The following is a 65,976-nucleotide window of genomic DNA, read 5'->3' on the forward strand; positions in this document are numbered from 1 at the left end:
AAGATGAACTATTTTTATTACTAATAAAATTTTTGTTTTTGTTTTTTTTCTATAATACTCGAGGTCAAGATGATTGGTTTGAGGGTTTCCCGGCATAGGAACCGCTTTCTCTAGTGGCTTTTTTAGGTGCACCTTACTTGTATAGCATGAGGTTGACACTTTATATAAACTTTTTCCATTTTAAAAGGGATGTGATATATATAAAGTGTCGACCTTAACCAAGTAAGGCACTCCTCCAAACTGCCATAAACACTTATTATGGCTTGAAAATCTATGTCAACCCTTAATTAAGAAATTTAAAAATTAAGAAATTTAAAACTTCAAGATAGTACAGATTAAACATATCTATAAATACTTAAAAATCATGAAAACAGACGGTCTAGATAATGTGTTACATGATTCACCATTTTTTTACAAGTTAAATCGTTTTCTTTTATATCCACACATCTCTAGGTCTAGATGATTAATTAAAGTGTTTCTAACAGGGGTAACATTTTCTGATTATTTTTTTTATTCTTAATATTAAATTTCATTGGATCAGAGAGCTGAAGAAGTTTATAGTCACAAAGCAAAAAGAGGGGAAGAAATAGATGAAAAATGATCATGTGTATTTTAGATACACAGCATTAGTGTGTGCGTGAGTTTTAAATGGTCCATCCTTGTAAGTGAGAAATCCTAACACCCTTTGGACGTGTTTGTTTTTCTAAAAATTTTATTTCATATTTTTAAAAAATTATGTTTTTTTCACACTTCCATCTAAAGTTCGAAAACTAATCTTTCAACAAAAGTTTGCATTCCTTTGTTAAAAAGTGAAATAATAAATTCCTAGGGGAAGTAGAAACTTAATCTTTAATAACTTTTTTATCGATCGCTATTCACTATGTATGATATAAAAACATAATATTGGTATTATTAATATGATATAATATAATATAATATTATTATAACATAATATTATATAATATAATAGTATATAATATTATATTTTATAATATTTTAGATTATATATATAATAATATAATTATATTATATTTTGTATAATATAATAATATAAATATTATATATTATATTATATTATATATTATATTATATATTTATATTTATTTTATTAATATAATTTATATTATATAGTATATATTGATTATATATTATATGTATTATATATTATATTAAATATATATTATATATAATATATAGTACTAAATATATTAAATGAATTTAAATATATCAAATATATGTATTATATTAATATATATAATATTTATATTATTATATATTATATAAATATATTATATTATATTATATAGATAATATTTATTATTTATCAAATATATAATATACATTATATTATATATTATATTATTTTATATATGTTATATATTTACATTTATATGGTTAATATATATATATATATATATATTTCTCAAACACAGTACCCAGCACTTTCTTAATATCCAGAAAGTTATCAACACAGTACTTAGAACTTATTCAAATATTATGGAACAAAGCATTTAACTTTTCATAACATTAAAAACATTAAACTTTCTAAAAGATATCTTTCAGAAAAACAAACATGCCCTTTGAATAGAGGAAAACGTCAGCACATTTCTAAGTTAAAATTTCTTTTTCTTTCTTTTGACCTTTTTGCCCTATTTCTCTCTACCCTAGTCATACCCTCTCCTTTCTCTTTACACGGTTTCCAGCATTGAATATATCGTCAAATAATCCATCTGTAATGGAAATTACATTAGTGAGAATATAAGCCGAAACATAAAAGAGAACTTGATTTAACGGCTCTTTCGAAAAATTGAGAAGGCAAATAAAAAACATATAGGTAAACGGATTTCATAATAGAATAGATATTTGGCGATAACTTTCCCTCCACCCAAGCAATATACGAACAGGGAAACTAAAAGGCTAATATACCAAGGAAAGAGCCCAAAACCTTCAAAAAAAAAAAGAGGAGGGTTGAGATAGAGATATAAGATTAATCTCTCTTATAGTAATGGAGAGAAATAAACACATAGGGATATGTTTATGGACTTCTTTGTTAGCATGAAGATTAGGACTCACCCGAAGACTGGTTGAGGGAGATGTCACATAAGATAGAGAGAGTGTTTTATGTACAACCACCCGAACCTGTGGCCTGCCCTTACTCACTCACTCCGAGTGAGTTTTTGTGATTATTATACGTGTATTAATATAATGTCACTTCATCGCATCAAAAATAACTCTCGAATGTGATCCTACATTTGTTATACAATGAATACAAAAGAAAAAAACATATTCCTATGTAAACAAAATTAAACAAGTCACGTCTATTTAACATAAGTATGTGATTATAAATATTCAAAATGCAATAGGTTCATTATGCCTTATTCAAAAAAATAGGTTCATCAAGCTCCATCAAATTATAATATGCAATACATCGATTTATGTAGACCTAGTTTTGGCATGCTAACCTGTAACTACGAAGGATAAAGTTCCAAGAATTGAACAGACTAACCATTTTGGAAATAGACAGGTCCAGATAATTTGTTATAGAATACATTATTTTATGACTTTAAATCTTTTACCCATAGTTCTATATATTGAGGTCGAGATGATCACTTGGAAAAACTTCAAACCTTAAACACAACCTGTTTGGGTGGTTTCTTGAGCTATGACTTATATTTATAATTTATAGGGGTTTTGTGTCGATTGGACCCCGACCCAGTTCTGGAACCTACCTACCTGGGCTTACTTGGACCCAGACCAGGGTCTAAAAATTTAAAAACATTAAGTTATATACTATGTAATATATATGTTTTATTCTAGTAAAAATGATAATAAATAAAATCTAGTGAAAAAATGTATGTTTTATATATGATTTATAATATTTCATACCAGGTCGACTCAACCTGGTCCGACCGAACCCTATAGGGTCCATGCCGGATCTAGACCCAGATCAGGTCCAAGCATCCAGATCTGAGATGCTGAGTCCAAACCAATCTTGATTGGCGATCCGACGATTCAATACGAGATCAATGGGTGGCCATCTGCCCCACTAATACGATGTTTCATACACTGGCTTTCACCATTTATTTTTATGAGAGAGAGAGAGACAATAGGCATGAAGGTGGGCTCAAGAAGAGAGAGAGAGAGAGAGAGAGAGAGAGATTTCCAGTTATAGGCTTGGAGGTTTACCTACCTCACGGGTGAATGTAATTGTAACCACTCCCACTTTGCTATCCCTGTCAACTTTTTATTTCGACAAAGAGAGGGAGGAGAGTAGAGTTGGTACGCTCATCTTCCCATTCCAATCCCTCCCACCATTCTTTTTCTCCTTCAATTAGTCTTAGCATTTCTGCTTCTCGGAGACCTTGAGGGAGCCTTCTCAACTTGGGATACCCTCTCACAGATATTCTCTCCAATGAAGGCGCATTCTCACATATACTCTTCAATTTCACCAAACCATTTAATTGCAATTTTTTTAATTCGGGGAGGGTGATGTTTTGGCCTACCTGCCCCCCACTAATTATCTCTTCTAATCCTCTGCACCTCATTATCGCCATTTCTTCTAAGCATGGAAGACATTGTACCACATTTGCCAATAACACATTCTTCAATACATCACAATCTTCAATAAGCAAAAATCTGAGATTGAGAAGATGATGGTCTCCATCTCCCTTCCAAATTCTCCTCACAACTCGCAAATTCGAGAGGCACAAAAATTCCAAGCTCTTCAAGCTGGGAACAACATCAAGGCCAACAAAATCCAATTGAGAACATTTGATGCCAGTTCCATGAAGATCAAGCACCTTTAGGGCTTCTAGAAACCCTCCGGAATGTTATTCAAATTTCTATTTTTTCTGAGCATCAATGTCGTGAGAACCGGACACACTGGCCGATTTGGAAGTCTCTCTAGTCCATTACTCATCAACGATATACGTTGGGCCTCTCCCCATTCTTCAACCCTGAGTGCTTCTTTCAGTCCCAATCCTGCTTCAACAATAAAACCCCCACCCTCTCTTGTGGAGCCGATACGTATGGCAACATCTCGGATCACATCATGAAGCTTCACAAAATAATCCGTTCTACGAACTTGCTCTATCATGCATGAGTCAATCAGCTTTTCAATTAGACCGTGGCCTTTGTTTCTAGCATCCTCCACACTATCCACTCTGCCTAAGAGCCCCTCACACATCCAACGCTCAGCCAAATTATCCTTTTCAATTTCGCAGTCCTCTGGAAATAGGGAGCAATACAAAAAACATTGCCTAATGTTTTCATCTTGTAATTCGTCGTAACTATACTTCAATGGCACAAACACTTCACGTTCCATGCCCTCAATCTCCATTGTTGCTTCCCGTAAAGCTCTCAGTGCATTCTCCCACACATGCACATTATCCTTGTCTCTCATCGCACAACCGACTACGATGATGGCGAGTGGTAGGCCACCACATTCTTTGAGGACCTTACAAGCGATGGGCTCTATGGAAGGGAGACCTACCACATTTCTTGCTTTTTCACGAAACAAGATCCATGCTTCCTCCTCTAATAAAACATCCACTTTAATTTTGAGGTCAGTTTCCATCCGATTGCACACTATTAATGATCGAGTGGTTATTATAATCTTACATTTATTTTGTGGGTTTGGGCGAGGGACTCCTATAGCATTCAAATCCAGCTTTTCCCACAAGTCATCTAATATAAGCACGAATCTTTGCTCCTTCGAAGCAGAAAACAATCTCTCTGCAATCATATCTTCATCTTCAACATTCATTCCCAATTTTTTCATTACTTCTTTTTGAATTCTAGTTATATTTACATCTGTTGACACAGTGATCCATATCACTCTCTTAAATCCTTGATTTTGTGATGGACTATTGTTGATTTCCAGCATGACAGTTGTCTTTCCAACGCCTCCCATACCGTGAATGCCAATCACACCCAATTCATTGTTACTCAAACATTCAAGGATCTTAGTTACATTTTTATCAAATGTTGACTGGCCTGTGATTGAAGCTGTAGGCATCTCCCTCCCCACTGGCGGTGGTCGATCCATGCTCCAATTCACAGTATTTGCTAGATTGATGTGAGTAGTGATTTGGGATAGTTTCTTTGTTGCTTGTCTACCTGACTTGTAGTTGGAGGGGCAATTTGGGCAGAGTCCTCCAAAGCAACACTTGTTGTCGTGGTATCTTTCAACTACTTCATCTGCTTCATGTTCCAATTCTCGTGCCCTATTGAACCACTGTTGTGCTTCACCTGTGGCTGCCTTCCCACTTCTTTCTGTTGCTTCAATATTCGCCTCCAAATCAGGAATTTGGACCTTAAGTCAGTTCGTTCTCATTTCTCAGTTCCTCAACCTTCTCCCGGCATTTGAAGAGATATCCGAGCTGTCGAGTGATGGGTTCCAAAAATATATTCACAATTTGGAGCACGCCGGTAGCAATTTCCATGGTTGATGGTAGCAAAAGAGAGGCAAACACAATGAAATAGTTCAGGTAGCCACAAGCCTTGGGACACTAAACAAAAGCACCTTGTAAAAAGCCCAATTGGTCGAGAAAACCAAGTAGAAGGAAAGTGTCCTTTTGGTGAAGAAGATTAACCAAACCAAGGTGAACAAAGCAAAGCTCTGTGTTTTTGTGGAGAAGAAGATCAAGAAAACCAAGGTGAACAAAAGGAAAGCTCTCTGTTTCAGCCGAAAAGAATATCAAAAAAAGCAGGGTGAACAGTAGGAACACTCCTTGATTTAGTCAAGAAGATCAATAAAACCAAGGGGAGTAAGAGTTTTGGTTCAAGAACTTGCTCAAAAAAAGATATCACAATGATATTTAATGATGCAATAGATTAATCTCTGCATATAAAGAGCGATAAAGATGAAGAATCAGAGGTAGTGGTTTGGAACCAGCATAGAAAAGAAGGGAGGAGGTGCAGCAAAGAAAAGAGGAGGAGGAAGAAGTAGTGGTGTTAAATCAATTTTTTTTAAACCTCAATCCACACGCCATTGTAATTGTCATTTGAGGGATGGGTGGTAGGGTGCATCGGTGAAAATATTATTCAATTTCCATTATTAATCATCCTATGCTCATTCAAAACATGGGTCGAATTCGTAAAAGACCTCCATTCTCACTTTTCCACCCATAAACTATGTTGGAATAGTGAAAATATAGGCGCCAATAGCACCATCCTTGTGTGTTTACTTTATTTGTTACGTACCGTAAGCTAGTTGAGCTCTAAGCATGATTAGTCTTATACATTGGTGGGTGCTAATGAATATAATACAATAAAATATGGATAAATGAGCATGAAAGAGCTCAATTGAGAGGGCTTTTTTTAGGTCCAATTCATTGGTGTCATGATAATATGGACTTAGATGCCGATAATATGGACTTAGATGCCAAATAAAAAGTTTTACTGCGTCAAATGCTCAGATGAAGTAAAAAGCGAAAGGAAAATGTGCGGACCTCCACTGCTATAATGCAAAAGGTTTCGCATTTATGAAAGGAATTGTGTGGACCTCCAATTGCCTTTGGGTGTGGTTTGTATAGAGCCGAGGCTCTAAACAATCAAAGTAAAGCCCAGGTACACAAGGAGGCCAATTGCCTTTGGGTGTGGTTTGTATAGAGCCGAGGCTCAAAGTAAAGCCCATCTTCAAATAGTGTCCCGAAATATGGTTTCAATATTGGAAATCTTTGTGATAGCATTCAAATATATTCATCTTTGAATATAAAATTTAAAGCTAACAAAATAGTGTAGATTGAGCAGATCTATGAAAACTTGAAAATCTTAAAAATTGACGGTTAAAAATGCATTACAAAATGTATTGTTTCCAACACTTGCAATCCATTTTTTTTCTCATGTCCATGCATCTTGATGTCGAGATGATCACTTTGATTATATTTGGGCATGAAAACAACCTCTTTTAGTGAAAATTTTGAGGCAGGCTCTAATTTGATTGTTTAGAGCCTTGGCTCTATATAAAATTTTTCCATTGCCTTTAATTAAAAAAAATAAAATCTAGTCTGAAAGCATGGGCTCGGTTAGCCTGACCTTTGAACCCAGGGTTAAAATCAGTGTTTTTATGTGCAGCTTGACCTAGCTCCTTAGTGCTTTTTACAGGCTTTCATTTAAAATGTACAAACTTTACAACCCACCTCAAATAAAACATTGTACCATGGGGAACATGACATTGACTTGAGCCCATGACTTGAGAAAAGTAGAAACTTTAGATCCCACCTCAAATGATGCACTGCACCATGGGAGACCTCAAGCAGAATTGGGTGCGATTTATATAGAGCCTGGGCTCTAAACAATCAAAGTAAAGCTCACCTTTAAATAGTATCAATAAATGTAGTTTCAATACTGAAAATCTTTGTGATAATCTTAAATTTTATTTTCATGTGTAGTTTTAATACTGAAAGTCTATAACGTAGACTCGCTGTTGTTGTTAGATCAAGCCCTCACCAATTAGACTCAGGCTCTTTTCTTGAGAGGAGTAGACTTTGTATATACAATGTGTAAAAAAATAAAAAAAAAGAAAGTAAAAGAGGTTAGGAAGCGTAACATCAAAAGAAATAAGGGAGAAAGGTACAGCAAAGAAAAGATAATGAACAAGTGGTGTTAAATAGAAAGAAGGGGCACCTTCTCTCTTCTTTCTTATGATGTTGCAGCTTCCTACGCAATTTTTATGTTTTTGCTCTTTATCACTTAAAAATTCCCGTCCCACAATTGACAATGACAAGGGCATGTGAAATGAAGTTACAACTAAATTGATTTAATCACTACTTGTTTACTAAATATATATTTAACACCACTTGTTCATTGGAGATACAAGTTTGGCATTTCAAGTTTTGTTAAAGCTGTTCTAGAATTTCCTATTATATTTAGATTTTCTTTATTAAGGTCTCTAACACATGGCAAATGAGGATATTTTCTTTAGTTTATATGGTATATAACCCCCCGTCCCTCTTCTCTCTCTCTTTCTCTCTCTATATTTATGTTTATGACTTAAAGTTGGATTTTAATCACATGGTAAATTATCATTTTTAGTTTTCAAAATTTATTCATTTTTTCATATTCATGATGTTAAATATTATAAATTTGAATCAAATTATATTTAAAAACCATATTTATTACCAAGCCCGCATTTCTACATGTGCGGCCTTGCCGCATGCTAACTGCATCCTTATTTAAATGAGTTCTGTCCAAAACCTAGAGATGGATTTTGAATTTTAAAATTTTATTTTTATGTTTTGGGTATATCACCGGGGGAAGGGTGAACTGAAGATGTCATATTGACAATTGACATCTTTTACCGTAACCACCAATACTTGAGTCCATTCCTAGGAATTAACATTTTAGGAAATGAAAATATGATAAGTAGAAATTTGGATAAAGAAAAAACGGAACCCTAAAAATAAAAAATGAGATTTTTTTCTCTCTAATAATATTTTAACAATATCAATTTTATCATCCACTAACAAGTTGGATGTTTAACGCGTCAAGGGACACCATCCATCATAGAAGTGTGTCCCCTTAGGCGCGAATTCCTTATATGGGAAAAGTTCTTGTTAGCCCACTAGTTGATGAAATAGCATAAGCCCAACGATTGAGATTGAATATGGGCCGATCTAAACTGTATTTCATATTTGAATTTTTTTCTACAGATATAAATCATTTGAAATTTGTATCGTCCGCTCTTCTCATCAAGACAAATTAAATAAAAAAATTTAAAAAATTATTCACAAGAACTAAATTGATCAAAATATCCCTGTAATTTTCAGAGGTATTTTGGTCTATCTTTTATAAATTATTCTTTTAATATGTTTATTAGATTCGCCAATTTTTCTAAAGTACACACTAAAAATTTCAAGTGAATTTAATTTATAAAAGTATTAAAATTCAAATACAAAATACAATCATGATCATTGGATAGATCAACCCAGATTCAATATATGCAATTGGATGGTGACTATAGTGGTCACCTAGAACACTGACCTCAAACTTTCAATATACATGTATATAATTTTTGTTTACATTTAAAATAATAACAATTATAGATCTGTTGAAAATGAAATATAAAACCTAATGGCCATGTCCGTAGCTCTAGAACCCCTACAAATCAAAATTGCCGGTGAATCCATATGAACTATCGCAACCGAGTTGGATCGAGCCAAATACACAATCACCTCCCAAATCGATGAAAAATCTAGGAACTCGATAGATGGGCTAAGAGACTCGATAAAACTGACCATGCTTTCTTAGATGGGAAAGTTGGATCATTTTTAACGGTTCCCTAAACTAGCATTCAGTGTTTGTAATGGTGTTTGAAGATCGGCAAAGCGGATCAGTTTTCCGGTGACAGATCTGCCAGGCCATTCCAGGTTTTCCAACACTGTTTACAATATTAAAACGAATTGAAAATTTGAAGAAACGAATTGAGAGAACACTAGTTCCTCTCCAATTGAGTTGAGGAGAAGAGAGAAAGAATACCATATTTTTAATTAATATAGTACAATTACACAAGGAAAAGATTTATTTAGGGCTTAGGCTTCACCTTAAAAAGTAAAGTCGTACCTCAAAAAACTTATTACCCCAAAACTTATTAAAAAAATATAGTTACTAGGATTAGAAGAACCATCTAATCGATCGTTTCAACCCCAAAAACTCTTATGCATTTCTATTTCAAGCTCTAAAAATAATATAGCACATTATGGAGATCATTCATTTTCAAGTCATGTTCGCAAAATCGAACCGGAACGGTTAACAAGAAATAGGCTTGGAAGCGGTTTAACTGGTCTAACCATTAAACCGGCCCAATTCAACAGCACTAACCAGACAAGTCCCGAGCTGCCAAAAAAGCGTCGAAAGAAGTAAAAAAAAAAGATACAAAAAATACTATACTAAAATATGAAAAGCATATAAAGAATGATTAAAATACATTCAAATGAAGATGAAAATTAAAATCTACTAACGCATTCCAATGAAGTTGAAAATTACTAAAAAAAAATGGATTTTAACAAATTGATTTAGAATTTTATGAAAAAGATAGGAAAATATAAAAGTGAGTATTAGTGACCAAAACAATTTTTAATCTTTACCATAATGTAAAGAATATTAAAAAATATATTAAAAATCAATTTTTTTATTTTTAAAAATTTATATGCATTTTTTTAAATTTTTTTTATATACCGATTGATCAACAAAACTATGCAAAACCGGAACCTGCCTATGGCAGGTTCCCCGATCTAACCAGGCAATTAGATCGCCCTATTTTGTGAACATTGTTTTTAAGTATTACAACACTAACCCATCATTGGAACTAAATTATCGCCCATCATCGGAAATAAATTATCGAACCATGTAGGGGTGGGTTTCCAGAGCCAAAACTACATTTTTACATAATGCACCGGCCTCTCGCTAACTGCACCCTTTACGTAATCCACTGAGAGATTCTAAAGATTTGAATTATAAATACGTACGAAGTTACTAAATAGCTGATGTCTGTTCATGGCAGCATTCGTAAAGCAAAATTGAACCCGAACGGTTAACTGGATATGGGCCCGGAAGCGGTTTAACAGACCTAATCGGTAAACCGGCCAATTCAACTATTCTAACCGAGTAAATCCTGAACCTTCAAAAAAGTGTTGAAAAAAATAAAAAAGATACAAAAATATATATACTAAAATATGAAGAGTATATAAAAAATGATTAAAACAAAACGCATTAAAATGAAATTGAAAATTAATGAAAAAATAGATTTGAACAAATCGAATTGTGCCTAGCAGAATTTTTAAAATTTTCTGCAAAAGAAGGGAAAATATAAAAAGTGAGACCAAAACAATTTTTAATCTTTACCATAATGTAAAGAATATTAAAAAATACATTACAAAATAAATTCTTTATTTTTTAGAATTTATATATATTTTTTTGATTTTTTTTTTTAAATACCAATCGATCGCCAAAATTGCCCAAATGACCAAAACCGGAACCGGCCAAGCGATCTAACGAAACACTTGGATCGTCCGGTTTTGCCAACAGTGATAATATCATTATTCCCCCCTGAAACTAATTTAAGATGTATTGTGTTGATCCAAATCATGGAATGGACATATCATTCCCTATGGTACTATTACTTCATGCGATCGACTTGAACCAATCTCTTAGCGAAAGCACTGAAGGTCTTGTCCTCTTCAAAACAACCCTTCCTTGTCAAATGGCACACCTCCTCGAGGTCAGACGGTCTGAAGGCGAGAGAGGCTCTTCTTGGCCTCCAAAAAAATAAAGAGCGGGAGTATGTTAAAAAAAAAAGCAGCAGTCAAAATCCCAGTCTTGCCTAAACAACCACTAAGACCAACTGCAATGTACATGAAAAACAGAAACTAAAAAGGCTGGCAATGTTCCGGTCTTCAACATTGACGCCATGGCAGGCACCTGAAACCAAGTCGCTTAGCAATGTTCCGGTTTGGCCCGCCAGTTCCGAGTTGAACTGGCTGATTTTTAGGACACTGATTCAGAAAATCGAAAGCCTCTTTCGGGGACATTTTGTAACCCTAAAGACCCATGCTTTGCTTATGCTTTAGACCTACTTCAGATATACAAGGAAATATACGAAGTGGAGAGAGTCTTCCTTTGATTTCATTTTAACAAAAGATGGAGGCCTGCTTTTGGTTTTTGAGCGCTCTTTTATTTTCTAAGGCATTTCTTCTCTCTCTGATTTTTGAGATGTTTGGTTTATAAGGCATCTCCTCTTTTTCTCTTTTTCTCTCTAATTTAGTAAGTATTGGGTTGGCTTTACTCCAGTGCCCATCTTCATTACTTTTCGGAGTCTTTTTCCCCACTTTACATTTCAAGCTTTTTTTTTTTTTTTTTTGCTGATTTCTGACCTTTTATACTACTTTCTTCATATTTTCATCGACTACGTTTCTCTATATTTCACAGCTAGGTCCTTTTATACTTCTCTAAAATTGGTTAGTTAGGTCCTTTTTACTCCCCTTCTATCTGTCCCCCAACCTTTCGGGTCCAAAATTTGGACCCATATCCAGACCCGAGGTAGAGTCTACCCATCGAGTTTCTGGTTGGGATCCATTGCCGCCCGTAATTGCATTAATCTCTTGGGTCGGGGTATGGTTGGTACACAAACAACACCAAAACGGCTCCCAACTAAAAAAAACTGAATCATGGCAGTGTTGAAGATAGTGGTGGCAATGGACCCGAACTTGAACGAAGACCCACCGGGTATACATAACATGGGTCCGGGTAGGGGTCCAACATTGCGATCCGGTGGGTCGGGTTCGGGTGTACCCGATCCTTACCCCGTAAAATGTTAGAGATATAATACTTCAAGCCTTATTCGTTTGGGTGTATTAAAGACTGTATCCAATAAGGACTCGTAGTCATCTTTAGCTATTAAACGAAAAATCAGAGGGATCGAAATCGTTCCCAATAATATGGGTATAGGAAGGTAAAAAATGGAAGGAAAAAAAACAACAAAAAAACTCATAGTGACGGTGGCAATGGACCCGACCAAACCTTGGACCTAACAGGATAAACCCAGGACCCGATGGGTACAAATATGGGTCCAATTTTTGGACCCGACGAATCGGATCGCATTCCAAAACCTGGACCCGAATACTACTCGGGGTCCAGCCGGACCCGACTCATTGCCACCCCTAGTTGAGGAGGATGGGGCGGTCCATTGCCCCCAACTAAAAAACTTCTGCATTATAAGGTTAACACCTTATGTAAACTCTTTCGATATTTAAATGCTTGTAAAATAGGTTTACCAGCTTCAAAAAATTATTCCCTTTGTGTTCCATGTTGGAGAGAAATATCACCTTGATTGTCGAGCACCAAAGATTGATAAACATTACAAACAATATTTAAAGGATCCAATTTCTATAAGTCCTACACCTTACGAAAAAAAAAAAAGAAAAACACTTCGGTATGATGTTTCTAAAATGTATTTCTACAACTGATTAGAGCTCAAAAAACAGTACAGGTCTTTCATGAACACGAGAGAATGGATGGTCTATATAATGTGCTATAATATATAACTTTTTTTTTTGGGGGCTTGAATTTTGTTTTTTTATAACCATAAAGGTCAAGATTGAGATGATCGACTTGAAAGTTTTCTAACACCAAAATTGCCACTTTTGGTGAGTTTTGAGATGATTATGTAATTTTTCTGTAAGGCCTAGGTCTTATTTTAATCTTTTCTATATTTATGTAAGGGAGATGTTTGTATAAGGTGCCCGCCTTATACCAGACAAGTAAGGTGCATCTTTAAATTTTATCATAGGATGTATTTCTAGTGTCAAAAACCTTATGATGACCGGAAAATACATGTTCAACCATAATTATAGAATTTAAAAATTCAAAAACGATATAGATCAAACAATTTTAGAAACAATTAAAATTCTTGATAATAGCATACAACTTGTTATAAGATACCTTACTTTTACAACTTCAAATTTTTTTCTTTCTATATCTATACATCTTGAGGTTGAGATGATCAATTGGAAAGTCTTTCAACTTTGAAACACTCTTTTCTACTGTCTTAAATGTCAATATATGTGAGAGATTTCTAATAAGTTCTGCATTGGGGGTTGCTAATCTGGATCCAGAATCTGAACCCATTCTTAGTTGGAATTGGGAACATGTCCGATTTTGATAGATTCGCTTAGTTACATAGACAATCGAGCGAGTCTGTTAAGGAACTAGGCATTCCGGTTTGGCCGAATTTCCAATCAGGAAGGGATCTAAATTATTTTTAAAATCCCAAGTGGTCCAAAATAATTTATTCTAAATAATTTAAAATGTTAGTATGATAAAAGTACTTCATTCAAATTTCACCATTACAATAATTGTAAATAAATACCATATTGAAATAGTTCCAACAATGTTTTCGTGTTTTACAGGGAGAATTGTATTGGTTAATGGCAGGGACTTACCAGAGGCATTTATTTCTTGCAAGAGTGTTAGAAAATCCGTTATTTATTGTCCCATTAAGGAATATTTTTATTCGAGGCTGATCCTATTAGTGAGGCAGATTGAATATTCATCGATAAATAAATAAGACTGACAATTTTAAGGAAAAAAAAACTCTCAATTCCTACTCTTAAAAGTCAAGTGACTACTAAGAAAAACCATGAAAATTTTGTACTACTCTTGAGCTAATCAGCAATAATTCACAAAGTAATAAATGGCTAAACTAATTTAAAAAATGGATTGTATATAATGGAACTATTTACTTTTGGTATAAGGAGGTGGCAATTACTTCTAACCTTATGATGTGTCATCTAATAGCTTAGGTGTGTTATAAAGTTCAAAAAAAAGAAAAATTAACTTTGCGCTTGGTCAATGGAATAAATGTAACCACCCAATTTTACATCCAATGAGCAAGATTAATTGTGACCACCTCGTAATAAGGTAAATGGACTTTATTGGTTTCTGGCTCTATTTCTTTACCTAATAATGCATGACTTCCTCACTACCAATTGACCGGGCCTGCCAACTGTAGGCACGTCAAGCCCAGCTCAGGTTCATTTGGGGTTGGGCCAAGCCCAACTTAGCTTGGACTAAGCCAAAGGCGCCTGGATCGGGCCGAAGAGGCCCCAGCCCTAGTACTAGGTCCGGCCTAATAATCTAAAGAAAAACTAATTAAATTAGGGAGATCGGCCCAGTCGTGGCCCGACATTCAGGCCCCATTTTATAGCCTAGAACCTATGAGGGCCAAGCCACTCATTATGGCCACATTTTATAGCCTAGAACCTTATGGCCAACTTTCATCTTCACCTGCTTCATGTTTTCCTCATTGTGATTGGGGTAATCTTAGCCCTCCATTCAGAATGGACGGTTGGATAAGGGGATATATAAGTATTATGTTGTATGGAAGCATAGAAAGCTTTTCTTTTCTTTTAGGAAAGGTTTCTATACTTCCCCTACAGCATAGAAGAACTATCCTCCCCCTACCATCTAACCATCCAATTTTGATCAATAGAGCCACTCACCGTTTGATCTTAGATCTAACGTCTCAAAGAATTTTATTTTTAATTTTTTTTATGCAAATTATATGAATACAAAATTTGGTACGTGCCATCTTCTCATTGGGGCACACCTATAAAAAAATATTAAAATTTTTTGATAAAATATAATGACCAAAATACACCTTAAAACTTTCAAAGGTATTTTGGTCATTTTATTTTATTGGAAATGTTTTTTTTATATTTTTTGCTAGTGCGAGTTTAATAGAGGATTAGACGTCCAAAATTTGGTGGAAAAATAGTTATAGAAAAAAAATAAATATAAAATAGTGTATAGACGTGACATTGTGATGGGGGCCAATCTTAGGCCTCCATTCAGAATGGACGGTTGGATAAGGGGAAGTATATAAGTTTTATGCTGTAGGGGAAGCATAGAAAGCTTGCCCTTTCTTTTAGAAAAGGTTTCTATACTTCCTCTAGAGCATAGAAGAACTATCCTCCCCCTACCAACCGTCCAATTTGATCAATAGAGCCATTCACTGTTTGATCTTAGGTCCGACGTCTCAAAATATTAGTTTTTTTTATACAAATTATATGAATATAAAATTTGGTACGTGCCATCTTCTCATTGAAGCACACCTATAAAAAATATTAAAAATAAATTTTCAATAAAATATAATGACCAAAATACCCCTTAAATCTTTCAGGGGTATTTTATCATTTTTATTGAAAATATTTTTTTATATTTTTTTTTCTAGTGCAAGTTTAATAGAGGATTGGACGTTCAAAATTTAGCGTCAAAATAGTTTATAGAAAAAAAAATTAAAAATAAAATAGTGCATAGACACGATATTGTGATGGGGCCAATCTTAGCCCTCCATTCAGAATGGACAATTAGATAAGGGGAAGTATATAAGTTTTATGTTGTAGGGGAAGCATAGAAAGCTTGCCCTTTCTTTCACGAAAGGTTTCTATACTTTCCCTACACCATAGAAGAACCATCCTCCCCCTTCCATCCAACCGTCTAATTTTAATCAATAGAGCCACTCACCGTGTGATCTTAGACCCGACGTCTCAAAGTATTTTATTTTTAGTTTTTTTTTATATAAATTGTATGAATATGAAATTTGGTATGTGTCATTTTCTCATTGGGGCGCACCTATAAAAAATATTAAAAATATTTTTTTTGATAAAATATAATGACCAAAATACCCCTTGAAACTTTCAAGGGTATTTTGGTCATTTTATTTTATTGGAAATATTTTTTTATATTTTTGACTAGTGCAAGTTTAATAGAGGATCGGATGTCCAAAATTTGGTGTCAAAATAGTTTATAGAAAAGAAAAAAAAATAGTGCATAGATGTGACATTGTGATTGGGGCAAATCTTAGCCCTCTATTCAAAATGGCCGGTTGGATAAAGGGAAAGTATATAACTTATACTGTAAGGGAAGCATAGAAAGCTTGCCCTTTCTTTTAGGAAATGTTTCTATACTTCCCTTACATCATGGAAGAACTATCCTCCCCCTACCATACAACCATCCAAATTTGATCAATAGAGCCACTCACCGTTTGATCTTAGATCCGACGTTTCTAAGTATTTTATTTTTAGTTTTTTTAATAAAAATTGTATGAATATTAAATTTGGTACGTACCATCTTCTCATTGAGGCGCACCTATAAAAAATATTAAAAATAATTTTTCGATAAAATATAATGATCAAAATACTCCTTAAAACTTTCAAGAGTATTTTCATCATTTTTATTGAAAATATTTATATATATATATATATATTTTCCGTGCGAGTTTAATAGAGGATTGGATATTCAAAATTTGATGTCAAAACTGTATATAGAAAAAATAAAATAATTATAAAAAAATAAAAAATAAAATAGTGTATAAAAGTGACATTGTGATTAAGACAATCTTAACATAATTTAAGCTTGCCCTTTTCTTTTTACCACAAGCCTCTCTCTCTCTCTGGTGAATGTTCCTCCTTTCCCCAAAGTGTATGAATCCATAATTTAACGTAAAGCAAATGGAAGCCAGCTAGAAAGAAGAGAGATTCCATAATTAAGGTCAAGCAAGTGGAAGCCAACTAGAAAGAAGAGCAGTTACCGTCAATCTTTCATATGAATAATTGAGGAGAAATTACGCACCGAAAGGTTAAAAAAAAAAAAAAAAAAGCAAGAAACGGGCCCGGCCCTTTGCCTTTACTTGACTGTAAATCACAAAAACTCAAATCCATGTATGTTTTATGAGTTTTCTATAATGTTTAAATCTTAAAAAAGATGCTTCAAAGTTTTCATTGTGGTCTAAATTGTTGATTTTAAATACCATGGAACTTTACTCCTTCAATAATTCTCCAATCTAGAAAAATGAGTGGATGAAAAACAGGAGGAGTACGAGAGGAAAGACATGGCTGAGAGGGTTGTGTCCAAATTGTTGGCCGTTCTATAGACTCGGCAAGACAGGAGCCAAGCTCATGCCGGAGGTGCAGCACAAGTATGAAAAGAACTTTGAAAGATTGGCGATGACTCCCCCTCTGAGTTGGAGGGGGTAGTAGACTTAGAAGCCACACCAATTGATGACCAACCGATTGCGAGATCAATTACGCAAAAGGTTCTTGATTGCATAAATGATGAAAAGAATCAGGTTATTGGTGTGTATGGTATGGGGGGGATCTGGAAGACGGCTCTAATTGAAAATGTTCATAATCAGCTCTAATCTAATTCTAGTTTTGACATTGTGATATGGGTTAAAGTGTCTCTTAATCCAAATATGGGATGCATGCAGAGGTTTTGGGCCTCAATTTGTCCATGGTGAATATTGAGAAGGTGAAAGATGAGCTGTTGAAGATTCTAAGAACTAATAGGTATTTGCTGATTTTGGATGATGTGTGGAAGAGATTGGAACCGAAAGAAATAGGAATTCCCTGCCCAACTGTTAAGAATATGGAGGCCAACATAAGCATTGAAGTAAAGAAATTACCAGAGCCAGAAGCATGGAGTAAGCGGGTTCCCATATCACCTCTGCATCAAAAAAACCCCATGCCAAAATCATTCTAAAACAATGTGATGGTTTACCTCTTGCTATTATCGCAGTTATACAGGCTATGGCCAACAAAAATACAAGTGGAATAGTGGGAGGACGCCATATCCGAATCAAGCAGTCTGCTTCAAATTTATGCGGTATGGTTGAGATGTATTTATCCTTTTGAAGTTTAGTTATGACAAATTAGATAATATTCTTAAGTCTTTCTCTTTGCCTTGCTTAAAAGTAGGACTAGGGTGATCTAGTACGGTGGGCATTTTTTTTTTTTTTTTATGTTTTTCACCGACTAAAACACTTACAATAATTTTTTATAATTATTTTAATTCAAAAGAAATAAATAAAATAAATAAGACGGCCATCACTTGCTACCACTAAGAACAATCAATTTTATTAAATAAAGAGAAGAGGAAAACAAAACTGAAAAATTATAAACTTCATAAATAAAAATTGTCAAAAGATTACTTCAACCGGTCTTTGAAACATCCCACACCGAGTCTCCTCCTCCAATGGTGTGTAGGATTAAGTGGAGTGTACCCCCTAAAAATTGCTAAAAAATTACCTCAACCGGTCTTTGACAGGTCTCCTCCTCCAATAGTGTGTGGGATCAAAAGTAATGGTACGAGATCAAAAGCTTAACTAGGTGGGGTGTGCCACCCCTTACAACCTAATTTATGAGAGGGAAATCTCCTCCAATGGTGCATGGGATCAAAAAATTACTTAGGTGAGGCGTGCCAACCCTTACAACTTAATTTATGTGAGCGGGGTCTCCTCGTGCGTGGGATCAAAAGATTACCTAGGTGGGGGCGTGCCACCCCTTACAACTCAGGGAGAATATTTAGGAGAGAGAAAAAGAACTTATTTTATGAGAGAGAGAATATTTAGGAGAGAGAAGAATAGAGCCTAGATTGGGGTGTGCCCAATAGAGAGATAGTAGGAAGTTCCTAACTCTTTTATAGTATTCCCCCTAAGTATACAAACTTTTCAAGGTACATAGGAGGTCTTGAGACTAGGTCGCTTCTTCTAAGTTGGGGTTCAGGTTCGAGATCTAGTTCGCTTCTTCTACGTCAATGGCCTCCTCAAAGAGATCGCTTGTTTGTGACTAACTCTTGCTTTAAGGAACTCATCCTCAAATAAATGGGCATTGTAGCTCTCAATAACCGCTTCATTCTGGAGGTTGTAGAATCGATGGCCTTACCATGGTCAGGGCAGCCAATAAATAAAATCTTGATAATTTTGGGATCTAGTTTTATTCTATTTTAGTGAAGGATTAGAACATAGGCAGAGCATCCCCATACTCTTAGGTGATCGAGGGACGGAGCACAACCAGTGACCATCTCATGAGGAGTAAGAAGAGTTGCTTTGGTGGGAATTCGGCTCAGAATATACCTTGTTGTTAATACTGCTTCTCCCCATAAATCTAGAGAGGGCTTTTCATGCCCCATCATACTTCTCACCATTTCCATAAGGTCATATTCCGTCTCTCGACAACTCCATTTTACTCTGATGCGTAGGGCATGATGTATTGGTGAATGATGTCATGCTCTACACACAGGTCCCTAAAGAGATCAAAGGAGTATTCTCCACCTCTATCAGTTCTTAGAACTTTAATTTTCAAGTTGGTTTGGTTTTCTACCTCAGCTTTGTATTCCTTGAATTTTTTTAAGGCTTCGAATTTTGTATGTATTAGGTATATATGCCCATATCACAAGTGGTCATCAATGAAGGCAATGAAATACATTTTCTGACTTTTGATAGCTACATTCATGGATCCACATATATCACTATTAATAATTTCTTCTAGGTTAGAAGCTATTTTTGCCTCGATAGAAATTTTCCTTGTTAACTTTCCCTGCACACGCGATTCACACACTTTTGAAAGGTCACCTTTATAATTTTGAAGATTCATTTCCATAGAGTAAGGGCATTCACTAGTTGACCGGACATAATTACATCACCACGGTCTTTCACAATCACCATAGAAAGTAGTGATAAAACCGGCCTTAGCAATTCTGGAAACCGAAACCAAGTGCTTCTTCATTTCAGGAGCATAAAGTAATTGTTTTAGGATTATAATTTTTTCATTTTTCATTTGAGCGCATAGGTGCCAACTCCTAGAACCTCAGTTTTTTAATGTCCTCCCATGTATATGTGTTGCTCGCCTGGCTTTACGGGAGTGAAAGTGCGGAAGCTCTATTTGGTATTTGTGACATGAGTCATAGGTCCCGAGTCAAGACACCAAGACGTCCCATTGGGGTCGGCTAACAATGACTCAAATACCACAAAAACAACTTCTTTTTTATTCCAGTATTTTTGTTGAACCAATAAAATTTTGCTATGTGACATACCTTTTTGCATATATAACAAGTTCTAGTTTCTTTTCTTCCCTTAGGTTCTCTCCATTTATTCTTTTCATCTCATCGCTTCTTATTCTTGTTCATCTTCTTCCCTTTATTAAATTTGAAAACAGTTTAGATTTTACCACTTGAACTGGTGCTTTACGTGCAGCCCTTCTTTATTCCTCCCCTATGAGTAGAATGATGAGCTCCTCAAGCTTTAGAGCAGTTTGCGGGGTTGAAAGTGAAGTGACGAATGACTCCCATGAATTCGGCAATGAGTTCATCAAGTGAACCACCTGCATTGGTTCTATTGATCGCATGCCAGTTGCCTCCATCTCTCGAACTAGAGCACGGAAAACATGCACATGATCAGATATCTTTGCTCCCTTGTTCATCTTCCACTCGTTATATTTCTTCATGGCCATAGCCTGCCTCATCACAGTTGTATCCGCATATTCTTTCTCGAGCCTCTGTGCATTCCTTTCGCGGTCTTTATTAACTCATACTCAAATACGTATGAGTCAATCATTGAGAGCATATGATGATATTCCTAGCACACTCATCTTTGTGCTTCCAAGAAGCATATTTATCTTTAGTTTGTTGAGATGAATTAGACCTCAAGTGGTAGCGGCGATCTTCAGCTAGTACACCATCCAAACCTTCCTCATAGAGGACATATGTTATTTTGTGCTTCCGTGAGGCATAATTAGTTCCGTCAAACCTTTCGGTTTTAAGGATTTCAAAGATGAAAGTACGTGCAACCATTATTCTCTTTTTCCCAAAATAAATAGAAAAAAAAAAACCTATAAATAGCTAGAAAACTTGCTTTGATACCAATAAAAGTAATACTAGGGTGATCTAGTATAATACGCATTTTTTTTTTTTTTTTTTTTTGTATCGACTAGAAAACTTACAATGGTCCTTTACAATTATTTCAACTTAAAAAAAGACAGGTGCACATCATACTATATCACCTTAGTACTGCTTTCATTGCTCTTTAATGGAAACTCATCAATACATGAAGAATGCCTACTAAAACATTGCGCAAAAGGTTTAGTAGATAGGCTTGGTACTTTCCATGCCCCTCGTAATAAGGGTCACACTATAAAACTGTGAAAATGCATGATATGAGGCGAACATTGGCAATATGGATCACTTCCTCTTAATCAGTGCACTTTCCTAACTTCATAGTAAAATCGGGTATCGGACTCTGAAGCTACCTAATGACAAGAAGCAGACAGACTCTCATTGATGAGAAACAATCTTGAAGAACTCCCTCAGTTGCCAGAGTGCCCCAAACTTCGCAGCCTAATGCTCAGAGATGATGAATCCCTGAAAGCCATCCCTCAATTTCATTTCTTCGAATGCATGCATTCTTCTCTCCGCGAGCTCGATCTCTCTAGGACTAGGATTGAATCCCTTCCTCATTCCCTATCAAACTTAATGATCCTCCACGTTCTTCTTTTAAAAAGTTGCCTTGAACTTAAAGAGATACAAGTCCAACTTTTGGATCTTCGAGGGTGCATTCACATGAAGGAGCTAACTCTGACATTGGGAGAATTAATAAACCTTAGGCACTTGGATCTATCTTACATCGATTACCTTGATTTGTTCGACATTAAAGCTGCTTCCTTTTCACCTCGAGAGTGCAGACCGGTTGCAGAAAGTGCGAGGATATAAGGAATGGTGGGAATGGCAAAATATGTGGTCCCGCATCAAACCACACTTCACATATAATTGATGACGGATAAAACTCCCACGGACTGCATGTATGCATTCTTGTATCTCAATCTTTGTACTTCCCTAAAAAATGTGTGATTCCCCTTAGTGTGTGCATGTATGTGTGTTTGTGTATCTGATGGCCAATGATCTAGGTTGGGCTTCAGGCTTTTGGGTTGGGCTAAGTATGCAGCCCATTTTTGGGCCTCGGGCCAGGCCAAGTAAAGAAAGTAATTCAAATTCAGGCCTGGTCGGGCTTTTCACTTATAGCCTAGACCTAACCTAAGTGCCTCTCTCTCTCTCATTTGAATTAAAGATCTCATCTTTTAAATATTAGATTTAAAGAATAAAATGAAATTGCAATTTTATGTATGGGATTGAATACTATGAGATCTTTATCTTTGTTACAAGGAGTCAATGATTACTACTAACCATTAGATGCCAAATTGGATGGCTTGGAGAGTGCCACAAAGTTCAAGAAAAAAAAAAAAAACTTTGAGTCTAGTCAATGGCAGATTCACTACCACCTAATTTGAAATTTGACGAATAAGAGTGATCGTGACATCTTTTTACTTAGTAAAAAGTCCCTTTGTATACTTTTCTTTTATATATCGATCCTTTTGAAAAATATTTTATCACTTGTGGACATTTTAAGAAAGATAAAGACAAAAACCCTTTAACCAAACAAGATTTAAAGGGACAACAATGTTGGATTTGGTGTTATCCAAAATCACCTACATAAAGAAATCCTATATTTTGTGGGATTGTTTGAGATTAATCCATATTGTGTGGGATTGAGATTGATATTGATAAGTTTTCTTAAAGACATAGAAATCCAAAAAGATTAGGAATCTTGGATATATCTCTTGATCTTTTAAAATATATGCAAGATCTATAAGAAGTTTCATATTTACTATGGATTGCTAATCTTTATATATATGAGATGAAAGTGTAGAGAATTGGTGTGCCTTAAATGGGTCACCATATGGGAATGGTGGTTCCTCCAGAGAAGGAGAGGGTGATAGAGCGTCTTGTGCATAAGATGCAATTTCCTCCTGAAGACTTATACAAAGTGAGAGGTTGGTTTCTTGTAGAGAAGTGATTCCCATGGAGATTTTACGTTGTTTTCTTTTTAATGAGATAAAGTCGCGTTTGCTCTCAAAGTTGTTATCTTCTTAGACAGTGGTCTAGTTATGGAATAGAGACGAGAGAATCGGCATGCTGCTGTTTGGGAGAGCAGGTTTAAAAGGGTTTGCTCGACTGTGAGTTGGTTGAGATTTGTTCCAAAATCTTTGATGTAACTTTCGTAGATTTAAATTTGTCATGCCCGTGGATATAGCCCTTCTGACGTGAACCATATAAATATTTGTGTTCTTGTTGTATGTATTTCATAATTTACTTCTTATACTTTATTTGCCAAATATTAACCCATCGGCGTTAGAGCTTCTGCGCACAACAAGTATATCAGAGCACAACAAACTATTCATATAATGAGAAGAACGTTGAATGAAGTGAGTGATGATCCTAGTTTCAAAGAAGAACGAAAAAGGGACACATGTAGGCTTCCCCAGCAGGGGTTGTTACACTGTATGTACTGCAAAATCCGATAATGGTGCATAAACTGGCATCCGAATGAATCAACAAGTTCATTGTGGAATTTCCCTAATGAAAAAGTGACACATTGTCCGCTCGGACCCCTTGTGTCCAAACCAATGTGAACAGTGGTCTATTGTGAGTTGGACTGTGATTCCACCAACTCAAAATATGTAAGTTGTTGCTTGTACATATATGGTTATAATTCCCTCCCAAATTGCCTGAAGTGATCAAAAATCCACTTGAAAGGGATTATACCTCTCCATTATTGGAAAAATTCCAACATTAGGTGTAGTTGTAGGGTCGGAGCTTCATCAAATAAAAGCCTCCCCACTTTGAATGTGGAATTATGTTCTCATCTTTATAACAATTCTAAGCTTCTAGAAAACTCGACACCAAGCTCATTGTGTTTCATATGCAAATCTTTTCCAGTATAGTCGTCGACAGTTAATTTGGCGTTTTGGCCTCTCTGCTTAGCAGTAAAGGCGTCAATTCCGTCGCAACACTGCAATCTAAGGTTTGGATCCCAACAAAAGAAGCGATTAACAGGCGTACAAATAGAACCTAGGAGCATTCGACATTTTTAGAACAAACAATCTTTTGTGACAGCTAAAGGAAATAAATCTTACTTAAGAAAACATAGAACTATAGGGCACAGTTTTAGATCTTTCTAAGAATATTTTGGTTCACTAGATTTTCTTTTCAATTCTCAGCCAGATAAGCTCAGAATTTATTTCTTTAAAGATTCTACAGGAAGTGTTTTTGTGCATGACATGCAATTGTACATGAAATGCATCATTCCATACAGTGCCTAAGGTAGCTTGCCATTAGTTGGAGTGCATTTTATTTACAATATTCTCTTTTTATCAAGGAATTACATACTATGATCCACATGACTGTAGAAGACCTATGTTCACTATTGGCATCATTGTCCAATCAATGGCTGGATGGTGATGGAGGCTGTGGGGAGGCCTCCAGAACATGTCACATGCTCTAGTAGTCGGTCTCGCTTTAATTCCAACATCAATCCAAGGATTGAACGGTAGTAAACATTGTTACCTAAATTTCTATGATCGTATGGATCACAATATCCCTAGATTTTATGTGGAAAGGAATAAAAAAGGCCATGAGCAATACAATCCACTTCGTAGGCTTCAATGATGCATGATCCGTGGTTCCCGTACAAACAAATACAAATATAGCAAACACAAACTTTTTGTTAAATTTCATTAAGGTTAACTAATAGGGATTGTTTACAAAGAGACCATTTATCTTTTGTATATGGAGTTTTAAATTTCAAAATAAGTGGTTGTAAGAATATCATTGAATAGACATGAAGTTTCAAAAAAAAAAAATTTGTCAGACTTGATAACTCACCCCAAACCATCTAATTTGACATCTAATAAAGGAAAATAATTGTAACATCCATGTACAAAAGATATTCACTTTATAGACAATCTCTAACTAATAAGAATCTGTCCTCTTAGCGAAAAGGGCACAACTTGGAAAATCAGCTTTCCATTCATTGATATAAAAACTACATGTACTGTAGTTCAAACACTTCATATCCTTCTTAGCCTTGGGCCTTATTTTTTCCATTAAAAAATAAATTCATTTAGTACAGCCATTTAAGAGCAACAGGTGTTCCACCTTAGCAACTTTTTAAGGGGGGGCTTAGTTTACTCAGTGGAAACTCCAATTAGGCTACCGTAAAATTAACTATTTTCCTCTATTCGTTATTTGGATACCTGGAAGTACATTGTCTCGTAAAATCTATTTCGTATGAAATATATTTATTAAGAGAAACATTTATAGTAAAATAGATTTCTACTATTTGGATGGTACATGGATGCATGACATTTTCATGACTTTTTTCTTTTACTTTTTTTCGTTAAATGCTTTGATTTTTATTATTTATTATAATGTATTTTTTTGTTAAATTTAAGATAATTTCTCTCTATAAAATTTTTAAAGATAGTTTCTATATCTAAACTTTTTCAAGTAGCTTCTCTCTCTCAAATTTGATATAGTTTCTTTCTCTAAATCTTTAAGATACTCTCTCTCAACAACTTAAATTTTATACTCTCTAAAAAATTTAAAATAATTTCTCTCTCTAAAAATTTTAAGGTACTTTCTCGCACTAAAAATTTCGAGATAGTTTCTCTCTAAAATTTTGCACGTACTTTCTCTTTTAAAAATTTAAAATTTGTGATAGTTTGTCGCTGTAAAACCTGTGAGATAGTTTCTCTCTATAAAAATTGTGAAAAATTTTCTCTCTAAAACTTAAAATCTAATATAGTTATCTCTAGATTTGATATAGATCTTTTTAAAATTTTAAAATAACTTCTCTCTAAAACTTAAATTTTGAGATAGTTTCTTTTTAAAAAAGTTTTCAAGCACTTCCTCTCTTTAAAACTTCAAATTTAAAAAAATTTCTCTCTAAAATTTTTGAGATAGTTTATGTTAAACTTAAAATTTGAGATAGTTTCTCTATCTAAAATTTGATATAATTTTGTTTTTAAAAAAAATTTAAGATAATTTATCTCAAAAACATAAAATTTGAGATTGTTTCTCTCACTTAAAATTTGAGATAATTTATTTTTCGAAAATTTTTGAGATAATCTCTCCCTAAAACTTAAACTTTGAGATAGTTTCTCTCTAAATATATGATAATTTTTTTTTTTGAAAATATCGAGTTACTTTCTCTCTAAAACCTAAAATTTGAAATAGTTTCTTTCTCTAAAAATTTTGAGACTTTAAAATTTTTTAAGGTATTTTCTCTCTAAATTTTGATATAATCTTTCTTTAATATTTTAAAATACTCTTTATAAAACTTAAAATCGACATAATTTCTCTTTAAAATTTGAGATAATTTCTCACTAAAATTAAATACAGTTTCTCTAAAATTTCAAGATCTTGTAAACTTAAAATTTGCGATACTTCCTCTCCCTAGTTCGAGGTGGTGGTTTCGCAGAAGTAATCATATTTTATACAATAGACGGCACCATAACAACGAAATCTAGCCGGGAAACAATTTTTTAGAGTAAAGGTAGGGATACATATTCCTTTTCTTTTGACTTGGAAGGAGGATGCTTTGTCTCAAAATTTCGATCCAAATACCCAAAATATGCCATCTCCACATAAATAAATAAATAAAAACATTTCTAGAAAAAGATTTCCAGGGATCTGACCACAATTTTTTCGGATGCTTACAAAGTGAAGCTGGGGTATTTCTTTGCTATGACTATTATCATGTCCAATGGGGCCTCAAAAATGTCTCTTGGCAGTTGGACTCTATGAACCACTTTACCTTCGTCTATTTACAGGGAGAATCCCAAGCTGGGTGACTCGAACGTGTATTTCACAAATTCACATAAGGGGAAATATGCGACACAGCAATGCATAAAGGCAACTAATATGAACCACTTTGAAAAGAGATGGAAAAGGGCAAACGCCCTTAGCCATATAGATTTTAAATGTGTGTGTGAGATTGAGAGATCTCAACAGGCGCAAATTAACATTCAATATGATGAAGCAATATGGACCGTCAAACTACCATGAAGGTCCAGAGTTGAAGAAAGATGACAAATACAGATAAATTGACTTCAATGACAAAACCATCTCCTGTGAGCTCCAACCAATATATTGGTTTAAATAAGATAAAACACCCACACCAAAAACTATTCATGAATTCAATTCATCCTCATTCCGGTAGAGCTGGTGCTGATCAATGTAATCGATAACTCCATCTGCTGTCAAATACTTGAGAGAGAACCTTCTTTTTATGATCTCCCTGCAAACCCAAGAAAAACATAAAAGAAAACATCAGTCTTGTGAGCTCAGGCTAAGGGGAGAAAAGTCTTCAAAGTGCTAGTATTTGAATTGTATTTTTATGATAAAAAAAATTTAAAATAAATCTAGTTCCAGTCCATAAGTATTAAGTGTAGAGTTAAACGACAAATGCATCCAAGATCCAATCAACTTCCTGTAAATCAAAATCCGGAGCCTCTCACTCTCTCTATGCATGTGTATGTCTTTGTTCTTAGCAAGCCATTTACCTTACTCTTGTCGAGCTAATCTTATTTGGAATCAGTTCATCCACGACTATAACGTTATTCTGGTACAAGAAAAAGCCAAAACAAATTTTCACGAGGAACAGCAGCATCATTTTGAAAGAAGGCCCTGAAATCGGGATAAACTAAACAAAACAAACTAACTAAACATCACCTTATTTTCGAACAAAATGTCATCCCCATCAATGATCTTATCGATGTCTTGCCCTTCTCTACGAATAGACACAACTCCATAATCTCGGCATATCGTTCTGACCTGGAAAGGTAAAATATTGAGAGAAATTTCATCCATTACTTGTAACCTTTCAAGCCATGTCTATGAGTTCTATTATTTCATCATTTTCCACCAGTGTAAGAGTCATTCCAGGACTCGATGTGTGCCCAGAGCAAGTCAAATTGGCATACATACACACACACACACACACACATATATACAGATATGTATATACTTAAGAACCGCCATACATACACACATACATATATACATACACACATACATACATACATATACAGATACATATATACATACATATACACACACATACATACATACATATACAGATACATATATACATACATATACACACACATACACAGGTACATGTACACACACATACATACACCGATACATACATACACCCATTCACACACACATACAATAAACATTCACACATACATACACACATACACCCATTCATACATTCGCACAAATGTACATAAACACATACATTCAGACACATACACATATATACATACACATGCAAATAAACATATATACATACACACATAGATACATACATATATACATACATAAAGATAGAAGGTTTATTTTGTTTGACCAAGCACTTGAAAATAGTATTTCATTACTCAAAATCTTGAAAACTTGAGATTTTGAAAATATGCTCAGGGAAGAAATTTCAGGATTGCACTTTTGTAAGAAACCAACTCTGGCCAAACCCTAGGTTGAAAAAAAAAACTTACAATATTCAAGTTTTTTTATTTTATTTTTTTCACAGAGCTCTATGCACAGAGCAACCACAAAAACAACTCACAAAACCAACTCAATGCACAGAGCAACCGCAATTTCAACCTAAACAGTTCAAGAAAGATCCCTTTTCAAGTAAATTAAGGGTTCAAATGATTTTCTTCAAAAGATAGCTAGTTCTAGAGGATTGACCCAACAAATCTTGTTATAATGTTTAATTTTCAAGTTTCTCCTTTTTTGTTAAGTTCTTAATGTTTTTCTATTTTTCTATCATCATCATCATCCAAGCCTCATCTCAACTATTTGGGGTTGACTACATGACTCATGTTCCACCAATCCGCTCTATCAAGGGTTATTCCCTCAATCAGCCCATAAGGCGCCATATTTCTTCTCACTACTTCCGTCCATATCCTTTTGGACCTCGTTTTTTCCTTTTAGAGCCTTCCACAACCAAATCTTCCTCCTAACTGGTGTCTTCCATGTCGATACTGAACATGGCCAGCCTACCTAAGTCAACTTTCCCTCCTCTTATCGCCTGTTGGAGCTACCCCCTAATTCCCTCAATTGTATTCATTCTGAATTCTATCCTTTCTTGTCTCGCTACTCATCCATCTCAACATCCTCATCCTACACTAATTTTATGGATATATGTTGTTTCTTGACCGCCCAACATTCTATCCCACAAAGCATGGCTAATCTTACAGCCATCCTATAGAAATTCTCCCTCAGTTTCATTGACATCCAACAAATACATAAGACTCCAAAAGCACATCTCCACTTCGTCCAGCCAGCTCTTAATCTATGAGCAACATCTTCCTCAATCTCTCCTTTATCATGGATTATCGACACAAGTTGAATATATCTCTTTTAGGTACTTCTTGATCATCAATCTTAACTAATTCCTCGTTTCTGCTCATCATTATCATCATCATCATCATCATCATCATCAAAGCCTTTTCCCAACTAATTGGGGTCAGCTATTCGAATCCCGGTCCACCATTCTCCTTGTTTCAGCACCTATTGTTACTAAACTTACATTCCATATATTTTATCTTAGTCCGGCTAATTTTAAAATCTTTATATTCCAAAACATCCCTCCAAAATTCTAACTTTGTGTTTACTCCATCTCTAGTCTCATTGTTTTTTATTATTTTTATAAATCTTTAAGTATCCAGAGGACAAAGCACAAAGGTTTCATTTCCCCAACTAAACAAAAGAAGGCTCAAATACGAATTTGACAAGGTCAGCCCGACCTTTCCATATGCTGAAAAAGTACCACAATAGAGAACCCATAAGTAACAATCTTAAAATAACGACATGCTGTTCAGTTGAAAAACTAGAGAGATGGAACAATGATTAACATATTTAATAATTGACGTGTTGTAAAATGAAGAAACATACCTGATCATGAATCCATGAACTAGAGAGATGGAACAATGACAACGTATCCTATAATTGAAGGGCTGTAAAATGAAGAAACATACCTGATCACGAATCCATGCTCCAGGAATGCCAAAAGACTCAAGTAGATCAGAACCACACAAAAGCATTACTTTGAGGGTCTCTACATAAAAACCATATTTTTCAAATCATGTACAGTACTATGTTCCAGTTGGATAAAAAATTATTGATAAACAATGCAAAGCCAAAGCATATTGAAGTTAAATTGAGAGGCCAAAAGCCATATGCATGCAGGTAAGAATTTTATTTTGAGTGTACACACGCAACTGCATGTAAGGGAGCAAATACAATGACAGCATTCATCCAACATGCACCAGCCACACCATACCCAACCATCAGATTCAACAAGGGTGGCTGAGGTTGTCGTACCCCTGCTCTAAGTCTGTCAAAAAAAATTGGACTTTAAGCAGAGGAACACCACACCTCGGCTATTGTTGACATTTGATAGCAGGGTTGTGTGACAGGACTGCCCCAAAAGAAGAAGCTCTCATTGTAGACATTTCCTACATATGATATCCTTTACAGGTAGTAACTAGTGACCATTAGTACAACTCCTTTTTTAAATGTGAATGTGGTGTCATCTCCTACAAACATATCTAAAATTAGCTAGATAGTTTAGTATCAACTATTTATGAGTCCATTCCTTCAAAAAGCAGTGATGCATTAAGGATATTAGTTTATGGATATTAATAGAAGTAACCTTCTCTGTATTTGTGTCAGACAGGCAGGATGAGCATTTTCTAATGCCTTTAAAAAGATCTTTGCTTACAAGATATGGGTGTCTGAAATAGCCATATCTTTCTTTTTCTTTAGGCATGGTTGGGTTGGTTAAGATGTTTGAGTTGTTGACTATTGCAATACTATTCCCAATATTGAATCCTACCACTGAACTACCAAAAAAACAAAAGACATCTTTCTTTGTTCTTTTTTACTTTTAAACATGAGATATTCAATTCCAAAATCACTTCTTTTCTTTAAACTACTTTGATCTTGATGTTCATAAAAACAATATCTCATGACTTGTAATATGTTGTTCTAGATAATCAATATGTTGAATAGTGTAGTTGATAAAAAAAACAAAAGTTGAATAGTGTAAAAAAAAAGAAAAGGAAAAAAAAAGAGAGAAAAGAAAGAAGTTCTCTCACGCTCTGTACGCTGTCTTTCATGCTCTGTACGCTGTCTTTCACCCTCAAACCTTCTCTCTCTCTCACTCCCTTCTCTCTCTAAACTTTCATCTCTCTCCTTCCCTTCTCTGTTCACCAAACCCCCCAATCCCCCTGCCCCCCCAACATTTTTCTCTTCAGCCCTTCTTCTCCCGCATCACCACCTTTCAATCCTCTCTTAACCTTTCTTCTTTTCTTCCCCTCATCTCCCCTTTGCTTGTGGTCTTTCACGCTCTGAATTCTATGTATCGCTCTCAACCTTTTCTTTTTCCCGCTCCTTTCTCTCCCCTCTCCGTTAAACCCCCCCCCCCCTCCCTCCCTCCCTCCCTCCCTCCCTCTTTTCTTTCTCGTCAGCCCATCTTCCCCCATCTCCTCCATCGCTTTCTCTCTCTCTCTCTCTCCCACCCCTCATCCCTCTCTTAACCACTCTTCTTTTTCGTCCCCTCTCCCCTCTTCCCCTCGTGACCCCCTCTCCCTGTTGCGGCATTGACACCTTGGACAGGTGAACTTGAAGACCCACTACAATATTGGGAAGCCACTGAAGTCCTGTCCCGTTCTCGAGCTGGCACCATCCTAAGGGCCTTCTCAAGTACAAGTTGAATTTTCAGTTTTGGTTCGCTCTAGTTCTCGTCTCTCCTCGACCCTAGTATAAGTTTTCACCATTGTAGGTATTTTCTTCTCCCCCCTCTTCAAGTGTTTACTTCATAATCTGAGCACCCACCTTTGGGTTGCTGACTTTTGCTTTTGTATTCTTAACCCTCGTTTCTCTCTTTATTTGCAGTGTTTTTACTCTCGTTTTACCTCCTTTTCTGTACTATATTCTCCCCCCTTCAACTGTATATTTTTGTTGTCTGAGCGCCCAACATGTGAGATGCTGTCTTTAGCACCATTTTGATGTAATTTTTTTATACTTTAAATACAAAGTTAATCATTTCCTCAAAAAAAAAAAATGTCGAATAGTGTTTTAAAACAAAAATAAGTTTTTGATGGAGTGAATTCCAAAAGTGCCCTTCCACAAATTATGACATGTATAGCAAAAATGAGGGGTGAAATTGTTAAAGTCACAATTTGCCAAGGTTGATCTGATAAAAGCCCTAGAGATTGGCAATTTGTGATAAAAGGATTGAAAAGAAGTTTATTTGTATAATCCACTCAGAAGGGTTCTACATTGAAGTTTAAGAGATTGAGGATGTTGGGTTGGGTCAAAAGGAGTTGGAGAAGACAATGATGAGCATGCTAGGGGAAACTTAGGGAGGATAAATCCATTCGAATTATCAGGAGGTGTTGAGGTTGTGAACATTTTGAGTTCTTGTTTATTCTATCTTAAAGCAGAAATGGTCTGCAATATTGTTTGAATAGCTATCCTAAAATCATTTGCGAGAACATTTTTCTCAATCTCTATTGTGCCAAACAAGTACTCTTTTATTTTTATTTTTTTACTTGATCTCTGAAGTTGCTGTGAGCTAACAGTTTTTTTTTTTTAACAAAAGTTATTGGAAGAGGGTCCTCTTTGAAAACCTGATAGTTTCTCTTTCTTTTTACCTTCTCTTGATTTTCAGTGCAATAAGAAGCACACATATGTCTGTCCCCTGTTTGAGGCAACTGGTGCATGTCCACAGAGGCCTGAATGCAAGCTTCATCATCCGAAGAAAAAGAAGCAGTGCAGCAAAGGGACTCATCAGAAGGCCCAAAAAGAACCTAGGAATCGCTATTTTGTCTCTGGGTTAATTGGTGGAAGTGAATCTATTTCAGAAAACTGCTCCTCCAAAAACGGTAGAGGCAATGTCTTCTTCAGTGAAGGAAAGTGTGCGGACTATATCAGCATCCTTGACTCTGACAGTGAAGAAATTAACGAAGTGAATGATGCAATGGAAATACAGACACAAGCTCGAGACTCTGATCCAGATTCTCCAATTGATGATCTTATAAAACCAATTCGTCTTTTCCAAGAAAAATGATATGTGACAACCCCAACAAACTGACTTCTACCGGGAATAGAAATGCAACGACTCCTGAAAAGGCCCAGTGTACAGAGTGCATAGGATTTGCTGCATCGGGACATTTTTGTCTTTTCTTCCATGTCTCATTAGTTTACTGGCATATGTGGTGTAAAAAGAGAGGGAGTTATATGATCTTTGTTGTGTTAAATTTTGTTCTATGTTCAGTAGTAACAACCTGAGCAAGAGCTTGGTTTTAATTTTGTTGCAGTTGTACGGGTGATTGCTCCCACTCATATGGGCCTTTCGCGTGGTTGCTTCTTTACTGGATTGGGTTGCACCTGTGGCAAGCTTTTCCATGAGTCGAGCCTTGGCGCCAGTATGGGATCATGCGGGGAGTCTTCATGGGTCACAACTCTTATCACTCAACAGTTCAAGTGGTAGCATCACTAACTGGGAGAATGCATTGTATATGAGGTTAGAATAACTTCCATTGTGTACCATTTGCTTAGAGTGACTGAAAGTTTTATTGTATATTAGTTTATCATGAAAAGTATCCTTATCCTGTACCATTGTTTAGCACTGTCATAAAGATCGCTTTTTGTATTGAACCTTGGTTTACTAAGAATCTCTCTCACTCTCTCTCTGTCTCCCTGAGTGTGTGTGGATGTGTTAATATCCACTTTATCGTACACAAATACAGCTATGATCTGCAATGGAAAATGTACCTTCATTTTTCAGTGTTTACCTTTCTAAATAGTACTGGTGATGACTTACTCCTGTTCTCCGAGGGATCTTACTTCTTTTAAACAAATTATCCTAGGGTAAGAGGGTGCTTTGTCTCTGGTATCATCTTGTTTCATACCCAAATGACCTGTATTTGTCATGCTTCTTACTATAGATTCCTTGGGGTAGGCTCCTAAGTAAAAAGTTTATATGGACAGTTACTTTTGTTCGATATCTCCAGAAATCTTGAGTCAACAGTTTCAAAAAAAAGATATCTCCAGAAACCTAAACTTGAATGTCTACTAATTTATCACTAGGCTCTTCTTGAGTAGGGTTGCAGGTTTACCAAAACATTTGAAAATCCTAATATACATGGAATTAGTGGATATCCTTTACCCAGTTCATGTGTCTTCATCCTTCCATCGCCCACCATCCTCCCTCTTTTTATTTTCCAACGTGCTCTATATATATATATATATATATATATATATATATATCATCATCATCATCATCATCAAAGTCTTTTTTCAACTATTTGTGGTCGGCTACATGAATCTAATGTTGTTAAAAGTGTTGGTGTAGTTCATTTCTATAATCTAGTAATGTGTTGCTGTTTTTTGCTATCATTTGCCATGCTCAAATGATTGAGGTAAATGACCATATTAACTCAATACAATGAAGAGATATTATACAAAAGTAATGACTTAAGTTGTCATTACTTTTTATTTTGCATTGTTTTTAATCTTTTGAGTTTGTCTTGCAAATAATAGAAAACAAGCGAATTACTAAGAAATTAGCAAACTTTGCTGCTGAACACTTAAAAAAACTGAGTACAAATAAAAAACAAATTGGAGATGTAATAACTACGAATATACAATATGTAATTCTCTTATAAACAATTAAATAATTTTCTACAATATTTTAACTGATGTTAAATTCTATGAAAGTATTTTGTCTGACCAGCCAAATCGACCCACGAAGTCTTGGATCAACCATACCCACTGAACTTGGGTTTGGGTCCTCGTTCATGAATTGTGGCGATGATCCTCCTAATAGCATAGCACTATAAGATTCATATGATGCAGTACGATATTCTAACTTCCAAACCACATTAAGTTAGTTGGGATAAAGCTCAGCTAACGATGATGATGATATCCAAACCACATGGAGTACCAATCCAGGCATCTGTGTGGAGTATGTATGGGAGAACTTACAAGTCCTTAGGAGCATTACACTATATTGCACCTCTACCTCATAAACCTCCTTTAAATGAAGCAGGGACCTAAAAGCACTCATGATCACCTCTCCTAATCGTCTAGATAAGATAAGATTTAAGATTTGATCTTGAAGTTCCGACGAACCTTATATTCCCAAGTGGGCACGTTTGGTTCGCATGAAAATGTTTTTTAGAAAGCATTTTTATATGAAAAAATTTTCTCATGCGGTCAAATGTGAGAATATTTTTACATCAATTAATTGCCGATTAGCGTGAAAAAATGCACTAAGATCAATTGGTATGAAAATATTTCCACACATGACTACATGAGAGAATTTTCTCATGTGAAAATATTTTCTAGAAAAAAATTTCATTCGAACCAAATGTGATCTGAAGAATACATATTTGAGTTTCGGGGCGAGAATAGATTTGGAGCATTTAAGAGGATATATTTTCTCGCAAAGTAAAATTTGATGCAAAGATCGTAGAGTCCGTTGGGTTCACAGCCCATACAAATGGACAGCATACATTTAATTTGGTAGTGGCAATACATTGGTAGCATTTTAGGTGCTCCAAACCCTTTTTCTTGTCTTTTTTTTTCTTTGAGAAAAGAATTTTCTTGGCGGAGATTAATACCTCAAAATTTGGTCTTTTTTCAGTTGGAGAACATTACTCTGAGGCAATATATTTGATAGGAGACTGATATTCAGTTTCCTAAAAGTCGACTTTTGAGGTCTACTCCAGGAGCATTAAAAATAAATGCTTGTGAAAATTATGAGGAATTTTTTATATGCAAATTTTTTTCCGTGCCGAACCTTTTCCTTCTTTTTTTTTAAAAAAGTGTTGGTAGGTCATTCGAACGTGGGGTGTAGCGTAAGTCATGGTCGTCAACACGATCAGCAGCGGAGTCTTTTTATTGAACCAAATTGAACATATTATAGTTGGTAACTCCAAATCATGAATTCGAGAGAATTAGCAACTTCACATGGGAACTCTTACGAAAAGAAAAAGAAAGAGAAAGAAAAAGTGACCGGACCCGGGCCCGGACCCTGGACCCGACTCAAAAAATAAAAATACATATTCAAAATTATTTAAATGTCATGTTAAGTATATTCATGTATTATTTAAATATTATAGCAAAAAATATATAGTTATCTTTATTTAAATACTAATAATATATTATATATTAAATAGTATTTGAATAGTAGCATTATTTGGGAAGGGTCCGTAGTGGGTCCACATGCACCTGGGCTTGACTTGCCAGGTCCAATTCTTGGACCAATACATAAACCCCCGTCAGGTCCTGATCCATTGCCACCCCTACTGCCAAGTGGTTGAGATAAACTACCAAATGGACCATTTGTACTTGTAAAAATAACAAGAAAAGAACAGGGGATGAAGAGAGATTATGCAAATTGCTAGAGAGAGGGGAGGGGAAAACAATTTAAAACGTCCATGAGTTAATTTCTGCAATATTTCACTCATAACTCATTATTTATAAAGTCCATCAATTGTCTGATTTGAATTTTAGTAATTTTTTAAAAATTAGATTAACCTCAAAATTTGATGGTATGGGAGTGTCACTGGGTCATGCTTAAATAAAATTTTAAAAATAATAGAAATAATAAAAATGACCATATTTCCTCAATGAGTATTTCAAGGGTATTATGTTCTTTTTATTTTATATATATATATAATTTAGTTATGTTTGAGATGGTTAGATGTAAAAATACCCGAAAATTCAGATAAATCTGATTTGTTGAAAATATATTAATATTCATACATTATCATGCAGAGTTTGGATGATAATGAGTCATGATTGAAATTTATATAAAAATTCACTACAGGGTGCCCGAGGTTCTAGGCACCAGGAAGGCTGCCTAGCATTTTTGGAAACCTTTCCCCTTAGTTCCATAATTTCCATTTAATCCAACTAATACTTCCACATCTTAACTAGGAAAAATAAAAACAAAAACAATAAATCATACTTGAAAACAGGAGCCCCCTCATATAAAATTTAAATGACTTGGTTTATCTTCTTGCATGGAACAAGGGTAAAGTCGTGAGGAATAGCACGATTTGAAGTCCGATCAGTACAATTCCCAGCAAAAACTAATCTTTCACTTTTAATTTCAAACCAGAGGGACGTGTGATCACATTTCAAGAGAATGACTTCCCCATGTAGAATACCATCCACAAAAAGCTGCTCGCTACCAATTGCTAGTTCAAATGATTCAATACCAGGAGGTTTTACGGTATAAGGGAGCACAGTGGAGATGGCACACTGACGGCCTTCGATCATAAACACCATGATGACCCAAGACATGGGCTTGGTCTTCATAGACCCAATAGAACGATCCATCGACAAACACCGATGATGACCCAAGACATGGGCATGGTCTTCATAGACCCAATAGAACGAACGATCCATCGACAAACACCGATGATGACCCAAGACATTGGCTTGGTCTTCATAGACCCAATGGAACGAACGATCCATCGACAAACACTGATGATGACCGAGAAACCTGAGGTCCAAGTTGTTCATCATACCAATCACAATCCACGTCCTCAATCTCGAATTGAAGGTCTCAATCTTGATGGGGATGACACCAACATAACCACCTGTAATGCGGTAATCAAAGGGTACCGAAGCCTCTACAACCATTCCCATCGCTCTCGTTCGAATGTTGCTAGCAATTGGAAGCAAAGTCCTATCACCTGTGACCAGATTGTATATCAAGAAAACCCCTTGATTCTCATATTACTCTCACAACAAAGCAACCCCCTAGAAGAAGCTTTAATGAACTCTCCACTCGGCTTTAAGTAGGGGGTGACACTTACTGGTTCTAGGTAACGGATACAGTTAATGAACCTGCTTTCTATTATGAATCCAGAACAGGCAGCCGACCTGAGACAATGTGCCTGGATAAAAAGGGGATCCCACTTCAAAAGGTGACACCACCTTTTGTCCAAACACCTTTTTCATGGATGATTAGTAGTGCTTCATTATTTTTCTCTAACTTTTTTTTTTTGTTTGTTCGTATAATGATGTTGTTTTGCTCCTTAATTCTCATCGATTCAAGGTCTCATTGCTCCTCATTCCTATAACTGTGCATCATTTTTTGGCTCCTCAATCCTATAATCATTCATGTATAGCTGGTTTATGGGCTTGTTGTAGATTTTTTTCTTTTTGATAAAAAATTTGATAGTAGACCGTAGGTGTCTATTACTGATGTATGTGTACTCAACTTCTTGTTTGTTTGTAACATTTTTTTCTAAATTATTTTTTTATTTGTTATAAGTTATCTATTATTTTGCTTCAGCTCTTCATTCAGTTTTTAATGCTTTTACATCTCATCTAGATTGGGAGAGGTTTTAATTTTGTATTTACCTTATGCAATCCTTCATGATTTTCCTCATAAAATGTTTGTTGGTTATAATTGTTTTATGAGTTATAAATATGGAATTAATCGCGCATCCTGGTTTTCAGGACACATCTCTTATTCTCATGGAATCAATGCTTGCATCATATTTCTTTTTCCTTTTAGAAATTTAATTTGATAGATAGTCGAAATTCAATCAATAGTCTAAAATTTTAAATCCCCAATGGTGTTGAGGTTTGAAAAAACAAAAATTACCTCGAGTTGCATTATGCATAGAGGGATGGATCTATTTGTAAGGCTTTATTTAGTTTTTCGGTTCTCGAAAATGCAAATAGCACATTGCTTGGGTAAAATATTGAGGCAAAAATGTCACAAATAAATAGTTTTTTTAGTGAACTTTTATGGTCAGAAAAATTTGCAAGAAAGTAATAAGATGAGTAGGGAAGATGAGGCGTGGCAGTATGACATAAAAGTTAATGATGAGGGAAGAGTTCAATGTAATTTTTGTAACAAAGAAGTGACAGTATGGTATAAAAGTGAATGATAAGGGAAGAGTTCGATGTAATTTTTGTAACAAGGAAATGGGTGGTGTTGTTTATCGCCTAAAAGAGCACATTGTTTGGGTAAAAGCTAAGGTCACCGGTTGTAAAGAAGTGCCACCGGTAGTAAAACAATAAATGTTAAAATTAATTGCTGATGGAAAAGGAAAAAATGTGCAAAGAGAAAGGATGCAGAAGAGTTAGCAAGGGGGTACGAAAGTGCAATAGATGAGAATAAGGACCAAGAAGCAATGAAACGAGCTAGGATTGTCATCCTCAAGAGCTGAATTATCGACAAATGGAAATTCAAGAGATGTATGGGAGAAGGGATGGTGCATCCGCTTGCCGTCAGCCTCAACAACCTATAGTATCGGGTAGGGAAGGATGTAGGCCTTCATTGCTTAGGTTCACATGTAGTAAATTGAGACGTAGTTTCTCTAGTTACCAATCATCTTATAGTCAGCCACCTACTACGCACAGACATGAACCAATAGATGTGCCACCAATGACAGACGAACCCTCTAGACTTGATCCCCACAAGCCACAATATCATAAAAGAAAAATAAAATTAATGACCCGCGAACCATTTGGACTTGATCCCCACAAGCCACAATATCATAAAATAAAAATAAAATTTCCGTCAGCAGATATATTAATATAAATAGCAAAAAAGATGATTAACATGTTCGCGATGGACTTGATCCCTACAAGCCACAATATTATATAAAAAAAAAATTCTGTCAACAAGTATATTAATAGAAACGGTGAAAAAGATGATTAGCATGTTTTGGAATGCTAATGTGCTGCCATTTAATTTTATGAGCTCAGACTTCTACCCACATATGGTATTTTCTATAGAAGAGGAATGATCAGGTGTTAGAGGCTAAACTACAAAGGAGCTTGTAAGGGCATGTTTAAAAGCTACGGTTTAGGATGTCGATAAACATATTGCACAGTTCAATGTCTGTTGGCCAAGTATAGGAGTGACCATCACGACAAACGGCTGGAAGGACAAGTCCCACATGTCAATTTTTTTAATAAGTTGATCTATAGGCGTTGTTACCACTCGAGCATTGACTTATCAAGAAAGAAACATACTGAGAGACTAATATGCACACACTTGAACAAGATTGTACAAGAGGTTGAGCCTAAAAATTTGGTCCAAGTAGTGGTTGACAATGCTGCAAACTACAGAAAAACATGCTTGTTGCTAATAGAGAGAAGACCAAATATTTATTGGACTCCCTGTGCGGCCCATTGTATTAATTTGATACTTAGAGAAATGGGGAGCTAAAGAGGGTTAAAACTTGTATTTTGAAGTGCAAGCTGATTAGAAGATTCATATACAATCACACGTACCTCCATGCTCTGATGAGGCAGCATTGCATGCGAGAGATTTTCTGGGAGTCCACTACTTGGTTCGCCACAATGTTCCTTATTATACAATCAATATTGGGAAACAAGGCAGGATTGAGGTCAATTGTATGCTCTAACGAGTGGCAGACTGATAGGTTAACAACGAGTTAACATGGAAGGCAGGTTGAAACCATCTTATTCGATTGGAGGTTTTGAGCTCGATGCAACAATGTTGTTTCTGTAACTGAACCTTTAGTGCGGGTGTTTATGTTAGTTGACTCTGATTATAAACCCTTAGTGGGGTTTCTACTCAATGCAATTAGAAGCACAAGGGAAGCTATATTTAATAATAACATATGGACTAAAGAGATGTTGAAGATTGTTGATTGTAGGTGGAGAGACCAACTGCATCGGGATATCCATGCGGCAGGTAATTTATGATTCATCAGCACAATTCATGATTCTTTATCAACTTCGAGTAAATTTACCGTAATTTATAATATAGCAAACCATGTGCATGGCTCTTTCTTAATCCACAAAATTTGTACTCCAATGCTACCTTAGATGATGCGGATATCATGGAGGGGGTGACAAACTGCATCTCTACACGTTTGAGCCGGATCTTGAAACTCATATGAAGTGTATGCAGTAGGTAAACCTTAATCAAAACGTGTTTGTAATAAAATTTCAATTCAGAATAATGAATTTTATTTCTATGTTGTACTAATTTCTTGTATACACATCTTGTTATTTGTAACTTATCATGCATATGAAAAACAATGGGGAATTTGCAAATATCAATGACAAAAAAGCAGCTTGAAAATTGCACCCAGGTTAGTTTTAATTTAAAACTTGCAATAGTTTAGTATAATACTATTTGTGGTTTTTTTAAATCAATTTATTTTTATTGTTAAGTATTTATATATTTGTATGAATTCGAACAAAGCAATTGTAAAATATTGCAGTTAGAGTTTTGAGTCAAACCTGTACTTCCTTGGGATGTGAGAGAAATTGGAGTACATTTCAATGGATACATGTCCCAAGGCCGAATAGGTTAAAGACTCTGACGCTGCACAACTTGGTGTACATTCATTACAACTTGAAATTTAGAGAGAGAGACATATAAGGAGGACCCCCACAGACTAAACGTCGATCAATCTTGATTATATCTTCCGAAGGGACCTCGGGGATGAGTGGGTATCACAAAGGACCCCACTACTAGACCAGGATTTTCTTAGTGGGGCGGTTGTCAATATGGATGATAATGCGGATGTTGCAGCATCCAATGAAGGAGATATGGGAGTGGACATGGATACTGACTATGACGCTTATACACAGGATGAAGATTAGGCGCAGGATGACGAAGAGACATATGAGACAATGGAAAACGGCTGCCACGATTCAGTCATCCAAGAATATGAAGGGGTGCAACATGATGCGGTACTTTATGATCAGGAAGATTCAATGAGATTGGCTTAGGAGGAAGTCCAGATATCGAGGCATAGCAGTTCCTCGACAAGGAAGAGACGAAGCCGTAGCTATCACTATAACCTTTTTATTCATGATGCTGCTACTCGACAAGGGAGAGACGGAGCCGTAGCCGTCAACGTAACTTAGTTATTCATGATAATGACAATATTGAAGCTGCTAAGGGCCATAACATAGAACATGGTGGGGTAACAGAAAACAAGGTGGGGGGAACACAGAACAAGGTGGGGGAGAGCATGAAGGCTAGACGAATCTATAAGACTGTGGCCAAGGGGGTACCACGGGAAATGGACTCAGAATTTTCGCCTGTCTGATAGTGAAACACAACAATACCACGATCCCCTTCGCCACTCTCATTACTACTAGCCATTATTAGTAGGACTTTGTAAACTTCATCAATTGAATTAATGTCAAATTATAAATTGTCTTGCATATTTCCATAGTATTCAAATATTAATTTATATGAAAAGTTGTTTCAATTTTTTTTTGTAAGATAAATGTATGCAATATGATAGTAGTATACACTTAATCTAAGTTTTTTTTTTAAATATATTTTTTGGTGGCTTTTTTACCCATTTAAAAATAAAATAAAAAATCTACTGGACTGGTTAGTCCAGTTCCGGTTCAAACCACTCCCAGCCCCATGTCCGTTTAACCATTTCGGTTCGATTTTGCGAACACTACTCTAGATTAACATAAATATGAGATTGCTTGTTCTGGGAATCTGCTGGCATTCTATGGGTGAGTGAAAGAAGGGGTGAATACAGTGGGTCACAGGGGGTTAGGGCCTTGTTGGGGATCGATCCCATTACTGGCGACGGCTATGATCACAACTTACGAGTTCTTGATGACGCTTTCAGCAAAGACACATGAACTTGGGATTAGAGAGAGTGGAAATGGTGGATTATGGGTTTTTCCTAGTTTTTGTGTCCTTTGTTTTCGTAAGTTGGGGTTTTGTAGAAGGTATATATTGTAAGGATTAGGTCATGTTTCTTTTTTTTACTGGATAACGGCCTTTTTTCTCTCTAGTTTTATTGCTTCTCTCTATCTGTCTTTTCTAGTTCTCTGTTTTTCCTCGGAACTGGGCTTTTTGTTTCATGGGGGTAGCAAAAAATGTTCTCATTCTTTTTTTTTTTTGACAAATGTTATAAAATAATAAATAATAATAAAAAATGTTCTCATGGTGCTTTCATCTCTCTCTTTTTCAAGTTGTAGGCTTAAACACCCACATATACATGGCTATGTATATGGCTTAGGGATGTAATCTCCAGAACTCAGCAGTCAATCTTGAAGGAGAAAAAAAATAAAAAAACATTCTCATTACATGCCTAAAAAAAAATGACATCCCAAGATTCCACAGGAATCATCCAATTTTTTGGCAGAAAGATCTAGAAGTTCAAGAACTCAAAATCCATCTTCTTGTTTTTTTTTTCAAAACAATCATTTAGTTATAGATAGATCCTGAAATTTAGAATGAAAAACCCATCCCAAGTAGCTATCCTGAAATTTAGAATGAAAACTTTCCCCTTGATATTTTTACTAGCTTGTGGGCCATCCATGGGGCAAGCTATTAGACAATTTAGTTTTCAAATTTTATTTAAAATTGACATAATTAATAAAATAGCAAAGCACGATGTATATATTTAAAAAATAAATTCTTTATTTCTACACCAGCAAGATCACTTACAATGTCCAATTATAATCAAACCACTCTTAAAATAAATAAAATAAAATAAAATTAATTCTCAATGTCCAATTACAGTCAAAGCAATAAAATAAAATAAAATCGGTTCCTGCTACATCTTCAAATACAAATCTTTATTCAACAAACAAAACTAAACTTTATTGGATTATGGGAAGAGAAGATCAAAACATAAATAAAAGATTTGAAAAATAAAAATAAAAATTGTCGAATATTACCTTAACCGGGCTTCATACACCCATGCCCAATCTCCTCTTTCCGATGCTGCTCGAGATCTAGAGATGGATAGAGGGAGAGACCTTAGCAAAGGGGTGGAATGCTGCTTGGGATCTAGAGTTCTGATACTGTTCGGGATCTAGAGATGGATATCAAGAGAGGGATAGATGTTAGCAAAGGGGTGAAATGCTGCTCGGGATCTAGAGATGGATATCAAGCCTCCCCTTTGGGAATCTATTTGGGAATTTAGGGAGAGAGAGATAAAAATCTAGAGATCGATATCAAGCCTCCCCTTTGGAAACCTATTTGAGAAACTAGGGAGAGAGAGATAAAAATTGGAGCGTATCTCTCCTTTGGGAATCTATTTGGTAATATAGGGAGAGACAGATAAAAATTGGGACATGCCTCCTTTTGAGAATCTAAAATTTGGTGTGCCTATCCTTTGGGAATCTTAAATTTGGGGTACCCTTTGGGAATCTCCCATTTGGAAATCTATTTGGGAATCTATTTGGGGTGCCTCTCATTTGGGAATCTTAAATTTGGGGTACCCTTTGTGAATCTCTCATTTGGGAATCTATTTGGGGTACCTCTCATTAGGGAATTTTAAATTTGGGGCACCTTGAGAGGGAGACCTCTTTTATGAATTTTTTATTCCATAAATTTTGCCTCAGGGTCAAATCTTAACGGTCGATATAGGTAGACTTCTGGGGTGAGAGATTTGAGCCATCTATCTCCTTGATGGACCATTTCATTGATCTACCATCAATATTTACTAGATGAGCTAGGTCGTTATCATCCATTTTCTAGATCTATTTCCATTAAATAAGTAAAGTTTATATTTTAATATATACAATCTTTAATTATTAGATTAAACAATCTTTGATTCAAATATTTAGTAAATATTTTAAATATTCAACCTTATCACGTAAGTAGTAGTAAATATCTCAAATATTTAACCTTTGTTACATAAGTTGGTTATACCATAAGCCAACCAACAAGAGGATAAATATTATTCGAATGGGTGGGGGCGTGCCCCTATCTAATCCACATATTTTTAATTTTTGGGCTCCATATTTTATGGAGGTCCTATATATTTTTAAAAAATATTTTATTTCATATTTAAAATTTTTAAATATTATATTTTATTAAAAACATAGAAAAAATAAATTTTCTTAATTTATAAATCCAAATGACAAAAAATAAAATGTCAGAACATTCACAAAAATTCAAATAAACATTCTAAAAATCACATAACATAAAATTAATTAAAATTAATTAATTTTGATAGGAATAGGATCCGTTAGATCCAAGAAATTATCAATACATGAGAGCACTCCACCTGCTAATCATGATCCGTCACGATCCGCCTAGCTTTATCAAACTGACCCAGCATTTCCTATGATCCACAGTCCACTACAGGGTTATGATTGGACCACCAAAGTCAGCTAATAGATCAGGGGACACAATCCCAGTTTATGGATTTCAGGTTCGAGACAAAAATCGTGGTCCTCCAGATCATGATTTAACCATGACACTATGGTGCATAGGGGTAATCTCTCGCACATGTACACGCTTCACCTTCATTAGTGAATCTAAAAAACGATTATGTACATGTCGTGTAATGATATAACGATGTGGTTTTAGCCATGTCTCTAAAGGCTAGTCATCACACGTAATGGCTATACTGTCCCTCGGGTCTCATCCAGGCGTACACCAACTATGCCCAGGTATCTTGGGTTTTTCCTCGACTGGCCTAGCTCGTCGAGCATAGTCTGAGTATCAGTAAATAACATTTGTCTGGTATTGTCCAAAAAAGAACGACACTCCCACTGAGTTTATGTTTCATTTATTAAAAATATTTTATATAATATCTTGTAAGGCTTTTAAAGGTCACATAAATCCAACAATAAATTATTTGTATGTGTGCGGTTTCTATAAGGTTTCAACGTTTAACAATCCAATTAAAGTGCACCTCCAAATTTTATCATAACATGTAATTTTGATGTTTTGTTTTATTTTATTTTGTTTTTATTTTATTTTTATTTTTTTAAATTTTAAACTTCAAAAATGGTTAAAATCATGTAGATCTATAAACACGTGAAAATCTTGAAAATGGACCGTCTAGATAATGTATTACAAGATGTACTATTTCTAGGACTCAAAAATCTTTTTATTTATTTTTTATATTAATTTCTTTTTTATATTCATACATGTCGATGTCAAGATGATCAATTGGAGGGTTAAAAAACATCAAAACAACTTTTTCCGATTGATTTTTGAGGTGCATATGTAATTCCACATTTTAGGGTTGCAACTTTATATAAACTTTTTCCTATTTGTATACAAAGGTTGCGATAAAATATTGAAAATTAAAAGTCGCCTACGAAATCGAAACAAATTGAGAAATGTATTATTTCATTGTGCATATGCAAAGATACCATACTATTTAAAATTTTCAATAATGATTTTTCTTATTTAATATTTTTTTGTTAACTAAAAATACGAGATGCAAATATTAATTCTTAAAAAATATCATTTTAGAATTAGGGATTTAATTCTTTGCGTTCTATATTTATTTTCGTTGGGAATAGAGATATGATAATGTAGTTTTGATCTCATGCAATTTTTCATAAATATTTTTTTTGTCACTTTACCATAATTGTTTGACTTTTTTGAACAACATGACTAAAATAAAAAGCACTAATAATAACAGAAAAAATGTTACATAAAGTGTCAAACTTATACAAAAAATGTTATATAAGGTGTCAGCCTTACGTTAAAATAAAGTAAATTTGAGTAATTATCCTAAAATTTACATTTTAGCAATAAAGTAAATCAAATAAATATTGAAATCTTTATGACTGAAATAAAATGCAACAAATAATAGCGTAAAAAATGTTATATAAGTTGTCAAACTTATACTAAAAATGTTATACAAAGTGTGAACCTTACACCATTAAAATAAAGCATATCTTAGTAACTATCCAAAAATTTACATTTTAATGATAAAGTAAATAAAATAAATATTGAAGTCTGTACGACCAATTATATATTAAAAAAAAGAAAAAACTGTATGGCCAATTATTGAAATATTAAATAAAATTTCTGGCCTTAAAATCTTATATAAATATTTTATAATGAACAAAATTTGAATGAATTAAAATTGATCATACTTTGGAAAGACCCTTGCCTACGTTGATTATTGTCAAGTTGGATAACATTGAGCAACTCTCATCGAACCGTTTTTATGGACTCAACTTACCCGGCCGAGTCCGGTCGACCTGGCATGGACGGAGTCGAATGACTTAAGTTATTGTCATTACTTTTTATTTTATAGTTTTAGAGTTTATCTTGCAAACAAAGCAAACAAGTGAATTGCTAAGAAATTAACAAACTTTGCTGCTAAACTGTTAAGTAACAACTGAGTACAAATAAATAAATAAAAACTATACATATATAATTTTCTAAAAATAAATTAAATAATTTTCTACATTATTTTAACCTATATTAAATTTTATGAAAATGTTATGTCTGATCAGCCAAATTGACCCCCGAAGTCCTAGATCAACCTTACCCACTGAACTCGGGTTCGGGTTCGGGTTTGGGTTTGGGTTCGAGTTTGTGAATGGTTGCGATGATCCTCCTATGAGCATAGCACTATAAGATTTATATGATGCAGTAAGATATTGGATCTTCCAAGCCACATGAAGCTACTTAGGATAAAGCTCGGCTGATGATAATTACGATGATGATATCGAAACCACAAGAAAGTTGGACTTATGAGATCTAGTACGGAGTATATATATCTTTAAATTCGTATTCCTCTCTTATACTATTTTCTTTTCGGCTAGATCACTTGTAAATTGTCCATTACAATAAAATTAACTTGAAATAAAAGAAAAGAAAAAGAGATTAGATCTCAAACTTGATTCCACTAAATCCACTTTTTTTTTTAAATCAATCAAAACCACAATACTAAGCTTGTAAATAAGAAAAATAAAAGCAATAAATATGCACGTACAAACCTTGAATTCCCTTAGATCCATTGCCCATATAAATGTAGAACACATATTCGAGTTTCGGACGAGAATAGATTTGGAGCATTTAAGAGGATAAATTTTCTCTCCAAGTAAAATTTGACCAAGAGATCTTAAAGTCCGTTGGGTTCACAGCGCATATAAATTTGGTAGTGGCAAGAGATCGGTAGCATTTTGGTGTTCCGAATCGCTTTTTTTTTTTTCTCTCTTTTTTATTTTATTTTTTATTTTTTTATTTTTTCTTTTCTTCGGTTTTTTTTTCTGAGAAAATTTTTTTCTTGGAGGAGATTGATACCTCATTTTTTTTTAGTCGGAGAACATTATTATGAGGCAATATATTGGGAGCATTCTTTGGTAGGAGACAGATTCAGTTTCATAAAAAATGATTTTTGAGGTCCACTCCAGGAACATTAAAAATAGTTGCTTGCGAAAATTGTGAGGAATTTTTTTATATGTAAATATACAAGCTTGTGTTGCTCTCTTTTTAGTGGCCTTCATAATTTGCATGCAGCAGTCTGCCTTTGCGATCTCGCAAACATCTTGAGATCTGAGACTGGTATTGATGTGGACTTGTTTATTATTTGGTTGAATTATTGGTCTCTGTGTTTGAAAGTTATATGGCTTTAATCTTTGATTTTGATATAATTGACACCCTTTAATCTTTGTAATTGAAAGTTATGTGGTTTCGTCTTTGATTATTGTGAATAAATTAGCTATTCACTTGTTTGCTTTTAGGGCATACTTGATTGGTTGAACTTTCTAGGAGTGGAAGACCTAAGATCCATTAATCAACCTGCCCATGTTTAAGACTCTCATGAGACATCAAAGGACCTTTTTTTTCAAAAGGAGGCAGAGCAACCTTCCCCCTATAGGGGTAGGTTTGAGAAAGAGAGTTGGTTAACTTCCCATACAACATGGAATATCAGCTGTCCAATTTTGATAAAGTGAGTCACTCACCGTTTGATCTTAGATCCGACACTTTAGAGTATTTTATTTTTATTTTTTTAAATACAAATTGTATGAATATGAAATTTGGTACGTGTCATCATCTCATTGGGGTGCACCTTCTAAAAATATTTATTTATTTTTTATAAAATATAATGACCAAAATACCTCTCAAAACTTTCTGGGGTATTTTGATCATTTTATTTTATTGAGATTTTTTTTTTTTATACATATATTGTTTTTAGAAGTGCGAGTTTAATAGAGGATTAGATGCCCAAAATTTGGAGTTAAAATATTTTATAGAAAAAAATTAAAAATAAAATAGTATAGAGATGTGACATAGTGACAGGGCCATCTTAGCTCTCCATTCAGAATGGAGGGTTGGATAAGCGGAAGTATATAAGTTTTATGTTTCGGGGAAGCATAGAAAGCTTTCTAAATCTCTTTTCCATCACTAAAAATATTTGATAGTTGGGGTCAATTTTTTGAAGTTTTATATACTCATCACTTCTATTTTTCGAAGATTTATATACTTATCTTTTCTAATAGACATCTATGCAACCCTAAAATAATACATAATAGCATATATGTATCTCTTCTAATAGGCATCTACATGACCTTAAAATAATGTGACTGTATACAATCAGACTATTTACCTTTGGTACAATGATGTCACAATTACTTATAGTCATTAGATGTGAAATATGATAACTTGAGTGTGTTACAGAGTTCCAAAAAAATATGATAACTTGAGCTTGGTCAATGGAGTAAATGCATCCACTCAATTTGACATCCAATGTTTGATATTATTTGAGGCCACCTTGTACCCAAGGTAAATGATCTCATTGTATATTTTTCTTAAAACAATACATAATAGCATAAGTAAATCATGACCACTATTCAAATGTTCACTCAAATAACTGCCATATATATATATATATATATATATATATATATATATATATATATATATATATATATATATATATATATATATATATATATATATATATATATAGGAAAACACTACATATAGGAAAACACTACACAACGCCTATAGGTAAAAATGAACAATGATTTCACTTATGCTCATCACTGTCCAAAGTTCATCGTACGGTCACAGTTGTCCGGTAGTGTTTCATATTTCATTTTTTTTATACAAATAGGAATGATCTGAAATTTAGAGGTGTGTAATAAGGATAGAGTAAAGAGATAAAATTGTGTGGGTGGTGGGAGAGATTTATTAAGGAAGAGGAAAAAAGAGACACATAACACAAAAATAGAGAGAGAAATGAAAGGTAAAGGGGAAATTTATTATGGAAGAAGAAAAATAAGACACGTGTCACAAAAATAGAGCGTGTATTCCTCTCGTTGAATATATAACTAGTGATATATGCATGAAATTAATTATTAATTGTCAATTGTGCATGTTGTTTTAATGTAAAAAAAAGAAATTAATTATCAATTATAAAAATAATTTTTTATTTTGAAATAATATTTTAAAATGACTTTCGATTATAAAGAGAGAAAAACTTCTAATAGATTCATCTTCGCACAATTATAGAGAGAGAAGATAGACTTACTTTACAAGTCTTAGATAAAAATAGTTGACAAACGATACAGTGAATACAAAAATATGAATATTTTTCACTTATTCTAATTCAATGCATTCTACATATTTGTAGGTCAAATCAAAGCCCAAAAACCTCGTTATTATATATATATATATATTTAATTATATCATTCACTAAATTAGTTTTACTTATATTAATACATATTATTTATAAGTTAATGTTATTTTGATAAATTAACAAAACTAAAAATGCAAAAAAGAAAAACAATAAAGAAATTTTAATTTTAGTAATAAAGTAAATCAAATAAATATTGAAACCTTTATGACTAATTATATATCTATAAAAAACCTTTATGCCCAAATATAGAAAGTAAATAAAATTGCTGGCCTTATAACTGTATACAAATCTTTTAAAATCAAATAAAATTTGAATGAATTAAAATGAAAATTGATCATACTTTGCAAAGACACTCGCCTGCATTGATTAGTCTCAAGTTGGATAAAATTGAGGTACTCTCCTCTAACCAATTTTATGGACTCAACTTACCCAGCGGAGTCCAATCGTGACTCGTTTGACGGGGCATGGACGGAGTAGAATGACTTAAGTTGTTGTCATTACTTTTTGATTTGCATTTTTATTTTATTTTTTTTGAATCTTTGCTAAGAAATTAACAAACAACTGAGTACAAATAAAAAAAATTGGAGATGTAATAACTACAAATATAAAATATGTAATTCTCGTAAAAAGAATTAAATAAAATTTTACAACATTTTAATCTATCTTAAATTTTATGAAAATATTATATCGGACCAGCGAAATTGACCCCTCAAGTCCTGTGTCAACCTTACGCATTGAGCCCGGGTTCAAGTCTGAGTCTGTAAATTGTGGCGATGATCCTCCTATGAGCATTACACTCATTGTTAGAAAAACCGGGCGATCTAATCGGTAACCGTGCAGTTGGATCGAAACCGGCCCCTTGCCGGTTCCCGTTTCAGGTAGTTTTGGTGATCAGCCTGTATTTTAAAAATAAAAATTCAAAAAAATATATATAAAATCCCAAAAATAAAGATATTTATTTGTAATACATTGTTTAATATTTTTTATAGTATGGTAAATATTAAAAAATATTTTTATTATTAATACTCACTTTATAAATCCATTTTTTTCATTACTTTTCAACTTCATTTGAATGCATTTTGATTTAATCATTATTTATATGCCTTTCATATTTTAGTAGATTTTTTTTTAATCTTATTTTTTTTTCAACAATTTTTTGGCCGCCCAGTACTTGCTTGGTTAGAATGGTTGAATTGGCTGGTTTACCGATTAGGCCGGTTAAACTGTTTCCGGCCCCATATCCAGTTAACCAATTCGATTAGATTTTGTGAACAATGATCGCGCTATAAAATTTATATAATATAGTAACAAATCGGATCTTCCAAGCCACAATTGGGATATGGCTCGGCTGATGACATTCATGATGATGATGTCCAAACCACATGAAGTCCCAACCCAAGTAGAGTGTAAGGGAGAACTTACAAGTCCCTACGAACATTAGACTATAATGCACGAACATTAGACTATAATGCATCTCCACCTCATAAACCTCCTCCTCTAAATAAAGTGAGGGACTAATAGCACTCACAATCACCTCTCTTAAGTTATGTTTGACCAAACTAAATTTAAATATTTAGATTTTTAAAAAGATATTGCTAGCATTTCATAGAGGAAGGCAGTATAAATTGTGCATGTTTAACAATGCACTTGTATTCCTAAAATTACATATAGGAAGGCAATAGAAAGGATGGAAAATCTCCATCTAGGTAGAGCAACAACCCATCGAATAACACTCATATGATGACGCAACTAGTGTAAAGAAAAAATTTAGGTTCTCGAGAAAGAATCAAACCATATTCAAAAGAGCAACAAAGTTCTCTCCCTTTATAAAATGGCTCTTTTGCCATGGCTAGGTTTTGGAGATAGAATCTCTCTAGAAAACAACCCTTTTGCCATGGCTAGGTCTGGAGAAAAAAAAACGAAATTAGACCCAGGTCTGGAGATAAAAAAGGAAATTAGACCCTCTTTAGAACTCGCCCCTTTTGCCACAGCTAGGTTTAAAGAGAGAAAAAAAAAACCGCCTATTCTTTTGAGGCCTACCGCTTGTCATTTTAAGTCTTTCCACTTGAACTAACTTGCACCTCCTAACAGGTGCTATACTTGATCGGCGCCACACATGGTTCGCTCACCTGATCATAGTCTCTCACCTCTTATCATCTATTGGTGCCATACCTAAATTCTTTTGAAAGGATTTATTTCGAGTTTTATTCTTTCTTTTCTTGCCACTCATCCATCTCAACATCTTGATCTCTGCTACACTCATTCTATGACTATATTGTATTTTGTCCGCCCAACATACAGCCCTCACAATCACCTCTAGATAAGATAAGATTTGATTTGAAGCTCCTCCAAACCTTGAATTCCCTCATATCCATCGTCCATTCAAATGAACAATACATATTTGAGTTGGGGGCGACAAAAGATTTGGAGTATTTAAGCGGATATATTTTCTCTCCAAAGTAAAATTTGATGGAGAGATCATAATTATTAACCGTCCGTTTAGATCAAAATTGGTCAGTGGCCGGTTTTGGTTTTAGGCAGTTAAGGTGATCAACAGGTATTTAAAAAAATTATATAAAAAAATATATATAAATTCTCAAAAATAAAGAATTTGATATGTGATACATTTTTAAATAATCTTTACATTAGGGTAAAGATTAAAATTTGTTTTGGTCATTAATACTCACTTTTATATTTTCCCATTTTTTTTAGAAAATTTTAAAATTGCCTTTGGAAAATATAAAATGGGTTAAAATCTATTTTTTTTTCATTAATTTTAACTTCATTTTTTTCATATTTTAGTAGTTTCTATTATTTTTTAATAATTTTTTGACCGCCCGGACTTGCTTGGTTAGAGTGGTTGAATCGGCCGGTTTCCAGGCCCAAGTCTGATTAACCGTTTCGGTTCGATTTTGCGAACACTGATAACTATTCAAATGTTCTCTCATATAATTGCCCTAAATAAGTTATATGAGTGTAGACTATTTATCTATGGTACATAGAGATAACAATCACTATTGTCCCTTAAGATTTCAAATGGGTCCTTATAAGAGTGTGATTGAATAGACACAAAGTCCCAAAAAAAAAAAAAAAAAAAAAAAAAAAATCTAGGGCTTTGTCACTCATCTCAAGCCATCCAATTCAACTTCTAATGTGACCTCCATGTACAAAAGATAAATGGTCTCTTTGTAGATGATCTCATAAATATGAGTGTGGTTTGTTTATAGCCAAGGCTCTAAATAATCAAAGTAAAGTGCACCTTCAAATAGTGTTGAGAAATATGGTTTGAATGCTGCAAATCTTTATGATAGCCTTAAATATATTTTCAGCTTTAACTATAAAATTTAAAGCTTACAAAATAGTGTAGATCGAGCATATTTATGAAAACTTGAATATCTTGAAAATTAAAAGTCCAAAACAAAAGTGTTACAAGATGCACTATTTCCAATCTTGATATCGAGATGATCAATTTGAGGATATTTGGGGCATCAAAACAATCTCTTCTAATAAAATTTTTGTGGTGGGCTCTAATTCGATTGTTAAGAGCCTCGCCGCTATATAATATTTTTCATTTATATATCATTATCAAAATCTCTTTCTAATTTTTTGGAGTCGGCTATACGAATCTAACTTTGTTAAAAGAATTGGTGCCATGTATCAACTGGATTCTCCCGTGGTTTATGTATATAATCCAGTATTGTATTGTTTTTTTTGCTATCATTTGCTGTGCTCAAACACATGTTGATAAAGTCTCATAATAGTGTATGGATAAGGATTACCATATTAGGGTCCCTGAACTCTGTATCTATCGTCTGACATGCCTATTCATAAACCATGCGGCAAGCTGTTAGTTATTTTAAGGGAAATTATCATAAATATATTTTAATTTTCGTCTAGTCAAAAAAAAAATTCTTAACTTTCATAAACTTCGTCGGCACTCTTTGTTCTCAATTTTAACAAATTTTTTTCCATCAAAATAGCTTTCATGATAGTCGTATTACGGTAATGACTATGAAATTGCTTTACATAAAGTACCGTAATGATAGAAGCCTTCATGGTAATACGACTAACGTGAAGGATATTTTGATAAAAAATACCAAAATTGGAAAAAAAAAAATGTGGACGAAGTTTATGAAAGTTGAGAGTTTTTTTCAATTAGTAAAAAATTAAGGTATATTTATTATAGTTTCCTTTATTTTAATTCGAGTCTATTTTCTCTCTAAGATAAAGTGGTAGCCTCACTCTCTATACCTAAGTAATGAATAGATCTTCATCTCCATTACTCTCTCTCTCTGAGGAAAAATCTGTCATCTCGCTCACTTAGTAAGTGAAATGGAGATTGTTATTCGATTTTACATGTACAATAACGTTTTTAGGTCAACAATTGTGTCTATTATCTTCATTTATTTGACAAGTGTATATATCATTTGCATACAAAGGATACAGCCCCAGGTTTTGGCGCTTCTCGTTAGTAAATGCGTCAATACTCTTTCAGGTTTTATAGCGCCTTGTTAGTACATGCGTCCTCCTTCCCTTTCCCAAGTGGTTGAGACGGAGGTGTTGCCAAGTGGTTGAGATAAACTACCAAATGGACCTTTTTTACTTACTAAGGAGAAAAGTTCATGAGTTAATTTATATAGTATTATCACAATTATTATTGTCTAACAATATTTGAATTTTTATAAAATTTTAAAAATTAGATTAACCTCAAATTTTTAACGTATGTGCGCATCACTGGGACATGCCTAATAATAAAAAATAATAGAAATAGTAAAAATGACCATATTACCTCAATGAATATTTCAAGGATTTTTTTATTTAAACTACATGACTCAAATAAAATGCAACAAATAATAACAGAAAAAATGTTATACAAGGTTTCAAACTTATACTAAAAATGTTATATAAGGTGTCAACCTTGAAAGAAGAGCTCGTATGATTTAACCGAAGTATATATATATATTTTTTTTGTTATTTTTTTTCTTTACGTAGATTAGGGTTATGGCGTCTCTGATTTGGATTATGGCAGCTTCATAGAAGTACTTTTCTTGTGTGGATCCATCGTCCTTATTGTTGGTGTCATACTCCTCTTTTTAAACGGTGGGGTGCGGTTGTTCTTAGTAAGAACATCAGGTAGAAAGGATAGAGAGAGTGGAATCGGCAAAAATCAGCGAGAATCGAAGTGAAGTGAAGTGAGAATGGGGAGGAGATTGTGGGTAGCACGGAGGGGTAGAGAAAGGGCAGAGATGGGGAATTGGAGAGGATGATGTCGAGAAGCCGTAATCTTCTTGAAGTTGTACAACACCAGTCTCTCTATTGGTGGGAGTTGGTTGCAGAACCTCATCACTCCGCAACTTCCACTATGCCTAACCCTAAGCACCATCTTCCACCCGACAAAATCGGATTTCTCTCTCATGGCTTTGAAAATAAACAAAGGGGATGGATGGATACAAATCAAAAGTAGTGAAATTTATCTCTGTTACGGATTTAACGACGAGGCTTACTGGTTTTGCCCTGTTCCCATTTTCTCTACCCTAAAATTTTGAAAATCGAAATTTTTCCTCTACGCCAATGCGTAGGCGTCGCACCTTCTTCTTTCTCTCTCTAGAACAACAAACGTTCTCTCTCTCTCTCTAAAACCAGCTCGCATTGTTTAGTGTTTTTTCTCTCTCTAAAATACACAATACATGAGAGAGGATCTCTGCCTCACACGTGGTCATGGCATCATTGACCTGCCGATCCTAAGAGCTCATGACGTTCCTGCGTACTGAATCGAAGCAGTAAGTGCTTCCAAGGGAGTGGAGAGAGAGAGAGGGGGGAAAGAGACGACGTCTTCCAAGGGAGTGGAGAGAGAGAGGGGAGAAAGAGGTGACGTATTCCAAGAGAGCGGAGAGAGAGAGGGGGGAAAGAAACGATATAGGGAGGGGATTTTCTCTGCAATTTTGAGTTTGAAAGAGAGAGATGCAGTTTTGAAAGACAGAAAAAAAAAAGATAGGGTGTCCTTTTAGTATTTTTTTTGTCAAAATTTTATGGTTAAAAGGTCTAAGGGGTCTTTGGGTCAAATTTATGGTTAAAGGCTATAGGAGGTCTTTGGGTCAAATTTATGGTTAAATGGTCTAAGGGGTTGGGAGAAAAAAAAGATTGAGATGTTTGCTTACAAGTAATATTTTCATTTTTTTTAGTCTTATTAGATATACAAGTTAAAAATAAGGGATATTTTCCTTAAAAAACATTCAAATAAAATAAGGAAAATAATACAACTAGGATCTCAAGAACTTAAAAGCCATTCAAAACCATTATTTTCATTAACAAAGAACAGGCACAACCTATGCTTGGGAATGAATAAAGTAATAAACAAATAAACAAGAAACAATGGAGGGTGTCGGAGATTATCTCAACCGGGCTCGGAGATTATCTCAACCGGGCTTTTTATACGCCACATCGAGTCACTACCTTCTGATGGCATGAGATCTAATGGTCAATCTTCATTCTCAACCGGAAAAGCAAGTTTGGACACGCCACCCCAATGGAACATGAACCACTTTAATCATAAAACTAAAACCCTTAGGTGAATCCCCCTTTGATACCCTAGTTTAAGAGAGATTCTAAGAGAGTGCGGAGTGCCCCCCTTTGTGGGTGAGAGAGAGATGGAAAGTTGTGGTGTAAAGATTTGGGTAGGGACAACCCCTTTTTATAGTACTTGAATTAGATTAAGGTTTTTTTTGCCTTGCCACTCATGTGAGATTGAATATGCACCATTAATCTTTGGTAAGTTTTGTGGTGAGAGACATGAGCTCTCTATTCCATAGATGGGCCATTAACTTCCTATAGAAGATACTACAACCATTATCCCTCACTTCCGAAACTATTTTTCTGTCATTTAATTCAAATAAAAAATTAATACATGATAATATTATAATTTCTTATTTTATACATAAGCCTTCTCATACATATCAAAATATCATTCAAAATTTCTTCAAGCCTTAAGCTTTCTTAAAACAACATAAACTTATCTCTCGAGCTTGATTACAAAAAATAAAAAGTATCTTAGGTGGGGCGTGCCATCTATTGTAGCATATAATGGGCACCACCCAATTTGCTATGATGGGCTCAAAAGTCCTATTGGGCTTCCCATGCAACTATGTTATTAATTATTTTTTGAAAAACATAAAATAATTATATGAATATTTAAATTACTTAAAATCAATATCTTTGTTTTCATAAATCTAAATTTGATAAATAAAATATCCAGAGATTAAGAAAAATTCAAATAAGTATTATAAAAATCATATATTATTAAAATAAAATAAAATTAAATACTTAATGGAAAAATGATCTATATGGTCTAGGAATAAATATCCACTGGGGCATTCCATGTCCAAGTGCAAACTACGAACCACACATGCTCTTTCAAACTGAGCCAGCGTTGCCCATAACCAATAATCCATACAGGGTATCATTTGTGCGTCACCAAAGTCTAACCAATGGACAAGGGGCCACAGTCCCAAGATATGGATTTTCGTTCCCCCTTACAGATGAATCCAATGTCATCCTGACCTGATGCAATCTATTGCACGATGTGGGTATCTCTCGCACATGTACATGCTTCACCCCTGAAGGGTGGTTCATTTTCTCGAAAACGACAATCAAGGTACGTGCCGTATGATGGTACAAATGATGAGGCTTTGGCCCTTTCTCTGAAGTTCTCCATCACACACAATAGTCATACAGTCCTTCAGCTCACTCTTCCAAGCGTACTCCGACCTTAAAAACAGAGAAAAAAATCGTAAACGGAAGGAACAAACGTTCGGATACGAATAATATGCCCGTAGGCCCACAAGCAAAAGAGGAAAAAAAATACCCATAACGAAGTCTTTCTCTACACGATCTATAAAGACCAATTTATTTGCATTAACCAAAATCGTCTCCATTACAATGGGGTGCATCTCTTTTTCCTAAAGGGTTATATCTTTCTAAAACCCACTACTAAAATTATGTTTTCCTATCTCGTACTTACCAAAGACTTTCTCCCATTACAAAAGATGTTAACTCCTTATCTGTGAAAAAATGATGACCTCGTCTCCCAGGTCCTATTATAAAATGTAACTTTTAATAGGAGAGGTATGTGATCACCTCATACCAATGAAGAAAGATGACCTTGTCTCCCAAGTCCTATTATAAAATGTAATTTATGATAAAAGAAGTATGTGATCACCTCATACCAATGAAGCTGATGGGTAAATTCTATATAATAGTTGTGAGACTATCTTTTTTTTATGGGGCGGTATTTTGGGCGGATAAAATATAATATACCTATAAAATGAGTGTAGCAGAGATTAGGATGTTGAGATGATGAGTGACATGACAAGAAGGAATAGAATCCGAAATGAAACTATTCGAAAAAATTTAGCTGTAGAACCGATAAGCAATAAGATGAAAAAAAGTAGAATTAGGTTGGTTGATGATGTGTGGTGTCGACCCAGTACCGGTACAGTACATGTTAGGAGCTAGTTAACTCAAGTAGAAAGATTGAAAAGAGCAATGGGTAGGCATTAAAAGGATGTGGTTGGAAGTAGTCCGAAAAGATATGGGGGCTTATGGCAGACTGGATTCGTGTAACCCACTCCAAATAATTGAAAAAAAAGCTAGGATGATGATGAATTTCCAATCTCATGTCCAACTAATTTTTCAAAAGGCAAACCTACTAAATCAGCTCAGGATAGACTATTCAAATTAAACAAACTCCATCGTGTCCTAAAAAAAAAGGAACTTCCTAAAATGTAGAATTTATCAAACTAACTAAAAATAAATCTCAATTAATCTTATATCTAAAAATTGATCCAAATAAAATAAAATAAAATAAAAAAGATACCCACATCTCTGAAAATAAAATTAAAATTGTGTAGAAGATTTTGGAGGTCTCCTCAAGGAATATTAAAAATAGTTGCATGTGAAAATCGTGAGAAATTTTTATACGATAAATTTTCTCCATACAGATCCATTTCTTTTTTTAAAAAAAAAAATTATTTTTTTGTAGCTCATTCGAACGTGGGCTGTAGCTTATGCAATGGTGGTCAACACGATTAGCATAGCACCACACTATTTTTATTCTATCATTTTAGAACGTGAGCAAGTGAACTCTAAGAGAACAATTCATTTTCATTTTGAAGGTAGGTAAAGGTACAGGTACAGGAGTAGCTCAATGTGGTTGATGACACCTATTATTATTGGGACATATATATTTATTTAAGCTCGAATGCATCTATAAATATCTACTCTTACTCTACCCAATGCAGTGCAATGCAATAAAAGAGAGTCCCCTTCCTTCTCAACAATAGCAGAAGCAGAATCAAAAGTTTTGTTTGTTTGTTGAAGGGGTGGGGATGGGTTCAAAAGAGTTTGGGGTTGTTATCCTCTTCTTTTTTGCCTCTCTGGCTCAGCTCTGCCCTCCGAATGTTGTCCCAAGGTTACCTTTATGCGCTTTAGACATTGTCAACGGGGCCCTTGATGGTGCCCCATCACGTAACTCATGCTGCTCTCTTTTGAAGGGCCTTCGTGATTTGGATTCAGCACTCTGCCTTTGTACTTTCTCAAACCTCTTGAAGGGTGGCCTTGATGCTTTGGCACCAGTGGCGAGGTCGTGTGGGAAAAATATCCCAAACGGTTTTAAATGTCCCTAGCCATCATTCTTTTCTCTCTTTTCTTCTATTGCCTTATTCATTATTTATTTGGTTTGATTGCTGATACGGTTTGTGTTTGAAAGTTTTGTTGCTTCCGTCTTTGATTTTGAAATAATTGGCACTCTTTAATCTTTGTGATTGAATGTTTTATGGTTTCATCTTTTATTATTATGAATAAATTGGCATTCCCACATACATTAGTGTCATTGTCTCTTAGACCCTGGTACTTTTATGTTAACTATTCAAATTGAGTTACAGCTGCTTGTTTGTCAACTGAATTCATAAATCAATTCTTAGCTAGCCATTTTTTAAGGATTGAACTTTTTCTTACCAATCATCTGGATCACCACAATTTCAGATTTTCTCGCAAACTGTTCCATTTGTAGTATCATATTGTTTAGTATGTTATAATTAGCACTAGCAAGAACGACCCAAGTGAATGTCCTTTGTTGCCACTGGTGATAAAAAAGGAAGAGTTATGCGAGTTGTATAAGTGGTCGAGTCATGACCCAATTTATAGCGTCTTGTTAGTACATGTCTCCTACTCTTTGCGATGAATTGGGCAAGAGGTGTTGCCAAGTGATTGAGATGATTTTCTTCTCATTGGAGGTATTTCTTATCTTTATGCATTTTCTTCTCATTGGAGATAGAGATATGATCATGTAGTTTTGATCTCATGCAATTTTCATATATATTCTTTTTGTCACATTACCATAATTGTTTTATTTATTTAAACTACATGACTAAAATAAAATGCAACAAATAATAACAGAAAAATTGTTATATAAGGTGGGTGTCAAACTTAAACTAAAAATGTTATATAAAGGTGTCAATCTTACATTAAAATAAAATATATTTTAGTAACTATCAAAAATTTTCATTTCGGTAAAAAATTTAATCAAATAAATATTGAGACCTTTATGACATTATATATATATCTAAATAGTAAATAAAATTGCTAGCCTTAGAACCGTCTTCAAATCTTTTATATGTTGGGGGTTTGGTGACAGCTAAATCACCATACCCCTATTTTTTATAGAAAGTTAAGGGTATTATGGTAAATAGAAAATAGATTTTCTTGGGAAGCAAGAAAGTGAAATCTATATAATAGAGTGGAGGAAGATAGGGTCACCCCTTTGGTGTTATGGGAATGGATCTCCAATATAGAGATGAGTCTCCAAGAGAGAGAGACTTGGCCTCCGAGAGAGAGACGGTATTCTCATGAGTTTTGGGTTGGTTAACTTTCACTTCTGGTAAGACAGTCTCTCGGTTGCTCTCAAGGTTATCTTTCCGATAGTGGCATTTCAGTAGAAAAGATGATGTTGATCGACGGTGTTGCTCGGCCTGGAGAGCAGGTTTAGAAGAGAAGATTGGTGATGGTCTTTTACCGATGTTTAGATATAAGTATTACCTCTTGTAACCCAAAATTGTAATCTTCATTGTGATAATGGATTTCTAGTTGCCGAGGCCGTGGATGTAGCTCTACAAGGTGAACCACGTAAATCGTGTGTTATTGTGGTGTGATTTTAATATTTGTTTTATTTCTCGTATTTGATTTATAGTTGTATTCATCTACTTCGCATTTAGTCATTCATGTACACGATCTTTGGTGGGATCTCGGTGTTTGAGATTCCCAGTTACGTAAGCTAAGGGTTTACGAGAACCGTACATTATAATCACAACAAAGTTGAATGAATTAAAATAAAAATTAATCATATTTTGCAGAGACAATGGTCTACGTTAATTATCTCAAGTTGGATAAAATAAAGAAACTCTCCTGGAACCATTTTTATGGATTCAACTAACCCGGCAGAGTCCAGTCATGACTCGTTTGATCGGAAGTAAATGGATTTGAATGACATAAGCTGTTGTCATTATTTTTTATTTTGCATTTTTTAAATTATTTTTAGAGTTTGTCTTTTAAACTTTATTGCTTAATTCTTAAAAACAAAGTACAATCAAACAAAAAGAGAAAATATCTCCATATCTCTTATTTTTAGATTTTATTTCTTAATAAACCTAAAGTTTCAAAAAATATCTTCCAACTCCCTGTCCACTTTAAACTTATTATTTTACCTAAACAAATGTGAGAAAGACATACTCTTTCTAAACCCAATCCCTTCTCTCTTTATTTATATACCCCAAACTTCTATCTTTCTCTCCTTTGCTGCATATTTCAATCTCTTTCATTTATATACCTCAAACTTCTCTCTTTCTCTCTATTTGCTGCATGTTTCAATTTCTCTTCTCCTATGTTTATCCAAATACATTTCTCTCTTCTCGTGTTTATCCAAACACCTCTCTCTGTCCCCTGGTAATCTCACAACCAAACATCTCTCTCCTCCTTCCTCCTCCCATGTTTATCCAAACACCTCTTTCTCTTCATGTGTTTATCCAAACACGTCTCTCTTCTCTCGATAACATCTCACCACCAAACATCTCTCTTTCTTCCTGTATTTATCCAAACACCTCTCTTTCTCTCCGTATACTTACTGTATATTTGGGAGGATAGAGAGTGAGGGGAGAGAGATGGGCATTTACTCTGTATTTGGGATGACAGACATTGAAGGGAGAGAGATGGGTATTTGGGAGGATAGGAGGATAGAGAGTGAGGGGAGAGAGATGGGTATTTGGGAGGACAGAGAGTGAGGGGAGAGAGATGGGTATTTGGGAGGAGAGAGAGTGAGGGGAGAGAGATGGAAAGATGGGTATTTGGGAGGACGGGAGGACGGAGAGTGAGGGGAGAGAGATGGAAATGTAAAGGGAGAGAGAGAGCGGGAGGAGAGAGAATAAAAGCTAGTGATCGGAAAGAGAGAGAGAGAGAAGGGGTGCGTGGAGAGAGAAAGGGAGAGAACTTTTGGATGGATGCCTTTTAGAAAAGACATGTCTTTTTTGAATTGTTTGGCCTAAAAAAAAGAGGCTTAAAGTAGCTCAGGGGATTAGAAGAAATAAAAAGTGCAGGGTTAGAAGAAATAAAATCTACAATTTTTACGCCCCAAGATATTTTTTAAAACCTTGGGTCTATTATAAAATGAAACCTAAAAATATGGGGTATCGAGATATTTTCTCAAAATAGAAATGGAGATACAATAACTACGAATATACAATATATAATGGGTGTGGTTTCCTTAAGGATTGCAACCTTAAACAATCTAATTAAGGCGCACCTTCAAATTTTATCATAACATATAATTTAGATGTAAAATATTCTTAGGATTATCTCAAAATCTATTTTCATATCTATTTATAAAATTTTAAACTTAAAAAACTGTTAAAATCAAGTAGATCTATAAATATATGAAAATCTTGAAAATGGACAATTTAGATAATGTGTTTTAAGGAGCACTATTTATGACACTCAATATCCCTTTTTTCTTTTCAGTCATATATCTCAATGTCGAGATGATCAATTGGAGGGGTTTTTTGATATTAAAACAACCTTTTCCGATGAACTTCTGAGGTGCTTATGTAGTTCTAAATTTTAAGGTTGCAACCTTATATACACTTTTTCCACATGTAATTCTCTTAAAAATAATTAAATAATTTTCTAAAATATTTTAACCTATCTTAATTTTGATGAAAATATTATGTCTGGCCAGCCAGACCCCCGAAGTTCTGGATCTACTTTAACCCCGGGTCTGGGTTCCTTGCCACCCCTACTGGTTTTCCATCGAATGCCGTTATCCACTTTGCCTTTCAGAGAGAGAGAGAGGACAAAGACTTGCTTAAAGTGAGCAATAGAGCTAGAGACCATTTATTACCTAGGTAAGGAGTGTAGGGCCATTGAGAGAGAGAAAGAGAATAGGATAAAAAATGGGCAAGTCAGATGTCACACACTGATAATGGGCCCTGCCCTAATAAAACAATCCTTATCCATGCGCCATTACATTACAAAGCTTTAGCAACATGGTTTGGGCATAGAAAGCCATGTAATTTTGGACAATGTAAATAAACCACGGGGAAACTAGCTGATAAATGGCACCAATAACATTGCCCTCCCACCTTAATTATGAAGAAAAATATTAAAATCTATACCAAGCAATTATTATATGATGGGCATATTAGAAAATTTGTATATGATTTTATTTTTGAATATTATCTTTCTTTTTTTTTTTTTTTTTTGACAATAATCAGACAAAAATTACAACCAATCAGAAAGGAAAAACATCGGAAATAACTAGCTCATGAAATACACCCCTCGTTTTGCTAAACCGTCAGTAATGTCATTAGCCTCCCTACTTACATGTTGAAAACATATTTGTAGATCAACGTACAAATCCATAATAACTAGCCATTTGCTCCTCAACCTCCAAGGTGGCCTGAAAATCTTTTTACACCAATTAATCATTCAATGAATCCCCCTCCATAAAACTTGGCATCCTGATGACTTTTTGCCGTAGAATCCGATTTCTACATTCCAATGCAGCCATATCCGCCTCATTAACCGTAACCTCCCCACAAGAGCCAGCAAAACAAAATAACACCTCTCCATGTGCATCATGCAAAATTCCTCTAACCTCAGAAGGGCCTGGATTTCCTAAAGAACTCCCATCAAAAATTAAGTTTGATAGTCCCGATAACATGAGGGGTCCATCTGCCTTTTGCTCTAACTTTCGACACATTCTGAAGCATCAAGTTATGCAGATTAATCACAACATCCACTTTGGTTACACCAAACCCTACTTTTATCACAGAGAACCAACTCCAAACCGATTGCAGAATTTTCTTTTTGACCAAATTCACTTCCAAAGCTTTGTTATCAAAAGTTCTTCTATTACGCTCCATACAAATCTCCCATAAAACAACCGCTTTTACCATCTCCCAAATTATTTTGCTCACTTTTGGTAAGGAATCCAACTCCATATTACTCAAAATATTCATATGATTGCTCGGCATTACCACCATATGTCCAATTATTTGAAAAGCCCAACACCCAATACGATAAGAGAATGTACAATGGAGGAAGAGATGATCCCCATTTTCATCATTATCCTCACATAGAATAGAATGCACACATATCTGGATGATATCCTTGTTGCTCGATAAATATGGTCATGAGAGAGCAAGTAGTTATAATTGAAAGAAACAAAAGGTCCTATGATGAAACTCTTGATCTCCACATAGACAGAATTTTGTCCAAATTCCTACGTTCTCCACTAGCCAAGCACATGCTAAGGTTTCTTGTCACGAAAGAAGTATCAGTATTTTGGCATGTTTCCAAACAACTTATGTCATTATCTATTTATTTCTGGTAGTTTTATTTTATTTCCAAACAGCTTTTTTTAAGTTGGTCAGTGGGTGGTTGTCCACATTGCATCCTCAAAATTTGAGCCTTCTAGAATACTCCTACATTGGGTGGACACGAGGGAATACATAGTAGAAATGCTCCTGCATGAGTAAAGAATCTTTTGACTTTTGTAGTCAAGTGGGGATGTACGTGTATAAGAAGGGGAATTGGTGTTGAGAATATGTTCAAGGAAATGATGCATGCGGTGAAGTTGCCTTTCTCCTTTCTTCCTTCTCGCCCTAATTTCTCTCTCTTCTCTCCTCCTCTCTACTTTCCTCACCCTTTCTCAATCAACTCTTCTCCTAATGCTGCTTTTCATTTGAGTGCTAAACTTAGGCTACAATGCTGTAAGCCCACTGTTCAGGAGTGGCTTCAGCCTCCATTGCAGGATGAACATGTGAGTTTTTTAAAACGC

At 34.7% G+C, this 65,976-nt stretch overlaps 2 protein-coding genes and 2 long non-coding RNA genes across 4 annotated transcripts; 2 read left to right on the forward strand and 2 right to left on the reverse strand.

Annotated features, from left to right (window-relative positions):
• Positions 1 to 1,848: 1,848 nt before the first annotated feature.
• On the reverse strand, positions 1,849 to 6,959 carry LOC18425713 (putative disease resistance protein At4g10780). Its single transcript, XM_088857188.1, has one exon. It carries the CDS (start codon positions 5,045 to 5,047, stop codon positions 3,812 to 3,814), a length of 1,236 nt encoding a protein of 411 aa, XP_088713314.1. The 5' UTR covers positions 5,048 to 6,959; the 3' UTR covers positions 1,849 to 3,811.
• A 10,371-nt stretch (positions 6,960 to 17,330) lies between these two features.
• LOC148778899 (uncharacterized) lies at positions 17,331 to 20,971 on the forward strand. The gene is made up of 2 exons (XR_016048736.1): positions 17,331 to 18,162; positions 20,531 to 20,971. It is a non-coding gene; the product is annotated as an uncharacterized LOC148778899 (long non-coding RNA).
• A 6,128-nt stretch (positions 20,972 to 27,099) lies between these two features.
• On the reverse strand, positions 27,100 to 30,494 carry LOC148778900 (nicotinamide/nicotinic acid mononucleotide adenylyltransferase-like). The gene is made up of 4 exons (XM_088857189.1): positions 30,216 to 30,494; positions 27,901 to 28,002; positions 27,732 to 27,790; positions 27,100 to 27,466 (listed from the first exon to the last, which is right to left on the reverse strand). The coding sequence occupies exons 1-4, from the start codon at positions 30,279 to 30,281 to the stop codon at positions 27,358 to 27,360; spliced, it is 336 nt and encodes a 111-aa protein (XP_088713315.1). The 5' UTR covers positions 30,282 to 30,494; the 3' UTR covers positions 27,100 to 27,357.
• Positions 30,495 to 30,869: 375 nt separating this feature from the next.
• Positions 30,870 to 38,336, forward strand: LOC148778901 (uncharacterized). The gene is made up of 2 exons (XR_016048737.1): positions 30,870 to 33,769; positions 37,376 to 38,336. It is a non-coding gene; the product is annotated as an uncharacterized LOC148778901 (long non-coding RNA).
• The last annotated feature ends 27,640 nt before the right edge of the window (positions 38,337 to 65,976 follow it).

Source organism: Amborella trichopoda, unplaced genomic scaffold (assembly GCF_054954075.1).
Source record: "Amborella trichopoda isolate Santa Cruz 75 unplaced genomic scaffold, AtrichopodaSantaCruz75HAP2 v2.0 scaffold_397, whole genome shotgun sequence".
Taxonomy (NCBI): domain Eukaryota; kingdom Viridiplantae; phylum Streptophyta; class Magnoliopsida; order Amborellales; family Amborellaceae; genus Amborella; species Amborella trichopoda.

What these genes read in the sequence shown, in the direction of transcription:
- LOC18425713 (XM_088857188.1), bottom strand. Translation starts at nt 5,047, where the DNA reads ATGGATCGACCACCGCCAGTGGGGAGGGAGATGCCTACAGCTTCAATC.
- LOC148778900 (XM_088857189.1), bottom strand. Translation starts at nt 30,281, where the DNA reads ATGCTTTTGTGTGGTTCTGATCTACTTGAGTCTTTTGGCATTCCTGGA. An exon ending in GAGCATGGATTCGTGATCAG is followed by an intron (nt 28,003 to 30,215) that starts GTATGTTTCTTC and finishes TTACCTTTCCAG; the next exon opens with GTCAGAACGATATGCCGAGA. An exon ending in ATTAGCTCGACAAGAGTAAG is followed by an intron (nt 27,467 to 27,731) that starts GTAAATGGCTTG and finishes TTGGGTTTGCAG; the next exon opens with GGAGATCATAAAAAGAAGGT.